We start from the raw sequence: 72,089 nt of genomic DNA on the forward strand, positions 1-72,089 counted from the left end.
GGTATATATATTACCTACAATAAAAATTTGAAAACATGTTTGTATGAAAATTATCAGAATCGACATTGTTTTTAAAACATTAATAGGACGCAAAAAAAATTACTCATAGAATGGAAATAAATGTAAAATCACGTCAAATAACGAGGACAGGTGCCAGATAAAAGAACGAAGAGTACTTATAGCTACCTAAACGCAATCAACTGCTCATAGGTATTCATTTAAAGCTAAAAATATTTTAGCAAAGATTAGCACCAAATCTATAAAAATACAAACAGACATCGATACAGGCGAAGTATTTTATGTAACTAATAGTAAAACCTTATAAAATACAATGGAAGTGACACAAAGTTTTTTTTTTTAAGATAGCACATTTAGGGTTGTTTCTAAAGCCTGACCAGGAATATATGATCACGCGCCATGTTGCGGAATTTCACTGGAACTAATATTTTCATACTATACTGGACCCCTCAGAATAATAACTAAAGCATAAAAGCCGGGCAAAAATAAGAGCTTGGTAAAAGGTATCGTATTCACAACACGCTATTACTTTTCACCTCAGCAGCTCGAACAAGCCTACTTTCGTCACTCCCTGGAGTGAGGAAAGTGCGACTTTCCTCACTCCAGGGAGTGAAACAATGTAGCTTTTTAATTTAGTAAAGGCCATGAACTTCATACTTTTATTACATTTTTTTTATGGTATGGTACGGTACGGTATGGTACGGTCCGGTTCGGTCCGGTTCGGTCCGGTCCGGTCCGGTCCGATCCCGTCTCGTCTCGTATCGTATCGTATCGTATCGTATCGTATCGTACATATTATAATACTTTTTTTTCTGTTTATTCTGTGTAATTCGAAATACATTTTAACCTTAAATACGTTCTCACTACTGAGGTGAAAAATTATGTGTGCAACACGAGAGCAAAGTTATTTTACATCTCGTGTTTTTGAGTCCCTCGCTACGCTCGATTCTACCTTAGAATCACTCGCTTCGCTCGTGATTCAATTATAGAATCTTTCGCTTTCTCGGAACTCAAAATAAACACTCGCAAGAAAAACCAACTTTCCTCTCTTGTTGCACAAATAACTATTTATCTATGAGTGAGTGACGCAACAATCGCAAGTTCTTTCGTTTTTTTATTCAGTATTGTCACAAGATAAACTCAGGAAAATGTCAAATGGTTGTTTTTGGTTGTCATTTAATCCAGCTAAGTAAAAATAAATGTTAGTTATTTGACAGGTAGGTTTCAACTGTAACAACTACATATTCGTATTATTTTAGTTGAAGAGTACTTCACATAGAAATTTCACTTTCTCGCCTTTTTCTACTGACAATTTGGGCACACTTGGGTGTATAGGTACAGTGTGAAAAAATTTATGGGCCCTGGAGGGAAAGTGCCTTAAAACCTTAAGTAAGTCATTTTACTTAAAGGAAACATTATTTTATTTTAAAAAGAAACAAAACTGCATTCAAAGATTTTTTAAATTCGCTTGGCTCACCCAGGATTCGAACCGACTAAGAATTCCAAAAAATAAACACTATTTTATTCTACTAGCCGATACAGTTAACGATAACATTTCTCCATGAAACATTAAGTCTTACACTCGTCTGTCGTAAAAAATATCCATAAATTCGAATATTTAAAGTACGAAAATAAATTTAGACAAGCGAAATTGAAAAGAAAAACTACAGCTCTGTTTCTTTTTAAAAATAAAAGAATGTTTCCTTTGAGTAAAATGAGCTAACTTAAGGTTTTTATAGGCACTTTCGCTCCAGGGCCCATTAATTTTTTCCACCCTGCATATAACATATTATGCATAATCGGAGAAAACCGTAATGACCAGAAGTAAGAAACAACAACTGCAACATCGACCACCATACATTTGTTTCTCGTAGCTGTAAGATGTTTGAGAGTCAGGTTCAAGTGAATTCTCTCAGAGCGTATTTTGCGTGTCTTAGAGTTCAAGGCATACGGGTTCGTCAGTACGTTTTTCATTCATTGTAAAGCAAACCAGAAATATATGATCATTGTCAAGAGGGCGCTATTATTCTCATTTATATGGCAACAGTTCAGTATAGTCTGAACAACGTGGATTGACAACTCGTTATTTTGACTTACATACTTTTGTTCATAGTAATCAAAATAAATAAATAAATAATAAATAATCAAAATCAGAATCTAAATATTCGGTAAACATTTTTTTTTTATTGTCGTTAGGTACTTCTTTTTTTTACCGTATAAAATTCACGTATTTTCTTACGTATCACACATAGGTCAAAATCGTCTAATTGTATCTACTTTTTTGTGTTCGGTTTGTTTTTCTTTGGCGGCCTAAAACCTTAAGGCCTACCGCGAACACCGAAGTTCGCAAATTGCGGGTATCTTTCTCTGTCACTCTAGTTACGCCTTAATTGGAGTAAAAGAGAAAAACACCCGCAATTTGCGAACTTTGGTGTTCGCGGTAGGCCCTCTGAGAAGGAACAACCTTCTCTCGTTATTCGCATAATCGATGCCTCTAATTTACCTAGAAAGTTTATTAATGACTATAATTACTGCATATCATCATCATCTTCCTCGAGTTATCCCGGCATTATGCCACGGCTCATGGGAGCCTGGGGTCCGCCTGACAACTAATCCCAAGAATTGACGTACCCGCTATTTTTTACGAAAGTGACTGCCATCTGACCTTCCAACCCAGAGGAGAAACTAGGCCTTACTAGGATTAGTCCGGTTTCCTCACGATGTTTTCCTTCATAGAAAAAAGACTAAAAAAGCGGTAAGTATCAAAATGATATTTCGTACATAAGTTCCGAAAAACTCATTGGTACGAGCCGGGGTTTGAACCCGCGACCTTCGGATTGAAAGTCGCACGCTTTCACCGCTAGGCCACCAGCGCTGATACTATAAGTAAAATAAAAATAATAAAAACTATAATTACTGCAGATACTTATTAATTTGATTTAGTTGTAACATACCAGCTCAGCTCAGTTCTATAGCTGAAAAATTATTTTATTTAGATTCTTACTAGATATACGTATTCCGTAACCTTATGTACGCTTGGTACATTGTCAATGATCAAGATTGATCGGCTCCAAAGCCATAATAAATATATTTTAAATTCAAAACAATTTTTGTTACTGTAGGTATTTCCTCGCTCGTATATGTGTAACATAAATAACATAACAGTACAATAACCAATTCTAAATAACCAGACTATAATGACATTTTGATTTGTTTACCTGTCAGTTCTGATGTTAATTTGGAAATGTTTTGTAGCGTAATAGTTTTATTTCCCGAACGTTATATTTCCAGCAGTTTATTGTATACATTATTTACAATGTTTCGCTCTTGATTATGTAGTTTTAGGCATTTTTTGTCATTATTTATTAAATAATCAACACTTGCGTATTATTCAAGTAAACCGCCACAATGACACTGGCAATGATGACAACCATGTGACAACCTATCATTAGAATTATTGCCAGTGTAAGAAATTAGTTCCAACGAAATTCCGCAACATGGCGCATGATCATATATTACTGGTCAGGCTTACTTTGTAGCAAAGATAGATATAACTCCGTAATAGATAGATACAGTCTAAGGAAAAAACGTGCCTCGAAAATCAAGAAAATTTGATTCTCTTTCAGAGGGCGCTACTAGTTTTGGCCTACAGTCGTATAGATGGCGTTGACGGTTTCGTTTGTTATTTAACAATTTTAACGCATAATATTGTCTTCGGTTACCGCGATAGTTACTCATGAAATAAAACTACCCCCCCCCCCTACCCCGCCCTACCCCGTCACCCGTTGACCACGAACGCTGTAAAGTGTTCGAAACGTCGGGATGTATTATAAATTCAATATACGCGATATAATCCGTTTTCATAGTTTTATTTCATGAATTTTAACGCATATCAGTGAAAGAACATGGGTCAAAATCGTAAAAATAATTAATGCAAATAAAAAAAATCATTTATCTATATTTAAATACATTCTATCGTACTTTTATAAATCTTAATTTTTAGTTTTAAAGTGTGTCGACAGATGGCAGTGAATTTACTGGGGTTACAAAATTTACTATGACAGTACCGCTCTAGTATAAGTTACTCTATGCTTTGTAGTATGCAATGTATCGAACATTGCATGCTAGTTCTTGAACCGTCTAGCTGGAGTTTAATAAGCCCTATACATCTTGTTTTTCTTTTGTAGTGAGCAATGTATCGAACATTACATGCTAGTTCTTGAACCATATAATAGTACATTTCGATGCTAGGGCGGAAAGTATGTCATTACTTCACGAGTACCAAGATACGCCTACGGCTCGTGACAAGACTCGGGACGAGTGAAGAATGACATTTCCGCACGTGTATCAAACGACGTTTTTTAATACAGTTGCGAAAAAATAATAAAAACAACAAGTAAGGAATAAAAACTTTGGAAACTTAAAACGCCTCTTAGTAAGAAAAAACGCCTCTTTTTTGACAGGCGTTTCGGAAGCTATTCCTACCTCTACCTTCCATAGCTATTCCGTTCCATTCAGACAACTTATTAAACACAGTTTTTCAATATTAAAAAATAAACGTGTTATAATGATGAAGAGGTAAGTAATAAAATATGAAATATGTATATTTTGCGTATTCTTACATTAACAGTAGGTTTTCTATGTTGATTACGACGTTTAAAGGAAACTAATATTAACACTCATCAATAAAGTAAGTCATGAATTGGAACCAGTACAAATTTTAAAAAAATTTAAAAGTAAAAAGCACTATTTTACGAAACCGATTTCTAAGCTAACCTAACCCAATTTCTGATAGCAGTTCGGTTCTGTGAGGATCGTAGTTCAAAATAAAGTCCAGGTCTAAGTTTGGGTCTGGGTCCATAACGAAGGGAATAAATCGCCAAACGTGAACTATATGTCGTTGAAGAGTTCCATTCTGATCATCATCAGCAGTTCCACTTCATCAAATGTCACTTTTTTTATGTAAATGCTGGATTTGTTGATGAAAATACAAAAATCACTATATGCATGCCTTTCACATTTGAAGAGTTCCCTCGGTTCCTTATGGACCCCATCATCAAAACTCGAGCTTGACAAAAATGTGTATTGAAAACTTAACTTGCTTAACAAACATAAAAAAGAAGACAAATCGCCAAACGTGAACTATGCGTCATTAAAGAGTTCCATTCTCATATTTTTGATCATCATCAGCAGCTCCACTTCATCAAATGTCACTTTTTCAAATGGAAATGCTGGATTTGTTGATAAAAATACAAAAATCACTATATGTATGCCTTTCACATTTGAGGAGTTCCCTCGATTCCTTATGGATCCCATCATCAGAACTCGAGCTTGACAAAAATGTGTCTTGAAAACCTAACTTGCTTAACAAACATAACGAAGAGGACAAATCGCCAAACGTGAACTTTGCGTCATTGAAGAGTTCCGTTCTGATCATCATCAGCAGTTCCACTTGATCAAATGTCACTTTTTTAAATGTAAATGCTTGATTTGTTGATGAAAATTCTAAAATCACTATATGTATGCCTTTAACATTTTGGAGTTCCCTCGATTCCTCATGGATCCCATCATCAAAACTGCGTTTTGACAAAAACGGGACCAATCTGTATGTATATACTTACAATCAAAAAAAGAATTTTCAAAATCGGTCCAGAAATGACGGAGTTATGGAGTAACAAACATTTAAAAAAAAACAACCGAATTGAGAACCTCCTCCTTTTGAAATCTTGAAGTCGGTTAAAAATATTTTTTAAGAAAAAAAAACCGACTTCAATGGGGGATGCCGCTGAAAGTTCACTTATTGTTGATGGTGCACTCTTAGATTCCAGACAATGAAATGAAAAAGACAGCATCTTTTGCCTAATAATGTAGAAAAGGTGGTAAAACCACCCACTTTTTAACCGACTTCAAGATTTCAAAGGAGGAGGTTCTCAATTCGGTTGTGGTTTTTTTTTATTTTTTTTATTTTTAAATGTTTGTTACTCCATAACTCCGTCATTTCTGGACCGATTTTGAAAATTCTTTTTTTGTTTGTAAGTATATACATACAGATTGGTCCCGTTTTTGTCAAAAAGCAGTTCTGATGATGGGATCCATGAGGAATCGAGGGAACTCCTCAAATGTTAAAGGCATACATATAGTGATTTTAGTATTTTCATCAACAAATCAAGCACTTACATTAAAAAAACTGACATTTGATGAAGTGGAACTGCTGATGATGATCAGAACGGAACTCTTCAATGACGCATAGTTCACGTTTGGCGATTTGTCCTCTTCGTTATGTTTGCTAAGCAAGTTAGGTTTTCAAGAAACATTTTTGTCAAGCTCGAGTTCTGATGATGGGATCCATGAGGAATCGAGGGAACTCCTCAAATGTTAATACATACATATAGTGATTTTAGTATTTTGATCAACAAATCAAGCACTTACATTTAAAAAAGTGACATTTGATGAAGTGGAACTGCTGATGATGATCAGAACGGAACTCTTCAATGACGCATAGTTCACGTTTGGCGATTTGTCCTCTTCGTTATGTTTGTTAAGCAAGTTAGGTTTTTAAGAAACATTTTTGTCAAGCTCGAGTTCTGATGATGGGATCCATGAGGAATCGAGGGAACTCCTCAAATGTGAAAGGCATACATATAGTGATTTTTGTATTTTTATAAACAAATCCAGCACTTCCATTTTAAAAAGTGACATTTGATGAAGTGGAACTGCTGATGATGATCAGAACGGAACTCTTCAATGACGCATAGTTCACGTTTGGCGATTTGTCCTCTTCGTTATGTTTGTTAAGCAAGTTAGGTTTTCAAGAAACATTTGTCAAGCTCGAGTTCTGATGATGGGATCCATGAGGAATCTAGGGAACTCCTCAAATGTGAAAGGCATACATATAGTAATTTTTATATTTTTATAAACAAATCCAGCACTTCCATTTAAAAAAGTGACATTTGATGAAGTGGAACTGCTGATGATGATCAGAATGGAACTCTTTAATGACGCATAGTTTACTTTTGGCGATTTGTCCTCTTCTTTATGTTTGTTAAGCAACTTAAGTTTTTAAGACATATTTTTGTCAAGCTCGAGTTCTGATGATGAGACCCACGAGGAACCGAGGGAACTCCTCAAATGTGAAAGGCATACATATTGTGATTTTTGTTTTTTTTTATCAACAAATCCAGCATTTACATTTAAAAAAGTGACATTTGATGAAATGGAAACTGCTGATAATGATCAGAATGGAACTCTTCAATGACACATAGTTCACGTTTGGCGATTTGTTCTCTTCCTTATGGACCCAGACCTAAACTTGGACCCGGACTCGGACCCGGACCCGGGTCTGAACATGGACCCCAACTCGGACCCGGACCCGGACCGAACTCTGACCCAAACTTGAACCCGACAGTCGGACACGGACCTGGACTCTGATCCGGACCCGGAAATGCTAATAGAAAAGTGGCTTAGGTGGGTCACAGAACAGAACTGCTATCAGAAAAGTAGGGTAGGTTAGAGCTGTGACCCTTACAGAAACGAAATGCTATCAGAAAAGTAGGTTAGGTTAGGTTAGAACTGCGACCCTTACAGAAACGAAATGCTACTAGAAAAGTGGATGGTTTTACCTCCTGTTCTACATTATTAGGCAAAAGATGCTGTCTTTTTCATTTCATTGTCTGGAATCTAAGAGTGCACCATCAACAATAAGTGAACTTTCAGCGGCATCCCCCATTGAAGTCGGTTTTTTTCTTAAAAATTATCTAGTAGCATTTCGTTTCTGTAAGGGTCGCAGTTCTAACCTAACCTACTTTTCTGATAGCATTTCGTTTCTGTAAGGGTCACAGCCCTAACCTAACCTAACCTATTTTTCTGATAGCTGTTCTGTTCTGTGAGAATCGCAGTTCAAAACCCAACCACCCACCTAACCCACTTTTGTAGTACCATTTCCGGGTCCGGATCAGAGTCCGGGTCCGTGTCCGGCTGTCCGGGTCCAAATTTGGGTCAGAGTTCGGTCCGGGTCCGGGTCCGAGTTGGGGTCCATGTTCAGACCCGGGTTCGGGTCCGAGTCCGGGTCCAAGTTTAGGTCTGGGTCCATAAGGAAGAGAACAAATCGCCAAACGTGAACTATGTGTCATTGAAGAGTTCCATTCTGATCATTATCAGCAGTTTCTATTTCATGAAATGTCACTTTTTTTAAATGTAAATGCTGGATTTGTGGATAAAAAAACAAAAATCACTATATGTATGCCTTTCACAATTGAGGAGTTGCCTCGGTTCCTCGTGGGTCTCATCATCAGAACTCGAGCTTGATAAAAATATGTCTTAAAAACTTAAGTTGCTTAGCAAACATAAAGAAGAGGACAAATCGCCAACCGTAAACTATGCGTCAAAGAGTTCCATTCTGATCATCATCAGCAGTTCCACTTCATCAAATGTCACTTTTTAAAATGGAAGTGCTGGATTTGTTTATAAAAATACAAAAATCACTATATGTAAGCCTTTCACATTTGAGGAGTTCCCTCGATTCCTCATGGATCCCATCATCAGAACTCGAGCTTGACAAAAATGTTTCTTGAAAACCTAACTTGCTTAACAAACATAACGAAGAGGACAAATCGCCAAACGTGAACTATGCGTCATTGAAGAGTTCCGTTCTGATCATCATCAGCAGTTCCACTTCATCAAATGTCACTTTTTAAAATGGAAGTGCTGGATTTGTTTATAAAAATACAAAAATCACTATATGTATGCCTTTCACATTTGAGGAGTTCCCTCGATTCCTCATGGATCCCATCATCAGAACTGCTTTTTGACAAAAACGGCACCAATCTGTATATACTTACAATCAGAAAAATAATTTTTAAAATCGGTCCAGAAATGACGGAGTTATGGAGTAACAAACATTTAAAAAAAAAACAACCGTTGAGAACCTCCTCCTTTGAAATCTTGAAGTCGGTTTAAAAGGGAAGGAGTTGACATCTTTTTTTTGTATGAAAAAAAAAAATATTTTTGTTCAGAAACCTATCGTGTGTGGTATTAAATGACCCTTTCATTAGGGGCCCACTGACTATCAGTTCGCCGGACGATATCGGCCTGTCAGTTAGAACAAAAAATTGACAGTTCCGAACAAATGACAGGCCGATATCGTCCGGCGGACTGATAGTCAGTGGGCCCCTAATACCACCCTTTCATTCTGAGCCGGTTTAAAAAATATATCACATCATTACATTTCAGTCACGTGTTTTAAATTAAAATAAAAATAATTTTCTAAATATACCAAGTTTGGGTCTAAATAAACGTAGATTAGTATTTTTATATGGTTTAAGAACTAGCATGCAATGTTCGATACATTGCTCACTACATAACAAAAAAAGATGTATAGGGCTTATTAAACCCCAGCTAGACGGTTAAAGAACTAGCATGCAATGTTCGATACATTGCTCACTACATAACAAAAAAGATGTATAGGGCTTATTAAATCCCAGCTAGACGGTTAAAGAACTAGCATGCAATGTTCGATACATTGCTCACTACATAACAAAAAAAGATGTATAGGGCTTATTAAACCAGCTAGACGGTTAAAGAACTAGCTTGCAATGTTCGATACATTGCTCACTACATAACAAAAAAAGATGTATAGGGCTTATTAAACCCCAGCTAGACGGTTAAAGAACTAGCATGCAATGTTCGATACATTGCTCACTACAAAGTACAATGAATTCAGTCGATCGACCAAATAGCGCGATGTAACGAAATGTAACGAAAATCTCATGCAAGTTCCTGAACCGTCTAAACGGGGCTTTTAGTCTTATTACATTGATAGATTATGCGCCGCTCGCCCAATATTTATCATTATCACAACGAAAAACAAAAAAAAAACATAAATAACAAACTATACAAATACTACAATAGTGATTAAGGAGCAATAGCTTGGTGGCGATATATAGGGTTAGTTGTCCAACGTTGAAACAATCGTACACAATGAAACTTTGCGATTTCTCGGAAACTAGCTGTTGTTAGCTAGTGCCGTCTGTCAAGCAAAGGCAGGCTCAGGGACCACCAGCACCTCCCCAATACGCGAGCGCGCCTAGGAGAAGGAGCACGTTGCTACGAGCATTATTGTGAATTCCTGCGGCAAAAGTAAATTGTTTCATGTATGTTTCACAATTTTTAACGAAGATATAGAATCGAGGTTGGCGTTATTTAATTTTTTGTTGTGGTCTATGTGTATTAAAGTTTATTTAGAGCTAAAGATTTTTAAATTTCGTTCACTCTTTGGTGCAGTTTTTTTTAATTGTTTAAAAAAACTCGCCCTAGTCTCACAATGAAACATTTGTATGTAGTATACAATGAAACAGGTCTCATGTTTAATGAAACATGATGTTCACTGAACCCCATTTACCAGTACACAATGAAACAAACTCATTATTTTTTTAAATAATTAAAGCATATATGTGAGAAATTTGTAAAAGTATAATACCATGAAAATTGATAATAATTTGTCTACCATATGGCAAAACATAAAATACTTAACTTTAGAAACGGCTGAGATATGATGGTTTATATGTTAAATGATGGCAAGGTCACATGTCTAACATTGAAACAGTCGTACACATTGAAACATCACGATATTTATGTGATGTTCCACAACTTACCCTACATCCCGCATTTCTTTAAATTTTAAAATGTATTTATTTTGTTTTATATATTTTATTGTACAAAATTTAACTATTCTTAGTATTCTGACAATATATATCTATGGGTTAAAACAGTAAACAATGTGCTAAACAAAATTCTAATTTTCAGAAAAAAACTTCAGTGGCCAAGAAAAAAGTGAAGTCCGTTTAATAATGGGATTACGACATCATTTTGTTGAAGCTTGATGGTAATACCGTATTTATCATAACTGCAAAGCGAAAGTATATTTACTTGTGTGTTGTGAGTATTTTACATAGGCATTTGGCTTTGTAGGAAGCAGAGTAATAAAATCAAGGGAAGACTGGAACCCTTCATGCAAGAAGACCATTTTAGCATTTTCATTAGTTTTTGTGGAAGACTTTCTCTCATACGCATACATTTAAATATCCACGAAAAATAGGGGCAATTAGGAAGTTGGTTTCTTTGAAAAAAAAATATTTGTTAAGTAGTTAACAGTTAAGTTGCATTTTTTTATGTATTTACTGACAGTAATAGGTACATACTTACTAAATTAGTAACAGATTTTTGTATCGTTTCCGGCCAAATTCCCGACTTTTTATAAATTTATATACGCATTGGTTTTTGGATATATTTTACGATTTAATTGATTTAGGTAACTTCCTGATTAATCGGTTTGGGGTATCGTAGAATGTCGCTTCGTAATGTACGGATACCTACATACCTACCTACCCATATTATTATGTTTTCTGATTTCGATTGTAATTAATAGAGGAAATTATATATAGGATAAGCAATATTATAACGAATACTTACCGAAATGTTACAAGAATATAAATTAAATGCAAATCGACGTTTACCTACATTGGTCTTTTTATTCAGGTATGTATACAATTTAAGGAGGGCTATTACTTGAATATGAAAAAAAAGAAACATTGTTTATAGGGATTACTCGATGTTTATGCCATTATTGTTTCTTCCTATTCGCGATTCTGCATATTATGAATTCCACACAGTTGAATTTTATCACATGCGTTATTCTTCACAGTCATTCCTATTCGCGATTCTACACAATATAAATTCCACGCAGCCGAATTTTATCACAGGCGTTATTCTTCACAGTCATTATTTCTTTACAATCTTGTTTCTTCCTATTCACGATTCTGCACAATATGAATTTCCCAGAGCTGAATTTTATCACATGCGTTATTCTTCACAGTCATTATTTCTTCACAATCTTGTTTCTTCCTATTCGCGATTCTACACAATATGAATTCCACGCAGCTGAATTGTATCACATGCGTTATGCTTCACACACATATGGGAAGTATATGACTCGTTGGTACAGCACTGGCGGTAAGTTTAGGTTTTGCTCTAACGCATCTAATGTGAAAAGTTAAATAGAAAAACCGGTCTAAGTAACTATGGCTTATTTTAGAAGAAAAATTTAGGTACATACTTACTTGTATTTTTTATTTTAACTTAAAACTTAAGTAAATTATTTTTTAGTTTTTTTGCATACCCTAGCACAGTGGTGCAAGTAGCAATGATTCTTATCGCGACTTATTGAAAAAGGGGCGGTGCGCATTCCTATCGGGCATAAATCAGGACCGTATTTCTTTCACCGGCGGCTTGCTCCTTTTTATTGCCCGCTTATTGGCCTATTACAATCTGATATATTGATGTCCGTTCAAACGGAAACGGCCGGATAGATGATTTGCTGTTTGTGAAATACGTGTTAAGATAGAAAACGAAAGAAAAGTACAAAAATACATCAATAAATTTAAATTACATATAAATTGGATTTTAAACATGTGTTATGATCTGATGATCTCACTAGCACTTGATATCTTTTACAAAAGTACCCATAATGCTGACGGCATTACCCCGCTGGATGGCTATATCTATATGGACAGCCTCTGCACCACCAACGATTATGAGCGGGGGTCCTCCCCCTTTTGCCTAAGTCGACGGCCTATGTCACGCACAAATTGTTATTTGTTGTTGTTGTTTTATTTTTAAGTAAATATAGTTTTTAGCGTTATTTGTTATTTTAATATTATTAAATGATAAAGCTTTCTAGTACATTACCTATGGGCCACCAAAATAATTTACTAAGTACAAATAGATGAAATAAACCTGCATTGTAAACTTAAGGTACATATGTCTTATATTAATAATAGTATTTGCAATGAAAAAAATAAAGAAGTTAAAACAAGTTGAGAACTAGAATTATCAATGTGGTAGTAGGAGAAAAAAATACTATTTCAAATACGAATTTTAGTATAATATCTTAGTATCACTTCCTTACGTACAATCTAATTACAATATTATATATTTGTTTACGCTGCCGTCAAGTTATGACGAATTGCAATTGGATGCAAATCACTGGTATAAATTTACCAATAGTTGGAATTGCATTTTAACAATAGTTTTACTATTTTGCTATGAAAATACAAAACTACACAACTCTCCTCTACACAACTTTGAAAACAAATCAAATTATTTTATTAAATATTTTTGATTTGTGTTTTAAGAGGCCGTAGTCGATTTTGGAGCAAAAATGTAAAATTGATAGATTTAGTCGTTGAAATTATACACGTTTTGTTACGTAATATCTAAATAACAAGTATTGATTTCTATTAGCACGTCTTCTCATCTTGCCTTTTAATAATGAGGTCGCGAGCGTGCGTCACCGGTAATGCATGAAGAGAAGGGGCAGTTTTTAAAAATTCATCAAAAAATCATGGTGGTAAATTACACAAATTGATGTATAAGTATAGTTTCAGCAAATGTTGTAGATTGTTTAAGTATCAAAATTACGTTGAAATTAAGTCGATTTTCAGAGAAATTGTCACTTGTTTTGAAGTAATTTCTGGAGAAAATTGATTTCGTCTAACTTTCATTTACACTACTTCAAAGTCATTATAATAAAAATGTAGTCTGATAAACGTCAAGTACAGGATATGTGTAATACAAAATTACCATGTTTAGCAGTCCTAACTTTACGAAATTTACAAATAAGAGCGACAAAATCAGTGCTTTACGCGTGTTTACCTAAACGTCCATCAGAAAAGCAAACATTACTAATTTAGTGTCTGTTTTCAAAAAACTGATCTGATAAAAGGTAAAATAAGAAGACGAGCTAATAGAAACCAGTACTTGTTATTTCAATTAGGTAACAAAAGGTGTAAAATTTCACGGACTTAATCTATCAATATTACATTTTTGCGACTAAAATCGACACCGGCCTCTTAAGTAGTCACACTACGATAAGTATATAAATTATAAACTGAAATAGATGTCATATAACTATTAAAGAAGAAATAAGAATTATATTTAATATATGCCATCTACTTCAGTTTATAGTTTACCTCTAATCTAATTGATAAGCAGGATTACGTTTGGAACAGGCGTTCCACCTAATGCACCATGTGTATCATTTCATAACGTTTACGTTAGTGGTATTAACGCGGGTTCCGGCCATACTATTCTTTTCTCGAGTGTTTACGTGTAACCACAATAGAATGGTAGCTGCAAGTAACATGCGCCAACTGGTCTTCAGCTAGGTAAAGTTGCGAACACATCAGAATTATTGTAATAAAAAACTATGCGGAGTACATTGCCTAGTGCACTAATTACGAGTAGTTAATGGGTACAAAAGTAGATGTTTTATATAAACGATATTAAAATATTAGCTGCCTACTACTTTTTGCAAATATGAACTATTATTATTTCCTTATGATACCTAAATAATAATGCCTAAAAGTTACCTATTTAAAGTTACGATTTGCAAGTAGGTACCTAAGTATTTGAGTAATTGATCTTGTCATTCTTGACATAAAAATATCATATTTTGGTAGTTCATTGGAAATTTCTTAAACAGATTTTGTGGACACAACTATCATAACTACAGGATGTGCAAGTTGTGAAAAATTTCCTCAAAATTGGAATGTTCTTAGAAAATTCTGGAAAATACGAGATTTACGAAACTTTTCCCTTGAATAAATCTCACAATTTTGGAAACTTTACAGCGGCACATCCCTAATTAAACCCTTCTACCGACTAGTTTTTTGATTGGTCTGAATTTCATTTCACATTTAACTAAAAAAATAAAGATAAATGAAATGCCAGAAATTTCTTTACGAGAAAAAAATCTTTTCATAACACCAGCTCTCTTTATTCTTCAAGAACTGGGTGCGTGATGCAAGATGCCAACCGTTAGCTCCGTGGCGATACCTACAGTAGTCTCTCTTTATCACTCTTCCATATAAGTTCGACAGAGACATTGGCGTTTCGTTCACTACGGAACGCTACCTAGTTGGAAGAATATATCAGTTCGCTAAGAATTGCAGCTTTTTATTTGAGTCGTCGTGATCCTGACCTGCACGGCGGCTACATTCGTGATGTTCTGATATTTTGTGTAACGGAAATCTCAGCCTGGCCATCGGGAAAACATGACGCTGGCCCCGTCTGCCAGGCCCCGGCGGTCGGCCTGGCGACCGTGTGGATCAAATAACCGATTTAATCCTCGTGCCTTAAAACTCTCGCTGCGCCCTAGAGTCCACTTTTCGAACCACGTTATTCGCTACGGTCGTAGTTCAACTTTGAAATATTTCACGCTCGGGTATCAATATTACCACGAGGGGTTTTCCCCATTGTAAAACAATACAATTGAGGTATTTAAATGTAGGTAGGTAAGTATTTAGCATGGGCAATTACGTCACTGTCTTCCAAGCCGAGTCATATGCTATAATTGCCGTATGCATGAGAATATAGTTTATATAGTTAGGCAGACGCAATCTATAATATAGTCAGCGACAGTGAGGCTGCACTCAAAGCGCTCAAGGCGCTCAGAGTGGACTCTAGACTGGTGCACAATGGCGTCCAAGATCTGAACAAGCTTGGAAGGCAAAACAAATTGCAACTGGTATGGATCCCAGGGCAACGAAAATGCAGATAAATATGCCAGAGCCGGATCTGTAAGAAACCTTCTAGGTCCGGAACCATTCTTGGGCTTCTCACAGGGAACCATTATAACGGCTATCAAAAACCTTACTAAGACCAAACATCAAAAAGAATGGGACAGTCTGACGGGTCTAAAGCACTCAAAGCGCTTTATGCAAGGAGTAGACTCCGGTTGGAGCAAATACAAATAGCTATGGAAACTTAGCAAAAGATAACTCCAAATTATAACAGGGGTGTTTACTGGTCATTACGGGATCAAAGGAATTCTGGCCGAGATGGTACACTGACAACACCGATTGTCGAATGTGTGGCGAAGAGGAAGAGACAGTAAAACACGTAATGTGTGAATGTCACGCCCTCGCCAGACAAAGAATGAAGGACTTTGGAGCAGGCTTCTGGAACTAAAGAAATTCAAAATGCTACCCGTGAGGTTCATCATCCGGCACATGGAGATGGTCGAAAAAGCTCGAGTAGTTGATGGATCTTTCTTAAGGGGGTAATTGCACAAAAGATCCCTGTGGGTCGTATCCACTAGGGCCCCCGAAAATCATAAGATAAGATAAGGTAAGTATTAGGATGAAATGCTAAAAAATATATCAAAGCTAGGTAGTTTAGTGATTTTCATACATCGGGGTTTTCGGTGAAGGAAAACATCGTATGGAAACCGGACTAATCCCGATAAGGCCTAGTTTACCCTCTGGGTTGGAAGGTCAGATGGCAGTCAATGACATGTTGTCTATCGACGACATTCATTGCTATGCAAACGACAGTACTGGGGATGCCTATTACGCAGGCCGTGCCAACATCCCTCGTTCCGTGGTGCTAGAGAGTCGTGAAAAGCTTGAGTCGGATATTGAGGGCACTCTATCCAGAGTTTCGGTGTGGGGCCGGGACAATTTAGTACGATTCAACCCCACCAAGACACAAGTTTGCGCGTTTACCGCTAAGAAAACCCCATTTACTGTGGTCCCACAGTTCGAAGGCACAGCCCTTACCATGTCAGGGAGTATTGGGATCCTCGGTGTCGACATCTCCAGTGACGTCCAATTCCGTATCCACCTGGAAGGGAAGGCTGATCTGGCATCCAAAAAACTCGGTGTCCGGTGTCCAAAGTTCAAAGGCGCGCTGTACGAATCGTCGACGATCCCAAACTCACAAGCGGTATTGAACCTTTAAGTCTAAGGAGAGACTTCGCCTCCTTATGCGTGTTCTACCGCTTGTACAATGGGCAGTGCTCTGAAGAATTGTTTGACATGATGCCAACGGCCGCTTTCTATCACCGCACCGCTCGCCATCGGCAGGGTGTTTATCCTCACACCCTAACACTTAAATGGTCGCGTACTAGGCGGTTTAAGAGGAATTTCCTCCCACGTACGCTTCGGCTGTGGAATAAGCTCCCTGCCGAGGTTTGAGGGGCTACAGTATGGGGTTCTTCAAAAAAGGAGTGTACAGGTTTTTAAAGGATCGGCAACGCGCGTGTAATATCTCCGGTGTTGCAGGCGTCCATAGGCTACGGTAACTGCTTACCATCAGGCGGGCCGTATGCTTGATTGCCACCGACGTGGTATAAAAAAAAAGTTGCTTGCGTAAAAACTAGTACCTACACCAATTCTTGGGATAAGTTGCCAAGCGGACCCCAGGCTCCCATGAGCCGTGGCAAAAATGCCGGGACAACGCGAGGGAGATGGGGTTTTCGGTGCGGGAATGTTTGACATTAGCCAAAGAGTAAGTATTGTCTTAAAAAAACAGAATGTAATCTAGCAGGGTTCTACCTAATGAACAGTGATCGGACAAATCATCGCAAAACCATCAATAGTAGATTGTTAACCAAGGGATGAAAAGCACTTATTTCTGCTGAGGTGTTTTGGCGCTCGAACGCAGTGAGAGCGCCAATAGTCCGAGGCAGAAATGATGCCTTTCACCCGAGTTAAACACTCTACTTTTCATTTCGAATACGAGAAAAGTAAAATGCATGTATTTTGTTAAAAACATGGCTAAGTATACATTTTTATAGTATTTCTTGAGGGTACTTTCAATTAACAATTCAGGCAAAAGTATCGTTATTTATGGAATGGAGAGTCAAACATCAAAATGGAAATTTTATAACAAATCCATTTAAACTCAAATTTCAATTGCGTATCGTAACAAAATTAAAAAAATCGTACTTCGAACGTGAAATGCTCTAGTGCAGACACGTATCATTTTCTGCGCACCTTTTAGAACAACAATGACTCTCTTTCAGAGCATGAGAAATGAAAAAATCATTTATATCTCAAAATGGGACAAGATTTATTAAACTCGTAGTATGTACAGTATTTTTGAATAAAATTTCCAGATTATACTCAAAACTGCAGTTCAAAATTGTTCAATTTTTTTTATCCTGTTCCATACCATATTTATTTTTGCGATAATTTGTCCGAACTCTGCTAATGAATACCTAATTAATTAATCCAAAGATTAAATTAAAAATAATATTTTTTATAAAATATTTAGATCACTACGGTTACACTCTAGTATTTTTAGTAGCTTTTGGCGACATGATATAAAAATATTTAAACAAACTTTGCTACCATGTGAAACACAGTTTTTTTTTCGCCACACTAACGCTATAAAAATACGAAATCTCGCCGCCGATATCAAAAATCAACTCAAAATTTGCATCAAATGACTTTGCCACTCTTCTGGATAAAATGCAATTTTCTCTTTCGTTTTTGAAAGATAAAGAGGATCCTTAAGAACTTGTGTGGTGAAAATAAAATTGTATCGTAGTGTGTATAAGATTCACGTGGCCGTTATTCATTAGGCGTAATATGATGTTTTCTCAGACTAACCTATCTGTTTATCTCTACTCTTACTTAAATCAGAGATTTTAGATCAAAGTTGAGAGCTTTTAGACTATTGTTGAAAGGAAGCTAACGTCTGAAATTAGTGTAAACTAGATTGTTAGATGTGACAACTGTAGTCCTTTACAAGCACGTTTGAAGCTATGCGCACCTGAAAGCTAGAGGCAGCATATGCAGGGATCTGATAATAGGTCAACATTGCGGTTGCTCACTGAGCGACAAAACCCACCTCAAAGGCTCAAGATGCCCAATATTTGCCTATAGCCTGAGTACCTGGAGCATGAATGCTAATTTGTCAAATCAACTATACTAGGCATGGACGTCAACACTAATTAGGGGGCTCACGGTTCACGGTAGAACAGAACTGTATAGTGTATAGCTATGGACAATACATAATTGTTAACGCACAAAGGATAAGCCCAAGGTGAGAGGTACTCTAAACAATTACCTAATTGAAATTGTTAGTTAGACCGAGTGATTGACCGTTCAAGTCTAAACTTACTTAGTAGATGCTTGAAAATATTAAGTGACTAGTGAGCGGGTATTGACTGTGCAGACCCTATAACATTCTTGCTGAGAGTCTCAACCTTTAGATAGTAGATTATAACTTGGGTTGATTACTTAAGCAGTTTTAAAATAAAAAGTCTTCCCAAATATAAATGAAAACTGTAATAGGATTTTACTTTCCTTCGAATGTCTATTAGTTCGGTTGTTTGTGATAGCGACCACCAACATTGTCAGTCACATAAACGGCGGGCGTTTATTGTTTCAGCTCTAAACGAACCATCAGCTACTGGACCCGAGTGTTGTGTTGTGCTAACCGCATTGAGGACGTAATACCTACTAACCGCTCAGAAAACAAACAATTATTACTGTTTCGTTAAGCGGTCGTTACTCGGCTAACTTTACCTACTTTTAAAAAAAAAAATTATTCTCCGTGAAAGTGCGTTTTATATATTTTGCTGCAGACTAAAATCTGTGAAGAAAATAAATATGCGTAATAATTAAAAAATAAGAAGTACCTATCTTTCGGTCCACAGATATATTTCATTATGTACTTATTGTAAAAAATTGTAAACATACTTATACTGTGTACAATCGAATTTGGTTTGGGAATAGAAGCGTCAGGCGTTTTGGTACAAGCTTTTATCGCTGATTGTACTTTTCTTTCCACAGGCAACTAATACTCGTCGAGATAATTCTAATAACCCCAAACATAATTAGTTTGCGTTGTTTTATCACAGAGCTCTCATGGCCACATGTCTTCATCATCAGATCAGTCATTGTAATATTGCATTGTCATCTGATTAACATATGAATGCAAAATTTCAGCTCAATTGGAAATCGGGAAGTGGGTCAAATTTAGCTTCCAGGATTTGACCTACACCGCAGAATATATATAATAGTACTAGGTACAGAAGATTCACTTCCTAACAAAACTCGACTACTACGCGCAAGGCGCCGCAATAAGCGCGTGCAGGCGTCCGTTCCATAGCGGTGTGCGGCAATTACTATGGCATACCCTCAAAATTGGGGCGGCCGCAGGTACTTGTAGCGACGCGACGAAATCACGGAGTGAGACACGCCTGCCTACACTAAGTAGTTTGTTACGTGCAATGTAATCATTACAATAAGTTTTCGTCAATATGTACTTACACATATAGTTTGCTATCAAGTCAGCATATATACGTAGATGTTTTTACAAGCTTTTATTTAACTTTCCCTGATAGTACGTATGTACAGTACCGGCCAATAATATATCACCTTGTTTTTAAGGTAGAACTTTTTTATATATTTCCAACTTACTACTTTAGGTAGTCTAGTAGTAGTCCTTTCTGCGAGATAAGATGAAGAGAAAAATTGATCTCATGTAATGGTTTTTTCATAGCGGTTTTTTAATAGGGTTCCGTACCCCAAGGGTAAAAACGGGACCCTATTACTAAGACTCCACTGTCCGTCTGTCTGTCTGTCACCAGGCTGTAGGTATCTCATGAAGCGTGATAGCTACACAGTTGAATTTTTCACAGATGATGTATTTCTCATGCCGCAATAACAACAAATACTGAAAATTGTAGCCCCAGCTAGTTCGGGGTTCGATGAGGAGGCTATATATTAAAGTGAAAAGACACACATATCAGATTAAAAGTGTATTCTGCTAAGTTTTGCACTGGTAGAGTACACAATGGGTAACTTATAGAATTAAACACTAAATTACTTTTACGAATTAACAAAATATTAGTTAGGTGTATCAATTGTACCCAAACATATACAGAGAATCATACTCTCTATCATTGTCTTACACTAGTACTAGCACCCAAAAGAAAAGGATGAATAGTTTTTTTTTGAACTTATTTACTGACAATTTGGTTTGACCAACTATAATACTATTACTTTATACATGCTCATACAAAAAAATACAAAGGTGATATATTATATTAGGCCGGCCGGTACTGCACATTAAGTACTAACAGAGCAAGTTAAATAAAAGCTTGTACAAACATAACATCTACGTATACTGACTGGATAGCAAACTATTATGTGTAAGTACATATTGGCGAAAAAATATTGTAATGATTACACATAACTACTTAAAAATATAATATTCTCGCTATTTTCATGTTACGATAAGTGAATTCACAAAAGTAGCATTATTAACCGTTTGTTATATTGAATAGGTAGTTATGTAGGAAAAAAATGATTTGTTAAACATACGTATTATAGGTATTATACTTGTATTTTGTATGTTTATATATTGAATTTTTTGCTAAATTATCGCATTGGGATCATCCCGTAATGATAATTGTATGTGTTGAAATAAAAAAAAGTATATATATATAAGGTATAGATAATGTAGGTTACCTATTTGTAACCTACATTATTTACAGTACATATGGTGCTACTTTTTCGCACTAGTGCGTAAAAGAGCACTTTTCGTGCATATGTCGAAAGTTTAAAGGGCCATATGTACTGTAAAACGTTGTACGATACACGTGCGAATAGGTAATTCGCAACTCGTGTCGATTTAAAACACTCCCTGCGCTTGTGTTTTAATTTATCGCCACTCGTTTTGAATTTCCTCTTTTCCGCACTTGTATCGTAAATAACTATTTTGCGTTGTAAACTATTCATTCAAGAATGCGCTCATGAAGTTTGTCAGATTCCAATTAAAATGCACTATCAAAAACGCCATAAACCAACAAAGTGTACACTGTACAGTTAACTTGTATACTTAATTAGCTTTTACAAACACATAATAATATTGTCATCGGTTACCGCGATAGTTACTCATGAAATAAAACTATGAAAACTCTACGACGAGTCACCCGTTGACCACGAACGCTGTAAAGGGTTCGAAACGTCGGGATGTATTATAAATTCAATATACGCGATCCGTCGTAATCCGTTTTCATAGTTTTATTTTACAAACTCGTTAAACCATTGTACAGATTTGCAATATTAAAATCCAGTTAACACGTTGGCTTCCATGAGCATCACCATCACCGCCGTTGGGATCACGAAATCTTCTCTGTGTGCCCATGATCATTACCGGTGGGATCAGAAGCTCTCTTCTCTCTCTTTACGGTTTAGGGTATTTATTGCATTGCGGATTTTTTGGGGGTAAGAACCAAACTTTGTATGCTATTTTGTAGAGGATACCTACTCTATAGTTACTTACTACAACTAGACTATTTCGAAGTTTTAGACACCTAGCTTCTGAGGGGCTACTAAAATTGGTAGACCATCATTAATTATAAGTTCATACCATCATGTAAGTGGGCCTGCCAAGTTTTTCGAGTCACATCCAAGGAAATTGTTTTTGTCTAGTTGATATACAACCTCTGACATGTCATCTAATCAAAATCATAACAAGTAAGCGGTGATGATCATGGCACCTCACTAATAGAGCGATGCTTTGAGCATCACCGGTGGGATCAATAAATTTCTACGGGGCGTGGGACTAACTGTAGGGCTAGTATGGTGGGCAGCCAACGTGTTAAAGAATTATCTCGATACCTACCAACATAATTCCACCATTACACGCTTGCGAGAATAAACGATCTAGAAGTACTTTTGTTGTAATATTTGTATGCATTTAGAGTACCTGCGAACAATGGAAGGGTTCCTGCACCACATGGCGCCGCAGTTCCTGCACCCCGCGCTGCAGAGCTTCGGCTGCGGCGCCTTCCGGCCCATCGGGGGCGCCTTCCACCCCCTGTACCCGGGAAAAGCCTTCGCAAGGCACCTGGGGGAACAGTACGCTCTAGGACAATCCGTCGGGCAAGCTCTCAGGGTATGTCCTAGCACAGTTTTATGCAGTAACTGATAAAAAGGTACCGGAGTTAAAAATATTTAGTGTATGTGAAACTCATATATTATGTGAAACCTAAATAATTATTGAAAAAAAATAGTCTATTGCACCCTTGAAACAAAATCGGAGTCAGATTGTTACTGTCAGGATTCTTATTAAAAAGGTTAATTTTAAAACAAATATAAAAGTTATGCAATAAACTCACGTATACAAATGTACCTATTATTTGTAAGTACATTATTATATGGTTTTGCCCAGAGCGTCCGGGACGACAGTAGCACGCCGCCACTGTACCGGCACTACCCGCGCGACGACACTAGCTCCCCGGGCTCCGCCGCCTCGGCGTCGCCGCGGCCCTGCAAGGACGATGAGCCGCCCGCCACCGCGCCCTGCACTGACTCGCATGATTTCTTCTCCCGTGAGTCTACACTTGGTAACAGTAAAGAGAATAGAGTGTATTAGAGGGTTAATGTCATAATACATTTTGTAGTCACAATAAATTTATTGCACACAGACACAGAATTAAAACTAAAAATTAAAATGTATAAAAATATCATAAAATGTATAACGTCATATGACTTTGACCCATGTTCTTTCACTGATATGTGTTAAAATTGTTAAATATCAAATGGTGACGCCATCTACACGAGTACAGGCCAAAGGTTTGGCGCCATTTTCTTTATTTTCCGAGGCACGTTTTTTCCTTAGACTGGGAGTTACATATATCTTTGGTAACAGTACTTGAAGTAGCATGCTGCTGCAATATTAGAAGTATTAGAACCACTCGCGCGACGACACCAGTTCACCGGACTCTGCCGCCTCGGCCCCGCCGCGGTTCTGCAAGTCGAGTGGCTACTCGAGCAGTGACACCGACTCGTCAGCCTCACAGCATACCTGCTCTTGATTACCTAAACGATTAATTATCGTAAAATTACATTTTCTAAAAAGTTGAGCTATAATTTAATGTCGGAAGTGTCTAATCTTAAATAATAAATAACAGTGTAAGGATTACTGTGCTGTGTATCACAGTACAAACATTTGATGCAGTGGAATAATTGAGAAATATTTGCAGCTGATGGCGAGCGCAAGTCAGCATGTGGCGTGTGCGGCGCGCGGCTCGGGCCGGGCGTGGCGCAAGCACACTTTCTGCAGGAGCTGCAACACCTGTACAGCCTGAGCGCGTTGCCACGCGACGCCGCGCCGCCCGCGCACTCGCTGCATCACCAGGATGAGGACGCGCGCTGGGAAGTACGTGACTTTTTGTCACACCTTTTTAGGGTTCTGAACCAAAAAGGTACAAAAGGAACCCTTATGGTGCGGATTTGTCCGTCCGTCCGTCCGTCCGTCTGGCTGTCATATCGCTAAATATCTCGAGAACGAGAGATAGCTAAGCCTTATTGAGCTATTGATTTGAAATTTAGAATAGTTTTGAACAACGCTAACCCAGACACAATGAAAGTGTTTTTTTTAATTAAATATGAATAAAACCGGCCAAGTGCGAGTCGGACTCGCGCACGAAGGGTTCCGTATCTTTACCCTTACGCAAAAAACGGCAAAAAATCACGTTTGTTGTATGGGAGCCCCCCTTAAATATTTATTTTATTCTGTTTTTAGTATTTGTTGTTATAGCGGCAACAGAAATACATTATCTGTAAAAATTTCAATTGTCTAGCTATCACGGTTGTCCAAGTCGTAACTTTAAAAACATATCGTGGTGGTTAGTTTCAAATGCACCGAGAGATGGCGCTGTCACCTGTGCAAACTAGCTAACGACTGTTTGCCTTAGAAATGTTAAGTGTATAATTATATATTTTACTAGCTGTTGCCCGCGACTTCGTACGCGTGGATTAACCCTTTTAGGGGATGAATATTTAAAAACGCTTAAACTACTTTTCTTGTGTTCTAATAATATGCCTTTATACAAAGATTCAAGTCCCGCACTCAAAAAAATATTTGATCTCCATACAAACTTTCAACCCCATTTTTACCACCTTGGGGGATGAATTTTCAATAATGCTGAAATAAGTTTTTTTCTCTTTTAATTATATATCTTTCTATGAAGTTATAAGTACCTAGCTTAAAATAAAATTAGGACCACGACAAACTTTCAACCCCTTTTTAACCACTTTAGGGGATGAATTTTTAAAAAACGCGTAAATCACTATTCTTGTATTCTAATAACATGCCTTTATGCAAAGATTCAAGTTGCGCACTTAAAAAAATGTTTGACCTCCACCTCCATACAAACTTTCTACCCCTTTTTCACCACCTTAAGGGATGCATTTTCAAAAACGCTGTAATTAGCTTTATTCTCTTTTAATGAAATACCTTTTTACGAAGTTTCAAACTCTTATCTTAAAATATAATTTGGACCTTATACAAACTTTCAACCCCTTTTAACCCTTTTAAGGAATGAATTTTTAAAAACGCTGAAATTACTTTTCTTGTATTCTAATAATATGCCTTTATACAATGATTCAATCCCACACTCATAAAAATATTTGATCTCCATACAAACTTTCAACCCCTTTTTCACCACCTTGGGGGATGAATTTTTAAAAACGATGAAATAAGATTTCTTGTTTTCTTATTATAATTAATAAACATTTATATTATAAAATTTGTACCCCAAGACAAACTTTCATCCCCTTTTTAACCCCCTTAGGCGTTGAATTTTCAAACACGTCAATATTACTTATTTTTGTAATCGGCTCTATTATGCCTTTCTAGGAAGTTCCAAAGTATTTAGTAATGGATTCAAACTTTCAACCCTTTTTTAACCCATTTAGGCGATGAATTTTTAAAAACGCTGAAATCACTCCTTGTATTTTAATAATATGCCTTTATACGAAGTTTCAAGTCCCACACTCAAAAAAATGTATGATCTCCATACAAACTTTCAACCCCTTTTTCACCACCTTAGGGGATGAATTTTGAAAAACCCCTTCTTAGTGGATACTAACGTCATAAAAGCTACCTATTGTGAAAAATTCAGCTCTCTAGGTCAAACGGTTTGGGCTGGGCGTTGATTTAAGTGAGTCAGTCAGTCAGTCAGGACTTTTACGTTTATATATATACCTATATAGGTAGATTTGTGAGACTTGTTTGGGAGATTATTATAGTTGTTAAGAGTACAAACGGCTTTAATTTCAAAACGACCTAAGGCACAACCTTGTTCATGGTCCTTCGAACCGGATTTTGGTGTTAGTAGTTCAGTGCGTGTGAGCAGAGCTACTCTTCGCATCGATCCCATAGTGGCAGTGGATTGCTGTCCGGAGGGATCGATTTGGCTGGCAGCAACAGCGACGGTGGCGCCATCTAGCGAGAGCCAAGCTGAACACACTAGGAGGTGTGTTGCCAGGAGAGGAGGACAGCGGAGAGGGCGCAAGCATCGCGTCACAACAGATCAAGGTGGAAAGTTGGTTTAATTGAAAGTGCAAACCGTGAGTACATTTATATTATTTGGTACGCGGAAGTCAACCTTATTTCAAAGAAGTTCAAAACTTTAAAATCAGTGAAGTTTATCAAGAAATTTAGATATTTTCAACCTTATAACCAAGGAGTTCCGGACTTGGTGCAGAATTAGACTAAAAAATTAACTTGTAATATTTAGCTTCATTAGTTTTAGGACAGAATAATTTGTGAAAAAACGAAGGTACGGGGAATCCATGCCGGATTTTGGCTGTCCCAACATTTCAAGTGTCAGGTTTATCTCGAAAATTTTCTTAGTGTCAGGTTTACACTTGTGTAAAATTGGTTTAGTTTGTTTATGAAATAGTTGTTGCAATTTAAATTGTAATTATAATTTAGAAAAGTTGGTTTATAAAATTGTTTAGTTGTTGTTTCAACATGGAATCTTTGGTAAATTTTTAAATTGATTTGTCAAATCGTATAACTAAGGCGAGAAGTAATTTTAAAAAGTCCCCTAAGGAGCGTATAACTAAATATTATGTGGAAAGTAAGCTCGAGGCATTGGAACAGCTGTGGACTGATTTGGCAGGGTCATAAAGAGCTACTGCAAACAGCTGATGCTACGTTACTAAAGTCTTTGAAGTATACGACCGATGATGTGTATGAATTAACAGAAGAGCATTATATGACATACAAGTGTGATTTGAAACGCATTTTAACTGAGTTCAAGTCTAATGTAAGTAAGATAAATACGAGTGCAAATGAAAATGTAAATAAAAGGTCTTCTTTGGTCAAATTGCCTAAGATTAGCATTCCCACATTTTCAGGGAAGTATACAGAGTGGCCCACTTTTCGGGATTTGTTTGTGTCAATGATACACAATAGCACAGAGTTAGATAATCTACAAAAGCTGCAATATCTTAAGAGTTCTTTGGCCGGGGAAGCTGAGCAATTGATTCGGCACACACCCGTGTCGGACGCAAATTACGCTCAATGTTGGAAACAATTGGAAGAACGCTATAGCAACAAAAAATATATTTCGAATTGCATTTTGAAACGTCTGCTTAGTCAACGGAATATTGAGTCGGCAGGTTGCTTAAAAGAGTTGATGAATACTTCTTTCGATTGTTTAAATGCATTACAAAATTTAGGTATAGAGTTTTCGTCTTGGGACCTTATTGTGATTCATTTACTTTCACTTAAATTGGATGCCGAATCCAGAAAGCAGTGGGAGCTGAATGTTGCAACTAATGTGTCGTCGGATGCGTTGCCGACGTTTAAAGAATTTCAAACGTTTTTAACCAATAGATATCGCGCTTTGGAATTCATTGAACCGAAAAATATATACAAAGCAACACCAGTCAGTTCAAAGGCTCCCAGTAATAAAGGTCACACAAAGGTGTTGCATGCGACAACCATGGTAAAAATAAGTTGTGAATTTTGTGGCGAGGAGCATAAATTATGCTTTTGTAAGAAATTTGCTAACCAGGATTATGAAAAGAGGCACGAGTTCGTAACCAATAATAGAATTTGTTATAACTGCTTAGGTAGCAATCACGGTGTTAGATTTTGCCAAAAAGCCACCAGTTGCAGAGTATGTCAGAAAAAGCACCATTCATTACTTCATCCAAAGGGTGTTCCAACGGGTAATTTAGGTAGTTCAGATCAATCAGTTGATAGGGCAACTGACGGACCCTCAGTTGGAGGCTCCAGTCAGGCTTCAGATGATACCACACCGGTAGTGACTTGTTTTGCGAAAGGTCAGGTACAAACCCGAGTTTTGTTACCCACGGCAATCGTGAACGTTGAGTCCAAAACAGGTCAGTATCGGCCATTCAGAGCTTTGTTGGATCAGTGATCACAGGCCTCTTTTGTAACAGAGGCTACAGTTCAAGGGTTGGGATTGCAGAAAACACCTGTCAACCCTACAATTTCAGGATTAGGAGATGATCCGAGGGTTATGAGGTCAAAAGCAACAGTAACGTTAAAACTCCAGTCATTAACGGATCCGAACTTTAAGATAGAGGTGAAGTGTTCTGTTTTGACAAAAATTACCTCTTTGCTTCCCGAGAGGCAAGTGTCGGTTCCGGATTGGATACAACTAAAAGACTTGTGTTTGGCGGATAAAAACTTTGATACACCCAATAAAATAGACGTTTTACTGAGTGCAGAAGTTTATGGCCAGATTTTAAGGGAAGGTGTACTGAAAGGACCAGCCGGGTCCCCGGTAGCTCAGTGCACTGCATTTGGCTGGATAGTGTCTGGATCAGTGCGCACCGCAGGAGCAGATAACCAAATATCCGTTTTCCATACACAGGTGGAGGACAACGAAATAATAAAAAGATTTTGGGAATTGGAAAATGAGCCTTTATTGAGTACACAGATTTTAACAAAGGAAGAACAAAGGTGGAAGATTTGTTCTCTGCCACGACGCGTAGGAATGAAGATGGTAGGTACGTCGTGAAATTGCAATTTCGCGATGAAGAGTTGACCTGCAACAATGGGAACTCTCGTGAGATAGCAATAAAAAGGTTAAAGGCATTAGAAAGAAAGTTCACAAAAGATAAGGTACTAAAAGAGAGATATACGGAAGTAATAAATGAATATGTCATATGGTGCCTGTACCAAATCAAGAGATTAGTAAAGAAAGATCAGCTTACCTGCCACATCATGCAATCGTCAGAGGATAAGATAACCACCAAGGTTAGGGTGGTCTTCGATGCATCCTGCAAAAATGAAAACGGCGTGTCATTGAATGACAACTTGATGGTTGGACCTACGTTGCAGCCAGACCTGCGACATTTTATCATGAGTTGGAGGAAACATCCAGTATGTTTGATAGCTGACATCGTTAAGATGTACCGAATGTTGAGTGGCAGAAGAAGATTGCGATTTCCAACGCATAGTGTGGAGAAGTTCGCCGGAAAATGATATACGGGACTACAAGCTACTCACTGTCACTTTTGGCACGGCGTCAGCGCCTTATTTAGCAGTAAAAAGTCTAAATCAAGTCGCCAAAGATCACAAAGAAGAGTACCCAATGGCATCAGAGAAAGTCGCAAGGGAGTTTTATATGGATGATCTGATGACGGGATGCCAGACCATAGAGGAGGGTACAAAATTATATCAGGAGATGAAGGCACTATTAAAGAAAGGTGGATTCATTCTACGAAAGTGGTCAAGTAACAAAGATGAATTACTACAGATAATAGATAACTCAGGAAATGGAGAAAATAGCAAGCAGGACAAAGCTTTAGAATTTAAACAGGACAATATAGTAAAGATATTAGGACTCACCTGGAACAGAAGTAGCGATGAATTTCAATACTCGGTGAAGCTGCCTCCGTTGTCTGCACCTGTAACAAAAAGGAAAATTATATCCGACGTTTCGCGGTTATTCGACCCCCTGGGGTGGATAGCTCCGTGCGTAATAAAAGCTAAGATATTCATACAGCGATTGTGGATAGCAGGGACAGGATGGGATGAGGAACCATCATCAAGCATCTTAGAAGATTGGTATACTTACCGCAATGAACTGGCTCAACTTACCAACTTCAGTATTCCGCGGTGGATGTTCACAAGGGCGGATGACGTCGTCACTGAATTGCATGGCTTCTCGGATGCATCCAATGTTGCCTATTCTGCGGTGGTTTACATGCACGTTATAAACGCAAATTCAGATGTCCATGTCGTCCTAGTTAGCGCTAAAACGAGAGTGTCACCCGTTCGGCAAGTCAGCATTCCACGCTTGGAACTTTGTGGTGCTGTCCTGCTGACTAAGCTGTTGGTTGAGGTAGCTGGAGTTCTGAATATTCCCAGGAACGATATAAGGGCTTGGACGGATTCCTCAGTGGTAATAGCATGGCTAAATAAACATCCAAGTAATTGGAAAACGTTCGTGGCGAACCGAATTTCGGAAATCCATTCCAAACTGGAATACTCGCAGTGGTTTCATGTCTCCACGAAGGACAATCCAGCTGATTGTGCTTCGCGAGGAGTGCAGCCGTCGGAGCTTGCAGAGTTAGGTCTGTGGAAGTTCGGTCCGAAGTTTCTGTGGAACAAAGACATAGCATACAACAGGTTAAAGAACAACGAGACGAATCAAGAGCAATCTTTAAAAGTTCACATTGCTACGAGTGAGATAGAAGCGCCGATATTGAACAAATTTTCTTCGCTGCAAAGGTTGATCAGAGTGATAGCATTTTGCAGAAGGTTCATCACGAAAAAAGAGATAATCAATAAAGGTCAAGAGCTTAAGCATTTAAATAAATGGGAACTCGATGAAGCGTTAGTGACTTGTATTAAATTAAGTCAAGTTACTGAATTTCAAGCTGAAATAAAAGAAATACATACTTACGGACAGGTCACATCCAAATCGTCCAAGCTACTCAGTTTAAACCCTTTCATCGATGAGCAGGGATTACTTAGAGTGAATGGACGAATCACTAACTCGCAAGAACCCCAAGGCGTTAAGGAACCCATAATCTTGCCACACCGATCACACCTTTCTGATTTGATAGTGGACGACGCTCACAGGAAAACGTTACACGGTGATGCAAAATTGATGCTATACTTTATCCGATCGGCATACTGGATTATGGGCGTCAAAAATCTGGTAAAAGGTCGTGTGCGCAAATGTGTGGTTTGTGTGCGGCACAAGGCTTATTACAGAATCAACTTATGGCGGTTCCCTGAGCCAGAAGGCGAAAAATCTCCTTATATGATCCTGTTTTTCTAAGAGGCGTTGATATTCGTAGACGTGGAAAAAATATATGTAGTTCTTGACTATATTATCTTTAATATCATAGCTTCCGATACACGAATTATGACACTTCGCTCGATACAATTAATTCCCAAAGTAACCTCTAACTCGGACTTTTAATCCAACTTTACTCGGTTATTTATTATGTGAGACTATAAACAAAAAAGAAGAAAAAACAATCTTAACTTAAATAATAATTTCATAGCTTTCGAATTTCGATATTGTAGGGTAACGTTTTTAAAATAAATAAAAATCGACAAAATTCGATCAAAATTGACACTTGGCGCGCATGATCTTTCCCGTTCTCTCTTGCGAAATGTGACAGAGACAGCGGCAAACCGATGGAACGGCCGTATGGGCCCTCTACCGGCCGTTAGAGTTACACCCGCCAGAGCATTTTTAAATACTGGTGTAGACTATACGGGTCCCATAATGCTGAGAACCTCCAAGGCAGAGGTCATAAGGCATTCAAAGGTTATGTAAGTTTTTTCGTATGTATGGTTACAAAAGCCGTACATATTGAAGTGGTAAGCAATCTTACCTCCAGAGGTTTTTAGAAGCTTTTAAACGCTTCGTTGCTAGACGCGGTCACTGTGCCAACCTGTATAGTGACAACGGAACTAATTTTATAGGAGCTTCAAAGGAGTTCAAAGAGTTGTTCGATGCGGAGAAGTCGACAATGACCAAAGAAGTGGCTGACAGCCTAGCTGTCCGTGGCACTTATTGGCATTTTATCCCTCCTCGCGCACCCAACTTTGGCGGGTTATGGGAAGCAGGCATAAAATCGGTCAAATATCACGTCAAACGCGTAATTGGCGAAGCGACTCTGACATATGAAGAGATGAGCACTCTGCTTAGCCAAATTAAGGCTTGTCTGAACTCGCGTCCCTTGTCTATGTTGAGCAATGATCCAACAGAGGCCGTTCCTTTAACCCCAGGTCACTTCTTAGTAGGAGAGCCACTTGTGACGATCCCTGAGGCAAATTATGAGAATTGTAACCTAAGTACTTTAAAAAGATGGCAGATCACTCAAGAGATGTTACAGAATTTCTGGAGACGATGGAGAATATCTAATACATATCATGCATCGTTACAAGTGGGCCTTCAAAACCCCTGAACCGGAAATCGGGAACATAGTTTTGGTGAAGGAAGACGGTTTACCTCCTAGTAAGTGGCTTTTTGGTAAAATCCTCACTAAATATCCTGGTTCAGATGGATTAACGAGAGTGGTATCTGTGAAATGTTAGAACTCCGTGATAAAATGCCCACTTCCAAAATTTGTGTATTACCAGTAAGTGAATAAGCGTGCAATGCAATATTATAAAAGTAAGACTAAGACTGTTAGATAGATAAACCAATTTGTCATATAGTTAATAGCTGCTAGTTGTATCTAACATGGAATATGTTGCTTAATCTAAGTATAGAATGGCTATTGTTGCAAAGGCGAACAGTAAGAAAGGCCATTCGGTCCTTGGTGGGCGGTATGTCCAAGTCGTAACTTTAAAAACACATATCGTGGTGGTTAGTTTCAAATGCACCGAGAGATGGCGCTGTCACCTGTGCAAACTAGATAACGACTGTTTGCCTTAGAAATGTTAAGTGTTTAATTTTATATTTTATTTGTGAGACTTGTTTGGGAGATTATTATAGTTGTTAAGAGTACAAACGGCTTTAATTTCAAAACGACCTAAGGTACAACCTTGTTCACGGTTCATGAGATACAGCCTGATGACAGACGGACAGACAGACAGACAGACAGACATACAGTCAGACAGCGGAATCTTAGTAATAGGGTCCCGTTTTTACCTTTTGGGTACGGAACCCTAAAAATTACGCACCAATCACCATATGAAGAGGTCAATGTCAAGTTTACCAATGAAAAACCATGAAACTTTTATATAACATTAACATTATCATAAATATTACAGGAAAAATATAATCACGCCTGTAACTTGAAAATTATTTTGTAATTATCAAACAACTTTCCCGAATTGAATTTGAAATTTTGCCACCTTTGCGTGTTTATTAATTATACTTGAAATTATTATAAGATAAAATCTGTTCACATGATAAAGAATTATCCCTGAACAACCAACATACATACAAAGAGAATGTAGTGTATAGAGGGTTATTGTCATAGTAAATTTTGTAGTCACAGTAAATTTACCGCCATCTATCGACACATGCTTTTAGGGTTCCGTAGCAAAATGGCAAAAAACGGAACCCGGATTCGTCATGTCTGTCTATCTGTCTGTCTGTCTGTCCGTTGTCCGTCCGTATGTCACAGCCACTTTTTTCCGAAACTATAAGAACTATACTGTTGAAACTTGGTAAGTAGATGTATTCTGTGAACCGCATTAAGAATTTCACACAAAAAAAAATTTTTTTTGGGGGTAATTTCATGTAATTTCATCAAACCCATACGTGCGGGGTATCTATGGATAGGTCTTCAAAAATGATATTGAGGTGTCTAATATCATTGTTTTCTAAACTAAATAGTTTGCGCGAGAGACACTTCCAAAGTGGTAAAATGTGTGTCCCCCCCCCTGTAACTTCTAAAATACGAGAATGATAAAAGTAAAATAAATATATGATGTACATTACCATGCAAACTTCCACCAAAAATTGGTTTAAACGAGATCTAGTAAGTAGCTTTTCTTTAATACGTCATAAATCGTAAACCGCAATTTACCTTTCATTCAGTCAACTCGAATATAAAAAAATATAAAAAGTACGGAACCCTCGGTGCGCGAGTCCGACTCGCACTTGGCCGGTTTTTTTAATTATTATTTTTAGAACGCCATATGACTGACCCATGTTCTTTCACTGATATGTGTTCAATGTGTTAAATATCAATCGGTGTCGCCATCTACACGAGCATAGGCCAAAGGTGTGGCGCCATCTATTCGAGCATAAATTTATCTTGATTTTTCGAGGTACATTTTATTCTTAAGCGAGGTTTAGACTAGCAAGAACTTGCATGCAATTTTCGTTACATTGCAGTATCTGATCAACCTTCTGAATACAGTTTACTTTAGTATTCGGCAATGTAACTTAAATTGCATGCAAGTTCTTGGTAGTCTAAACCTCGCTTTAGACCACTTATCTTATATGGAGTTACATATATCTTTGATACTACCGGCACAGATTAATAAATAGTTGCTACCGGTCGGTCGCGCAAATTAGTTAGCCGATTTGCCGATAGATGGCGCTGTACATAAATGCTTAGTGTATTTCTGGTCACGTCTTTTGTGTTTATAGTTACATGAGATAATTGAAAGTTTGCACGGAACCCTCGGTGCGCGAGTTAAAAACGAACTCGCATTTGACTGATTTTTTTGTACAACTTGCTGGTGATGTTAAAATACATTCACGTAACTTCTAATAGGGATAGGGACCATGCGCGTTGGAGGGTCTGCCATCTTGTGGCCTGAATCGAAAACATAAACATGTACTTTGCCAAAGCAAGTGCTGCCATCTACCGTTCGCGTACGTTTTCTTGTGCATAGTAGGTTCTGCCATCTTGTGGGCTACATCATTTACGCCTCGCGCCAAAATATCTGACGGCTCCTGTGCTGCCCCCTATAGTTCATGCACGCTCCCAATGCACGGGTTATTCTATTTAACTTCAAGGAGCTCTACTATAGTTTACAAACATTTTCTTTAAATTCAAAATAAAAAAAAAGAGTGTTATAAATAAGTTTTTTTTTTCAAAATTTTAATTTTTAGGGTTCCGTAACTGAAAAGGAAAAAACGAAACCCTTATAGGATTACGTCTGTCTGTCTGTCCGTCTGTCACAGTCTATTTTCTCCTAAACTACTGGACCAATTAAGTTGAAATTTGGTACACATATGTAAGTTTGTGACACAAAGATGAACATGTAACGTAAACAAATGAATTTCAAACATGGGGGCCACTTTTGGGGGGTAAATGAGAAAATTAAAAAATAAAGTTTTCCAAACTATATCGTGTTACATATCAAATAAAAGAGCTCATTGTGAGAATCTTAAATATATTTTTTTTGTAATTTTAAAATAAATAGTTTAGAAGTTATTTAAGAAAATAGCCAAAAAATGACCATTCCCCCCCTTTAACTCCGAAACTACTGGGCTTTTAATTTTGAAAAAAATTACACAAAATAGTCCTTTACCTATAGATGACAGGAAAACCTATTAGGAATGTGCAGTCAAGCGTGAGTCGGACTTAATCACTTAGTTTTTATCTGACCCCTACTGGTTTTTTAAAGATATATCACTCACGTTTCACATAAAAAAATACATTGTTAAAAGTTGTGTAATGTACGGAATCCTTGGAACGCGAGTCCGACTCGCTCTTGGCCGGTTTTTATACAAGTGTTTTTATCGCTGACCGTACTTTTCTTTCAACAGGCAACTTATACTCATGGAGACAATTCTTATAAACCAAAACATAATCAGGTTGCGTTGTTTTATCCCAGAGTTTTACCTACATCATCAGATCAGCTCGATGGTGCCATAATATTGCATTGTCACCCAGCTTAGAATTCAATATGTATATGAAGTTTCAGCTTAATCGAATAATGGGAAGGGGACATACCCACATACTCGTACATACAAACAGTGCAAGTAACAGCTTGTAAAAACAGTGTTAACATAAATCGTAACAAGCAGACGTACCAGCGCATCCGCGCCAACCGGCAGCGGCGACTGAAGTTGCGCACTCGCAAGCGGCATCACACCGTGGAGAGCATGCTCGGGTACGACCTGGAGGAGGAACGGCGCGAGGAGCGGCCGCGCGAGCCCCGCTACGACGCCGAGGACGAGCCTGTGGACGTGGAGGGCGACTCGCTCGGCTGGCCCGATCAGCCCATCAACCTCGACGGTAACACTCGCCAACTCGCTATCTCTGAATGTCTCAGTACCTATTCGCTCTTTACTACAAATCACACTTTGACAGTACATCTCGTCGTCGTCATCGTCGGCAAATCGGAGGTTGGTGACGTACTCGCCATTTATGTTGATGCCGAGCCCATCCCAGTCCAGAAGCTTGAAGACGTCCTCCAAAGCGGCAGTGAACAATTTGTAGGATATAACATCTCCCTGTCGCACACCCCGCTCTAGTCGGATAAGCTTCGTGTCCCGGTCCTGGAGACGGACTGACATAGTGGCATTCTCATACAGACACCGTAGTACTTCGATATACCGATAGTCAAATTTGTCACCTCTTTAGAGACTGTAGCACCGCCCAAGTTTCAATCGAATCGAAAGCCTTCTCATAGTCTACAAACGCTAAGCACAGTGGCAGGTTGTACCCCTCGGTCTTCTGTATAACCTGCCGCAGCGTATGTATGTGGTCTATGGTGCTGAAGGCCTTGCGGAAACCGGCTTGTGCGTAAAAACCTAAGCAATACAAGTTAAAACATTTTAACCTCCACCTTTTGTAAGGCAAAAATACCTGTATACTGAATTATTATATAAGCTTTAAAATCAAATAAATTTGAATTTATATGCAGCGGATAAGTGACCCCATACAGTGTGTAAATCCAATACGGGCAATAAATCAAACCAGGCATAGAATTTACTCGTGCAAAGTTTTTTGAAGTTACACTAAATTATGGCCCCGTAATTAATTTTTGAAAAATTTCCGAGGAGCAATGTACTGCAACCAAACATTACGAGTAGTGCACTGCCTTATGGGAATATAGTTCAGGTCCGGAAACCGCTACCAACTTTTAGTATGTTGTTGGGCATGTTATTCGGTCTCCAAAACTGCCGGGAGACAGCGGCGCCGGCCATCTACTTCAGCGGAATGACGTCATCAAAATGACTCCCGCCTCGTTGCGAATATTGCATATTGCACCCAAACTATGCATTGCACATACACGAGTGGGGTATTAAATGAAAGCCAATTAAATGTTCTATATTTTATGCATACACCGTGTCTCAAATTATACAGCAATATTTAGTGCAAATTACAAAGAAATCAGAATGGTGGAAAAAATAATACGATTCGGACGCCGAAAAGTCGGACGTTACAGCAATGTACTACAATATTAAGGATGACGTCTCAAGCCTTACATTAATATTAAAAAAAAAACTGATTAAAATTGTGGAAATTATCCGTCAAAATGTAGGTATTCGCCCATACAAATGACTTAAAGTTAAAAAAATCCAAATTAATCATATTCCAGAGAATCCGCATAAGCTTCTAGTATGTTATTAATTATTAACAATATGACCTGGATTCTAAAACTGTCGGGAGACCATCTCTATTGTCCCTGTGTAACAAATAATGGCGTCATACAGATATTCACTGCCGAAATTCGCAAAATGTAAATTATAGCTATACCATGAGTCACACATACACATGTGCTACATGTAATGAAAGGTTATTAAACGTATTCATCTATACATTGTTTGCAAAAAAATGTTTGGTTTAAGAGCTATAAACAAAGCAATACCACTTTTTATGAAAAAAGTAGGTGTAGGTATATCGAATTTATATCTAAACTAAAAACTTTAATAAAATATTGCTTATACTATTAGATGAACACTGTGGAAGTTGTACAAAAAAAAACTAAAGCGCGCCAACAATTCTTCCTTAATGCGCACATATTATGCAAAGAATAGTACTAAGTATCGGGTATTAAATGAAAGGACATTATATAATACACATGAAAACGATATTTTGGAGTGGAATTATAATTTATAAATGACAGTCAAAAGTGGGTAGAACTACCCGAACAAGTACTACGGGGTCCGCGTATTTGGCCTGTTTTAATAGTGAAAAAGTTAAAAAAAATCTCCAGAGGCAGTTTAACGTTTGCAGTTTTATTGCCGGATTCTCTGGTCTGGTCGGATCTGGGGCCTTAAAATGGAATCATTGGATTTGACGTAGCATTGTTTACCATAGAGTAACTTATACTAGAGCGGTACTGTCATGGTAAATTTTATAACCCCAGTAAATTCACTGCCATCTGTAGACACACTTTAAAAGTAAAAATGAAGATTTATAAAAATACGATAAAATGTATTTGAATATGGATAAATGATTTTTTATATTTGCATTAATTATTTTTATGATTGTTCTTTCACTGATATGCGTTAAAATTGTTAAATAACAAACGAAACCGTCAACGCCATCTATACGACAGTAGGCCAAAGCTAGTAGCGCCCTCTGATCGAGAATCAAATTTTCTTGATGTTCGAGGCACGTTTTTTCCTTAGACTGTATCCATCTATTACGGAGTTATATCTATTGCTTTGCATCAAGTTATAAACAGTGAGTGTGAAAGTTCTGCGATATGGCGGCGCGGAAATTGTGAAAAGTCCGGTGGGAGGTCGTGCTGTACCAGATTCATGTGTGTCTGATAATCATTGCAAAGATTGATTCGCCCAATATAAAAACTTCCTGCACGTATACCGCCATCTAGGCGTTATTGGTAGAACTAACTAGCTGTCATCTAACACTGAACCTCTTTCTGCGTCCGGCCTGCGCTGGAGCACGTAACGACGCCGGCGCGCCATCTGCAGCTTTGTGAGGGAGCTGCCGAGCATCTACAGTTTGCTTGGTCTGGAGCGACGGCGAAACTTCAACCCGTGGTTTGACATTATAGTGACCCCGATTCCTTGGTAGAAAGCATTAGCAGTTACATAGTCAAATGAGCGTTATTTTATATTTTAAATTGTGATTTATTTTGTTCATAATATATTTTTTTTGCTACCTGTGAATAGTGGAATTTTATTTTGATTTGTTATTTTAACCTAAACTTTTTGTTTTGTTTTTAAGTTACTAACGGTCGAATAATTGTATACCTACTCGTATTTCATTTTAGTGGTGTAATTTAGTCGAACATCTGTTTTTGCAGTTAAACCTAGGTATTACAGGGTTTTCAGATCACATTTTAGTTTTTTTCTTTTTTTTTAATGGCAAATGCTTTATTTATACGTCTATGAATGATTTTTATTTTTATTTGACTTATTTTAATTTTTAATTTTTTATAGTAATAGTGTATATTGTAATGAATTAGCAATTTAATTTATTGATTCAATGTTTATAATCACTTAGACGGTCTGGTTGGGAACGCTTCGGGTGTGGACCGCGCAAGGCTTCTGGCAGTGTCGCGGCCGGAATCGGGGGCTTGGCTGCAGGTGTTACCCCCCCTCAACTGGGCACGTTACTCGACGGTGACTCGTTGCGGGTGTCCGTCGCTCTCCGTCTGGGCTGCGATGTATGTCAACCACACGTATGCATCTGCGGTTCCACGGTGGGGGCTGACGGCCATCATGCATTGAGTTGCCGGCGATGCGTCGGGAGGCATCCGCGTCACCATGCCCTGAACGACGTGGTCCAGAGGGCGCTCAGGTCAGCGGGCGTTCCATCCGTGCTCGAGCCTCCGGGTCTAAATCGCACGGACGGCAAGCGGCCTGATGGCCTAACTTTAGTGCCGTCAGTGCCGTGGGAGAGAGGACGGTGTTTGGTCTGGGACGCTACGTGCGTCAGCACCTTCGCCGCCTCTCACATTAGTCGCACAGCACGCGCGGCTGGGGCGGGGGCCGAGTCTCAGGCGGCGGTGAAGCGCCAAAAGTATGCTCCATTGGGCTCGAGGTATATTTTCGTCCCTTTTGCGGTGGAAACGGCGGGCTGCTGGGGTGCTGACGCAAAACAATTTGTGCGTGACATAGGCTGTCGACTTAGACAAAAGGAAGAGGACCCCCGCTCCGAATCGTTCCTGGTGCAGAGGCTGTCCATAGCCATCCAGCGGGGCAATGCCGTGAGCATTATGGGCACTTTTGCACCGAGAGCGATAACAAACGGGGTTGACTAATAGTTACTTCATGTAATTATTTGTATTCATAGGTTTATTTGACGTTTTGTATGTTTATATATTAATACCTAAGAGGTTATTTAAATATATAAATAAATCTAGTATTAAACACTTAAATCTAAAACTAAATACTTCTTTTATACTAAAAAGTAGTACTAGCATGATGGTTACAATAATTTATAAATTGAATTTGTTTAATAAATAAGCAAAACAACGGTTTCTATTCGTACCTAATCTCCTCCTTTGAAAGTCGGTTAAAATTTATGTTTTGTGCACCTGGGCTACAGAGGCGAATAAATTGACGCCTCATTTATCAAAATCAGTTCAGTAGTTCCATGTAAACAATACATCACACGTAGACAGCAAATTCTGCCTATTTCTATTGTCTGGGAAAAAACACTGACTTCTGTAACACAGGTTTTTTACCTAGCTCAGAAGTCAGGGACTTCAACACCTATTTTGTACTTGCTTCTGTCATTTTTTTTTTTTTTCAAATTCATTTTATAAATTATGATTCCACTCCAAAATGTCGTGTTCATGTATTTTATGTAATGTTCTTTCATTTAATACCCCATAATTAGGACTATTCTTTGCATAATATGAGCGCATTAAGGTAGAATTGTTGGCGCGCTTTAGATTTTTTGGTACAACTTCCACAGTTTTTATCGGAAATTAAAAATTTAAGCTGTGACTTATAGTTGAATAACTGGTTTCTTTTAAATTAGATGCAATATTGTTATAACGTTTTTGGTTGAGCTATAAAATATATATAAACGAACTTTTCTCAAAAAAAATGGTTTTTCTTTGTTTGTAGCTCCTAAAATATACATTGTTTTTATAAATAATGTATTAACGAATCATTATATATTTAAGAACCTTTCGTTTGATATAGCACACGTGTATATATGACTCATGGTATAGGTATAATTTAGATTTTGCAAATTTCGGCAGCGGTCACATGTATGACGCCATTATTTGTGACTCAGGTACTATAGAGATTGTTTCCCAGCAGTTTTATGATCCTTTTTATATTGCTAATAACATACTAGAAGCTTATGCGGATTATCCTGAAAATGACCAATTTCGATTTTTTTAACTTAAATGCATTTGTTCTCGCAAATACCTACATTTTGATGCATAATTTTCACATATTTGGTCTGATTTTGATTATTTTGATATCAGTGTATGGCTTGAGACATCAGCTTTAATTTTGTAGTACATTGCTTTAACGCCCGACTTTTGTTTTGGTTGAAAAACCCAAATAGCGGATTTTTTTTTTCATCATTTTGTATTTTTAAATTTCTCTTAAACTATTGTATATTTTGGTACATAGTGTATTAGTAAAATATATAATATTTTATTGGCTTTCGTTTAATACCCCACACGTGTATGTGCAATGCATAGTTTGGGTGCAAAATGCAATATTCGCAACGAGGCGGGAGTCATTTTGATGACGTCATTCCGCTGAAGTAGATGGCCGGCGCCGCTGTCTCCCGGCAGTTTTGGAGACCCAGTACCATGCCCAACAGCATACTAAAATTTGGTAGCGGTTTCCGGATCTGAACTATCTCTTCGACCGTTTCCCATAAGACATAGTACTGATAGTACATGACAATACCAGATACGAGCTTTTTTTACTAACTGTCAACTTAGGCCATATGCTAACCACCGTTTAAAGGTTTGCCCGTATTGAATTTACACACAGTTTAAACGTGGTCGTCGGACTAGAACAACCAGCTTAGAACATCGATTAATAGACTGGATTGCATTTTCAGAAAAAGAAACACGAAACGATGGTGAAAAGTTGCACCTAAATTACGCTGAGGACCTTGAAATATCAAGCACGAACGATGCCATGCAGTCACCAGAACGCGTGAGGTATTTTTTTATCTAAGAGTGCATGACTGAATATAAGTAAATCTGCATGACTGAATATAAGTAAGTAGTTTAAACGGGCAATTCCTTGTATACAGGGGGGCTAAAAAATAAGTGCAATCTCGCTGCCAGGTTGGTCCCATAGTAGAAGTTGCTCAGTGTAATCCCAAAACCTCCCTGGCAACAGGAATGCACTTATTTTTTAGCCACCGTGTATAGATTTATATATTTCGATGATCTCGGAAACGGCTTTAACGATTTCGATGAAATTTGCTATATGGGGGTTTTCGGGGGCAAAAAATCTATCTGGCTAGGTCTTATCTCTAGGAAAACGCGCATTTTTGTGTTTTTATTGTTCTCCCAGATATTATACGTATATTTCATAGTCATTTAATCAATTTATCCAGATAAGTGTAAGAGGAAGATGGACGAGACAAGAAAGGTGTTTGTCCTGTCCCAGTGTTCCTCTTACCTCCGCTCCATACAACCTTGAAAGTCGGACCTAAATGCCTTGGGTTTGGCTAAAACACTTATAATCCTAAATTTGAGTCGTATGTTGTATAGGATTGAAACTCCAAAGCCGCTGTCACTTGAGTGCGCGCCGAAGACGGAAAGCGCGGAGAGGCCGGCGGAGGTGTCCACATCAGAGTGGGCTGCTGGGGCCCCCACCGCGCGCGACTCCTGGCCGGCCATCGCCGCCGAGGCCTACGCGCACGCCGCGCGCCACAAGCTCGACGGAGAAAACTTACCCTCCTCTACCGACTCGCGCAATTAAACAACTGGCCCACTCCCATTTCGCCATTTATCAGATCTTAATAAAAGTTCATGTGTTATATTGGCCATAAGTGTACTTACCAGCTGACTAAATAATGCCTGTGGCCAACATAACCATAATGATATAGGCAAACTTCTAAGATTGTGCACCACTTCATCATAGGTAGGTATGTGTACGAGTAGGTTCATAATAAACCAGTGAGTGTTTCAAGATATAGATACTAAGGCTTCTTTTAACAATGTCGTTCTGGTTCAGCCTAGCCTAACTTTATCAATATTGTGAAAAAGTAGCCCACCTTGGGGTTAAGAAAGTTAAAACGATAATTTTTGAGTGTATCTTATGATAGTTATTTATTGTTACGTCAATGGCGAGCAAGGTGGGGTGAATAGCTAATTAAGTTCGGTTTTCTAAAGATTCCTTCGTTATAATGTGTAGTATTGTGTATTTTAAACATGAAGTAGCGTACTGAGCTACATTAAGATCTAACGGAATGTTACAAAACCCAAGATGTATCAAAGGCAATATAAATAGTGTGGTTCTACCGAATAAATTAAAAATATTTGAGGTGCTAAGGAATGCGTAAGCGGTCTCTCAGTGTGGTCATAGAGAAATAAGTAAGCATAGAGTGCTCACTCCATACATCAGTTTTGTTACCTAAACGACTATTATTTTCGTAGTCGACATCTAGCGTCAAGTAGCGGAATTATCAGTACTGCTACTCGACACTAGATGTCACGTGTGTCGCGACAGATGAGGTGTATTGCTCAACAATTTAGAACTAATATTACAAGCAGAAGAACTTGAAAGTAGAGTTCCGGTTAATCCGGTTATAATATTAGCTGAAAATTGTTGAGCTCTAGACTCCGTTCGTAGCGACATCTATGGTCGAGTACAATTGATAGTTCCGCTACAGCAGTACTGATAATTCGCGTGCGTCAGGGTGACAGGACCATAACGGCTATTTATAACGAGTGTTACTCCACGATTCAGTACCTATTTGGTACTATTTGGTACCTGACATCAAATAATTGGTACCTCGCTAAAAATCGAGAAATATTGAAAATATAGTGGTCAGCCATTCTGACGTCAGGTTGACAGGACCAAATCCAGTTCTCCTAGTTGTAGGCGTTATATCGAATCCCTCTTTTGGCAAAGATCTAGTACCTAATTAGTACCTTACATGAACACTTTTCTTATTTTATTTCGATTTATAAAAAACTTATAGTGATAATAAACTTTGCATGTGCACAGTAGTGCAGTCAGTCTACGTGAAGCGGGCCCAAAAAATAGTTCAAGTTCAAAAGTTAATATTTTTTTTATACCACGTCGGTGGCAATCAAGCATACGGCCCGCCTGATGGTAAGCAGTTACCGTAGCCTATGGACGAATGCAACACCGGAGATGTTGCGTTGCCGACCCTTTAAAAACCTATACACTCCTTTTTTGAAGAACCCCATACCGTAGCCTCTCGGGAAAACCTCGGCAGGGAGCTCATTCCACAGCCGAAGCGTACGCGGGAGGAAATTCCTCTTAAACCGCACAGTACGCGACCATTTAGGTGCTAGGGTGTGAGGATGAATACCCTGCCGATGGCGTAAGCACAAGTGCTGGAATGCCGTCTGGCCCGCTAGACTTATGAACGTTTAGGGATAGCAACTCCCGCCGAATATCCCTCTGCGTGAATGAGATTTCGGGCATGGAGTATGCACACCGCGGGATGGTGGGCGGCACGGCGCTACAGTCGTCGTTCAGGGTCGAGTTCGAGGCAAAAAGAGTGCCAAGAAGATCGGCTTTCTCTTTTGCACTGTGGGCCAGATCACCATCAGCTTTTCGCAGAGGTGGTAAAGACGACTGACAAAAATTTCCCTCGGCAGCTTTGGCGAGCGACCAGAACGCGCGACTCCCAGAGGGATAGCCCGCTAGCTTGTCACCAATTCTGCCGACGAAATCGTATTTAGCCCTGGCAATGGCTTTTTACTGGACCTCGAGGCAGCGTTTAATTTGCGTTTCACAGCAGAAACGTTCGGACCCTTATTAGCTACGGCCTAGGTCCAAGCCCTGTAAGCGGCTTGCTTGCGAACCGTAGCTTCTTTACAAGGCCGATTAAACCAAGGTCGTCGCTTTGCTCCCGCTGCTATTACCGTGTTGGGAATGAAACAATCTATTCCCAGCAGTATGGTCTCGGCAACATTGACTGCGCAGGAGTCAGGATCTTCTGATGTGAAGCAGAGCTGCCTCCACGGGTACGAAGCGTAGAATTCACGCAGTCCGTCCCAATCTGCTGACTTATATTGCCACACGCGTCGCGAGCTAGTTGGCCGTGGTGGATCGGGCCGCGCGCAAGGCGCGTGTGTCCGGACGAGGCAGTGATCGGACGAACCGAGAGGTGCATTCACTGAGATGGAATATCCGTCCGGACGTGTAGTCAGCAGGAGGTCCAGTAAAGAGCTAGTATGATCCTCGATGTCTGGTATTCTCGTGGGAGAATGTACCAGTTGCGAGAATCCATAGGCCAGAGAAAATTCGTGAGCAGACCTCCCCGCGTGGTCGGTGGACCGGGAACCAAGCCACTCAACGTGGTGGGCATTAAAGTCCCCTAAAATCACCAGCTCTGCGGAAGGGTACTGCTCTAGAAGTTTGTCAGTCGTCGATTGCAGGTGCTCGAAGAGCCGGGTTGTCTCCGTGTTTCCGCTATGAGACCTGTACAGGCACGCGTAGACACGAGTGTGGCCGCTGTAGTCCACACGCACCCACAGAACTGACACGTCCCTGTCTTCAAAGGCATGGAGGGGGCGACAACAGACCTCCTGCCGGGCATACATGCATAGACCAGCGCGTCTCATGAACTTGTGTTCCAGTGTTTAGCCGGGATATAGTAGGTATGCAGTGTCCGCCGGGCAGGATAGAAATAGGATGGTCGGCTGCGCAGATTCCAGGTGGTAATGGACTGCGCTCAAATTTGAGTGTAATCCCCTGATATTGCAGAAGTCCACTTGTGTGGAAGGGGATGCCGCTGAGAAACCATTTCTTTTTTTACCCTTATTTGCCATGTGTTGTTGTTGTTGTTGAGTGTACAAAGAGGGTTCGGGGCGTTGACGGCTTAAGGGACAAGAGAATAGAACAGATCTGCCAAAGGAATATGTAGGGTAGTGCGGTTCACAGGCACGGCGTACGGAAGCCCCCCCCCCCCCCCCCTGGTGTAGTAACACTCGTTATAAATAGCCCTCATAGTCCTGTCATCCTGACGCTCACGATAATCCCGCTACTTGACGCTAGATGTCGACTACGAAAATAATAATCGCTTTGGTAACAAAACTGATGTAGGTATGGATTGAGCACGTATGCTTACTTATTTCTCTATGGTGTAGTTGGTATGTCATACCATACCATACCTAAGTAAAGAGTACATACTGATGCAACAATTCAGCAAATAATAAATAATCCTACTAGGTAAGTAAAACGACCTTTATTCAAAAAAATCTCCTAATCTCTTAATTGCGATTGCAATTATAACAATTAAATAAACGTAAATTCTGATATAGGTATTATGTTGTTCACTTCATAACACACGTCAAACTTACAACCTAGTTAGTTCATCGTTAATTCGGTTATAGCTGCCAGCTGCCACTTTCTTTTGATTTTTCCGCCCGAGTACCTAGTTCACTTTTAACTTATTATGTAACCTATTATTCCCATAATCTTTTTTATAACCATGTGGTATTTTAGAATTGTGGTTATGCCAAAACTTAGAAGGGAAGCCATAGAGTTGTTTACCTACACAAAACTTGACTTGTTACTTAATTAGGTAAGCAATAAATTAATAGTTACCGTTTTTATTTGCACTTTGTATTGTTAATAACTAACCTTGTTTGATAAATACGAATAATTATGTAATCAGATTAATTAAATTAAGACTCTTGAAGATGTTTTAACTAATTATTAGTAATTATTGTTAATGTTTCGAATGTAAATAACTAGTAATATACAATATAATATAACTTACTTAATATACATAAATTTATGGAATTGAGTTGGGGTTGATTTATCCCTAGTCTGATATAACCCTGATTAATTGTTATTTGACTGCACCCTTATTCCTATCAAATATATATTCTTATCAAATACATACGTCATCGTCGTGTATGTGTATTACACTCTTTCGCTAATTGTTAGGTGCTGTTTAACACTTTTACTGTCCCTCGCTTTCAACAATGACATGGGTCGATACGTCCGTTCCATGCATTATATGTGATGCATAAGCACAGAGCTATCCATTTCTGACGTCACATAGACGTGACAGAGTTAATTGGACGGTGCAATACATGTAATAAGCTACGCCGTTAAGCTGAAAAAAAAAATCGCTTTAGAGCATTAAATATTTCTTGACCTTATTTTGTGCGTAGCTTATTCTAGGATAAGTATACTTACACAGATTTTTACTAAAAATTTACAGAGGTAAACAGAAGGTACAATATAACCACACACTTTTAGTGCGGTATAATGCAAGATTTCATAGCTACACTATCCTCACGTCAGAATGGCAGTTTATTTTTTTTTCCAAATAGCTCGTTTTAGGGAGAAATACACGGATTTCTATTAAAGGTGCACTGGGGTACACACTGAAGTTACAATATGTTTATAAATATTTCGTTGAAATTCTCTAACGGGCCCACTGACTATTCGGAACTGTCAAATTTTTATTCTAACTGACAGACCGATATCGTCCGGCGGACTGATAGTCAGTGGACCCCTTATGGCCCAGTCATTTTAAGCCTAAAAAGGGGGTCAACCTCGGAATGACAGCTTATAAGCTGGAAACTCTTATACACCTTCGTTATGACGTATTAAAGGTTCTCTTAAAAATTGACGCATAGATCGTGTGCGCGTCAGAAGTTATTCAAGGTCAAATGTCATACAAATCGGTTTTTCGCGGATATCAAAATTTCTATAGCTCCAATGTTATTTACATGTAGGTAGGAGTTGTAGAGCATAAAATTTGCGATAAGTTAGGTACAATACATTTTTTCATGAGATGAGCCGTTTCCAAGATATAGGGCAAAGAAAGCGCAGTGATCAGAATTGAGGCAAGGTCAATCGTGAATATCGGTGAATAATACCTTCTATACAGTTACTTAATCATCCTTTATGTAAATATATAAAAGAAGAAACTGACTGACTGACTTACATATAAACACACAGCCCAAACCGCTGGTTCTAGAGATTCCAAATTTGGCACGTAGGTTTCTTATAAGGTCTAGGGGTGCACTAAGAAAGGATTTTTCAAAATTCACCTCCCAAGGGGGTGAAATGGGGGTCCAAAGTTTGTATGGGGAAACAAGATTAGTTAAGACTATTTTATTCGAAACTTCACAGGAGTATTCCTAACGATAAATTAATAAACACGTGTTTCAGGTTTTATTGAAAATTCAACCCCTAAGAGGGGGAAATATGGTGACAGTCTGAAAATCAACATGGGTATCGTTTTTATGGTTTATCGGATCGCTGATTACGAAAACAACAACGATTTTAAAATCCAACGTGGCGGACGTGAAAAACCATCTCTCCTGTTGCATAGGGGACATGCATCGATTTTGATGCGGTTTTCAGAAAAGTGTTTGTTGTTGTTACATTCTGGAGAAGGTTTTAGTATACATGGAGCTGAGCTGATGCTGAACCCTGGCTGTACCAAGTGGAACTCAGGTGTTGCGAACGCAACCTTTTATTTGTATAATGCAGTAGCTAAACGCAGCCGTCGGGCTCGGTTAGTATGCGGAGGCTTTTTTAAAAGCACCAATAGGAGCGCTCCACATAACTTGTATCGCGTGCCTCTAGCACCTAAATTTAATCTACTTTTTACTATTCAAATTTCGCTTAATCACTTTCGCATCAGCCTCCATACAGTCCATACTACGAGGGCTGCCTTTTAAGTTGTGTCGTTTGGAAAAACTAAAGACAATTTAAGTGTTCAATGGTATTTATTGTTTTTCAAAGTAATCACCGTGATATGTAATACACTTTTTCATTCGATCGAACCAGTTTTCGAAACACTTATTCCAGTCCGACGTCGGGGTCTCCAAAATGGCCATTTTGTATGCCTCAACCGCTTCTTCACGCGTCTGGTACCGTTGACCACGAAGTCGTTGCTTGATTTTTGGAAAAGTAAAAAAATCGTTAGGGCTAAGTCTGGACTGTACGGCGGGGGTGTTCCAGAATTTCGACGTTTTGCTCTTTTAAAAACGCAATTGTTTGCCGGGCGGTGTGCGAGCTCGCATTATCGTGGTGCAGTCTTATACGACGTCTTGGGTTATTTTTTCGAAACTCGCCGATGACTTCTGGTAAACAGACAGTGGTATACCAGTCAGCATTAACCGTTTTACGATCCTCGAGCACGATGGTGGCAACGTGGCCACTTTTCGCCACAAACGTGGCCACCATTTTTTTCGAAGTGCTCCGTGAGCGTATTACTTTGGTCGGTTTTGGCTCATCTTGGAACACCCAAACAGTCGACTGCTGTTTAGAATCGGGATCGTAAGCATATATCCAAGATTCGTCACCACTGATAATGTCGTAAACATGTTTCGAGTTTCCTCGGTTGAATTGCCGCAGAGTTTTGCGACACCATCGAACGCGAGCCGTTTTTTGGTCTTCACTGAGTAAATGTGGTATCCAGCGTGAGATCAACTTTTTTACGCCTAATTGATCATGCAAAATACTGTGAACACTGGTCCCTGAAATACTCAAGGAAGCTTCTATCTCACGGTATGTCGCATGGCGATCTTCGACGATCAGTTGCCGTACAGCATCAATGTTCTCCTGGGTTACGGCTGTTTTTGGTCGACCTTCACGATGTCTATCACCAAGACTAGAGCAACCACGTTGAAATTCTAAATACCAGCGTTCCACAGTCCGGAGGCATGGTGCTTTATCATTGAAAACCGTAGTCAACTCTTCGAAGCACTGAAGTCGCGTTAAGCCCCTTTTGAAGTTGTAAAAAATTATCGCACGTAAATTTTCCTTCGAAATTTCCATTTTCACAACTGACTTGTCAACTTTGAACGAACGCTGTACTAAAACGGTTGGGCCGATTTCGAGTCATTCTTTTGTTTTGGAATTCTAAATTCAAATATTTTAAGAAGACACTAGTTCTTTTTTATGCAATCACGGGAGGTTTGCAAACGACAGAACTTAAAAGGCAGCCCTCGTATAACCACCACTTCTACACCCTTTAACCGTTTTCGTCAACTGTACCTTGTAAACAGCACCTATTCAAGATCAAGATTACTTCAAATCGAAGTCTTTTTATTTGTCGTCGAGACCTGCAATTGTACGAAAACGGAATACGCATCTTTTTGGCGATTTATAATGCTTCCAAATCTAAGAACAACATCGATCATCTTCGTTATACTCAGTTTGTTAAGTCTACAAAGCATAATAAACCTGTCCAGCTGTCAAATCTTCCACCGACAACTGCAGCGGCCCATCAGCATATAAACCGTACATATTACCAGGTACAAAAATGGTAAGGGAATGATTTAGAACCCCAAGAATGGGGTTGGGTGCTGCAAAATGAATTCCTGGAGCCAATAACAACAAAATTAGCGCCAGCTCCAGATGAGCTACTAAATACCATATTTTGCAATTGTAAAAAAGGGTGTGGTTCACGCTGCGGGTGCAGAAAATCGGGGTTGCAATGCTCTTTAGCTTGTGGCCAGTCCAATGAGCAAGCCTGTTTTAATGCAGCTTCATTGCAAAGCGACTCCGATAAATAAAGTGCATTTGACCCAGATTTGACAACAGATGATAAAGAAGACGATGAAAATGAAAATAATTAAAGCGTAATTTGTTTTTCCTCTCACTAGCTCGGAAAGCCGTCTATTATCCTTTAAAACAAGCGGGGAAAAACGCATTTTATCCACTAGTGGGGAAAGTAATTTGACCTTGGATGGAGCGTGTTTAAGTAGCTTGACAGATAACAAAACGTAAAACGCTCATAATAATGGTTCGTTCGATATTAATTATCATTAAATAAATGGTTTGAGAATCTATTAACCAAATTTAGCTTTATTTAATAATTTTAAGTCATAAACCTTAAAATACCATAAGAAACGTTAGATTTTTTATAATGATGTTAAATATAATTCTGAACGCACAAGTTGAGTCGATGCAATTTCAAAACGCATCGTTGACATTTCATACGTCAGAACAGAAATGTCAACATTGTCAACAAAATTTTTACTGTTCTTCTCACCGACTCACGTAAAAATCAGAATTTGTAGTGTTTTCTGTTATAATATCGTAAACAAATTAGTGATTCCAGTGATGAAGATGATCTAACGCCTGTGGATGTTGCACTTTCCTCGCTATAGTGAGGGGAAAAGTTTTGTGTTACACACGGGTGCAAATGTATTTTACTTCTCGTGTGTTGAAACACTCGCTACGCTCATGTTTCAATTCCACACTCGCGGGTAAAACACAACTTTGCACCCTTGTATAACAAATAACTATTTTGTAATCTCGTTTTTATTTTTTTTATCTCAAATGGTAGGGATATTGATCTTTGTTTCACGGTCATCGACTACTCTTCTAGACGATTGTAACAAATTTCAGCTCCATGAGATTCATGATGCTGAAATTTGTTACAATCGTCATGATGTCATTTTATCACAGGAACATAAGAACTCTATGGCCATCTACGGTTCCCATCAACAGATCAGCTCGATGTCATTACATTGTCGGTCTTTTATAATGTATGCCAAATTTTACCTCAATCTGAAACCACTAAGTAGCCGAGAAATGGTTGGCAAATTTACTAGTTACATACGAACAACGAACAGTTAAATAAAGGCTTGTGAAAACATTTTTTTGTATTATTATTACTTAAAATCTACCTCTTTCCTGTAAATACCTAAATTTAAACGCTATAAAGCTTATTTTCCTAATTAAACCTGTGTAAGGGGGTACCCTTGTGGCGGCCTGCTCGGCTTGCCACTCTACAACCGCTACCTTTCGCGCCTAAGTCCGCGCGCCTGCGCGATGCGCCCTCGCCGTGACTAGGCAACGAATAATACATACTTCTATCAGATCTGCCTAAGAAGAAACGTTATTTAAATTGTTGGAAATAAATTGCAATTTAGTGTAATGTTATGTAAATACTTATGTAAATACTTATGTAAATAATATTGTAAATACTTTTCTCGGCTTCTTCTTGTACATGACCCTCTACACCCTTTTTATATTAAACTATGTCATAAAATAACTACATATATGCACACAAGCTGTTAACTAATGTCCACAGGAGAGGCAATTTTGTTTTAAAATCTATGTCATGACCCACAAATGTCATTTTAACGATTACTAAACCTTTTAGAATGTATTATTTACAGAGATTACCAGCTAACCTTGCGTCATAGTGCATTTGGCTGGCCGCTGCGTCTTTTATGCCGTATATCTTGAAAACGGCTAATCGCATGAAAAAAATGTTTGATACCTATCTTGTCGCAAATTATATGTTCATTAGGAATACTCCTGTGAAGTTTCGAATAAAATAGTCTTAACTAATGTTGTTTCCCCATACAAACTTTGGACCCCCATTTCACCCCCTGGTGAATTTTGAAAAATCCTTTCTTAGTGCACCCCTAGACCTTATAAGAAACCTACGTGCCAAATTTGGAATCTAGAACCAGCGGTTTGGGCTGTGTGTTTATATGTAAGTCAGTCAGTCAGTCAATCAGTTTCTTCTTTTATATATTTACATAAAGGATGATTAAGTGACTGTATAGAAGGTATTATTCATCGATATTCACGATTGACCTTGCCTCAATTCTGATCACTGCGCTTTCTTTGCCCTATATCTTGGAAACGGCTCATCTCATGAAAAAATGTTTTGTACCTAACTTATCGCAAATTTTATGCTCTACAACGCCTACCTACATGTAAATAACATTGGAGCTATAGACTATATAGATTTAGACTTATTTTTAACATGACTGGCACCCCTTTACAGTGTCAATTAGTTCTTAAGTAGTATTTAATTTTGTACGCAATATGGGTAAATGCCTGAAATAAAAGCTTTTTATTTATTTTATTTTATTTTTATTTATAGAAATTTTAATATCCGCGAAAAACCGATTTGTATGACATTTGACCTTGAATAACTTCTGACGCGCACACGATCTATGCGTCGATTTTTAAGAGAACCTTTAATACGTCATAATAAAGGTGTATACGAGTTTCCAGCTTATTATCTCTCATTCCGAGGTGAAACCCTTAATTTCACTGGGCCATTAAGGGCCGCCCGCCATCGCGTAGTTGCGCTGATCAATCTACCCATTCCACAAAAGCTATACTTTTGGGAGTTTTGGGCTTCCTTGATTATTTTATTAACATATTTTTATTCGTATTCGACAGTAAAAACAAATCCAGTTAAGTAATTCAGCTTTAGAGTATTAAATTACTGCTATGAATAAAATAGGGAGATCAATACCAATTTATTTATTACTATTTCCATGACTAAATATCTTTGCATACTTTGAATATTTTTTCTTATTATAAATAGTTACTAATAATTTGTAATGTGGCTAAAAAACCACAATTAATTGTGTGAATTAATTACAATAATGCTTAAAACATTGTTAGTAGGCATACGTAGTTATGTGGGCACATACTACGTCAGCGTACTTTAGGTTTCCTATTATGTTCCCAAAATATCATATTTTAATCATTCACTTAACTTCAAACTTCAAAAACTTCAAAATTTTTGAAGTTTAAAGTTTTGAAGTTAAGTGAATGATTAAAATATGATTCACTTAACCGTTGCAATATTTAGCTAGGAAGGCTACATCAGAATGTGCTACGACTCGAGATCGATGCTGTACGTTACGTAGCTAGACTTTATAGCGATTACTCATTAAAACAATGATTTTTCATTATTAACCGAATATTTTTAAGGTAAGTAGTGTATACTTTCAAATATGGTCAGTTAATAATTTAAAATTAAAACTGAAATTCCTCGACAAATATCATTCTTCTAATTCGCATTAAATGAGAGTATATTAATGCATTTTCACTAAAAAAGCTTGCGTAATAATAAAAAAGACCATTCACCTTAAAAATTCAACTTATCCCGACAGGTGGGAGTAAATTTGGCATATGTTTATATTTATTTAGTGGGCATCAATGTTGCAGGTCTCCTAACTTGTAGGAGGAACGGCGTCGGCAGCCGTCCTCGGCGGTGGAAGCAGACGCGCGCAGGGGCGCAAGGTCTGCGTCTGATCCTTTGTAATCTTGTACCATCTGCCGAACGATTTGCTTTTTAACTTCTTTCTCATTCAGCACAATCATGACACATTGTCGTTACGCCTCTACGAAATATTTTTGCTACATACCAGCAACGCTACGAATTGCTACTGCGTAGGGCACAGCCTACGGCCCGCAGTGTGCGGGTGTAGCATGTTAACACTTTTACTGTCCCTCGCTTTCAACAATGACATGGGTCGATACGTCCGTGCATTATAGTATGTGATGCATAAGCTTACAGAGCTATCCATTTCTGACGTCACGTAGACGTGACAGAGTTACCTAATTTGTAATGCACGGACAGTAAAAGTGTTAATCTAGTATTTATATAGAGGAAGTTTGTAATGTGTTCGCGCTCAGCATGAGGCATATTTTGTAAAGTACGCTATTTATTGTCAAGTATCCTACTAACAGTTGGCAACTTCAACTTGTCCGCTCCGATATATCTGATGGCGACTGTGCAATAAAATCAAAGTGTAATAGATTTTTGCTCATACTAACAATAATACTAAAAAAAATAGTTCTTTTAACGTTTTACTATTCTGAGCACGTTGTACACACAGCAGTGGCAAGAATAAAATAGTTAGAATACCTACTAATAATAATGAGCCAAATATCTTACCTTGCGGACACGCTCCTCTCGCAATGCCAGTTCCTTCCAAATCTCGTCTCGCCGACGTTCCCACTCTGGCTCATAGTTGCCTTCGCGGAGCGTCTTAAAAGTTTCAAAATTAAGTATATTATATAGGTAATTCACAATCTCTATCTATCTATCTACGGCAAGATTTCTTAAGGGGCCCACTGACTATCAGTCCGCCGGACAATATCGGCCTTTCAGTTAGAACAAACATTTGACAGTTCCGAACAACTGACAGGTCGGCATCATCCGGCGGACTGATAGTCAGTGGGCCCCTTAAGAAATCTTACCGTATGCCACCATATGCCAGACGGACTGCAACCCGACTGCAACTGTATGGGAACTGTACGCCGACGTCGCAGTTCGCGTGCAGTCCGCGTGCAATTCCCATACAAATTGCAGTCGCGTTGCAGTCCGTCTGTATCGGCCCTAAGTCGTTGAGGTAACTGGGATATGAAGCGGCGGAGTCAAGAGGGCGTTCTACCTCTCTAAGTATATCACTCTTGTTTATTCTAGCTATTGAGAGGTATATAGACGAATGAACGAAGTGATTCGAGGTAGGCGTTAAAGGTTCACCTTGTCCAGCTGCTCGTACTCGCGGTACAGGCTGGCGTACTCGGCCAGGCTCTGCTTGGCCTCCTGCGCGGCGGCGTTGTTGCCCTTCGACGTCGCGGCGTCCAAGTCCTCCCGAGTCGTAGCCAAGCTGCTTAAGAAGCCGAGTATACATCCATTATTACAAACTGATTGCATTTCATTCGTCTCAGTGTTCGGATATTTGATAATAGGGTCATACACATTTTATAGTATAGTTCACTCGTTCACGTTTTTTCTGTAGACGTCGCAAAGTTAAGAGAATTTACTTTGCTAATTTTTATGCTGCACCCTTAACACACGGGATACATTTTTTCAGTACTTTAGACTCAAATAAGAAAAACGTGATATATTTGTACCCGGATCGTTAACTTTTGTTGTTTTGTCCACAGAAGGGACCTTTTTCTAAAATGTGTTTGACCCAATAAATAGTTTGCAATCTATTCTCACATGTTGAGTCCTGTGAATATATGTGTTTTCTTGGCAGTACATTCATACGGGACATGTCAAGAGATATGTACAGCCGTTACCTAATTCCTATTACTCAATGCGCTCAAAACACTTGCAGCTTGTACAGTCGCCATCAACACGCCATGCCAGTTCCACACAAAGTGTTTGTTGTATTGTCAAAGCGCTAACGCTTTAAAGCGCGCCTCTAAAGGCGTGTACAGATATTTTTGAGCACCTCGACCGCCCCGATATAATTGATGGAGTGATGGCGACTCTAAGTGCCAAACTTGTGCAGGATGAAGAAAACGTGGCACTAAGTAGTGCAGCATAACGCTTTAGGAGAAACCTTGCTACAGTAGGTACTAGTACAGTTCAGGTTGAGCGACAACCGCGCTCTGTGCGACTGTGCGACAGTAGTGCCCAGCGAACTCACTTGTACATGGAGGTGTAGAAGTAGTGCGGGCGACTGATGGCGCGCAAGAAGCGCGGCACCATGCCGTCGCCCTCGCGGTACAGGTTGAGCGCGCGGTGGTGCGAGATATGCTACGGTAGTGCCCAGCGAAACTCACTTGTACATGGAGGTGTAGAAGTAGTGCGGGCGACTGATGGCGCGCAAGAAGCGCGGCACCATGCCGTCGCCCTCGCGGTACAGGTTGAGCGCGCGCGGTGGTGCGAGATATGCTACGGTAGTGCCCAGCGAAACTCACTTGTACATGGAAGTGTACAAGTAGTGCGGGCGACTGATGGCGCGCAGGAAGCGCGGCACCATGCCTTCGCCCTCGCGGTACAGGTTGAGCGTGCGGTGGTGCGAGATATGCTACGGTAGTGCCCAGCGAAACTCACTTGTACATGGAAGTGTAGAAGTAGTGCGGGCGACTGATGGCGCGCAGGGAGCGCGGCACCATGCCGTCGCCCTCGCGGTACAGGTTGAGCGCGCGCGGTGGTGCGAGATATGCTACGGTAGTGCCCAGCGAACTCACTTGTACATGGAGGTGTAGAAGTAGTGCGGGCGACTGATGGCGCGCAGGAAGCGCGGCACCATGCCGTCGCCCTCGCGGTACAGGTTGAGCGCGCGGTTGTACGACATGTACTTGTGGGACGGGAGCCGCACCAGTCGCCGTCCTAGCTTGATCGTGTTGATCTCGCGATGCTCTGACAAGGCCGGCTGCGTATAGTAAAAAGAGTGAGAAACATTTAAAGACATGATATTTGATAAATCGTGTATCGTAAAAACCTTGTAACCTCAGAGGCTGCATTAAAAAAAGTAGATCAATAAAATAAATACAGGTAATCTTATTCAAATTGGTCAGACACTTACCGCTATATTGTTATTAACCATAAACGTAGAAACATGTCCTAAGCCTGCAACAAGTAACGTTAAATTAGTCGCCAGCTTACACTAAGGGCCACTTGCACCATTCCACTAACCCGGGTTAACCGGTTAAATCTGGAGTTACCATGGTTAACAGTACAATTTGACACTGGGTTAACGGTTTAACCGCTTAACCCCGGGTTAGTGGGATGGTGCAAGGGCCCTATATACCTACATATGTAGGTATTTCAACATTTGGTTGAGAATGGCACATATATATACCTAGATAATGATTTAATTAGCAAAGAATCCATTATTACCCATGTGATGTGCTATTGTAGGTGGAATGCCAGTCAACGGTTGCTGCACTTTGAGGCCGTTCAAGACCTGTAAACAGTATTGTCAAATGTAATAGTCGTCTGTGCGAACATCCTAAACGAGTCTCACCAACGTACTCGTAGTATAAAAGCAACTTCTGTGTAACTAAGAATTACTACTTTGTTCCACCGTTCATATCTGCAGTTTATTTATTGTTGTTACCTGCTGTATGTTGACTCCGATGTTGTGCGAGGGGGCGGTGCTCTTGCTGACCACAAAGGGTATGTTGGGGTAGGCGCCGGTGCCTTGGTAGTAGCGCGCGCCAGCCTGCTTCATCTGAGAGGCCATGGTCGGCAGCTCGTAGCGACGACAACGATATTTCAGCTTGTGCGGGTGCCGCGCCTCCTAACGTCGTTTGTGCAGATAAATGTTTTTACTAATTTAAATGGCAATACTTAATCACCAAATCAGCTTCGATACATGAATGTCGGCGGCCGATCGTAAGATCAGGCAGATCGTTAATGTTCCTGTGTAATGTTTTGACGGTAGTCACATTAAACCAAGGTAGGTAGGATAGGTTCATAAGGTTGATTCAGATGCCCGAATGGCAAACTATCCAGAAATAGCAATCCCGCGTACCGGGGCTCCGTCGTCGACTCAAGGACCGAGACAAAGATTTTAACGTTTAACGATATGCTTTGGAATTTCGCGATCTGCCTGATCTTACGATCGGCTGCCGACATGTGTCACGCCATGAAAAAAATCGTTAAGTAACCTTTTTCATTACCGGTTGTGTTGACACGTCACCCAAAGGGCCTGTCCTTTGGTCGCTAAATTTGTCTCGAACGGTGCGCATCCCACGTCGCGTCGCGTCTCGTACGTCTACATGCAGATAACCAATCCATCAAACAATAATGCAAAACAAAAAGCTTAACACGATCGAAAGTGGAGGACCCGTGCAAAATCGCCTTTTCATACAAACGTAGTCCTCATTTTCCCCTCTCGATATTAACATTATTGAAAATATTTTGACACAATTTGCTGTATATCAACCACAGCTATGCCCCTACGTTTTTCTTCGAATTTTTAATTATTATAAGATTTATAAGAGTTAGGAGCATTTAAAATTTGTATGAAATCTGTTTTTCGCTCTTAGTTTTTACAATAATCAATAAATCTAAAAAAGTCAGACGTAGGGGCATAGCTATGGTAAATTTACATGAAATTATGTAAAAATGTTTTCCATAATGCCAATATCCAGAGAGGAAAATGGGGACTACGTCTGTATGGAGAAGCGGCCGTCCCCTTTCCTTTTGCAAACGGCGTTTATAGGAAAATGTTCTATTGTAAAAATCGCAAATCGTTACCTTGGCATTGACTAATCCTATCAAATGTACATTATTCCCATGCATTTCGTGATGAAACGGCAGTTTTTAACTCCATCACTTTAATTTAAATGCGCTACAGGCTATAGGACTTATAGGAGATAGATGTAGATACTGGAGGTAAATATCACCTTTATTGGCGATTTTCGATCGAGTCGGCGATCGTAGTCGTGGGCGGTCGTGTCATCTAAAATTTTGAATTTATTTATATTATAACAAGATTTGTGTAACTGTGAGTGAGTTTTATACGTTTTGCGTTTCGCGATAGGTCCCTGTAAACAAACCGCCTTTATGCATCAATGTCATATTTATTCGCAACAAATTATCTGTGAAAACTTGTCAAAAAGTTACTTTTTATTTTTATTTAGAAACAAACAGTCTTATAAAACATGTAGGTGAATAAGCTGACAGCTAGAATTTATTACAATGTAGACCTATAGTTTCCTGTATGTAAATTATTAATAAAACTTAATACTATGAAATGCTATCTGAGACAACTGCAGTGAAATTAACAAATAATGAGATAACTTAACCTAGCTTTAATACTAATTTAATAGAGAATAAACTTTCTTCTTAAATAACCCAGATAGATTCTTTTTAATACAGTTGCTTAAAAAGTGCTACTTTACGTAGCTGTTTAGCGTGCGGAAAGTTGGTTTTCGCGAACTAGTGCTTTTTACTTTACAATTTTTTTAAATTTATTCTTGTTCCAATTCATGACTACTTATTGATAAGTGTTAATATTAGTTTCCTTTAAACGTCGTAATCAACATAAAAACCTACTGTTAATGTAAGAATACGAAAAATATACATATTTCATATTTTATTACTTACCTCTTCATCATTATAACAAGTCTATTTTTTTTATATTAAATATTGAAAAACCGTTCTTAATAAGTTGTCTGAATGGAACGGAACGCCTGTCAAAGAAGAGGCGTTTTTTCTTTCTGCTTTAAGTTTCCAAAGGCAATTCGATATTATTTTTATAAATGTACGATACACAAATAATCGTAATTAACGATATTTGGGTAATAATAGTACAATGTTTTATATTTACAATTGTTTCTGTCTTATAGAACATGCATTTAAAAAAAAACTCATTGAAGTGGGTTCAATAATAATAACACCCAGCTAAAAAAACACTTCATAATGTCAATGTCAATGATGTCACAGAATTAATAATATAAAAGTTTCGAATTCCTTACTTGTTTTTCTTATTTTTTCGCAACTGTATTTAAAAACGTCGTTCGATACACGTGCGGAAATGTCATTCTTCACTCGTCCCGAGTCTTGCCACTCGCCTACGGCTCGTGGCAAGATATCTCGGTGCTCGTACAGTAATAACATACTTTCCGCACTAGCATCGAAATGTACTATAATGGTTTAGGATGTGCGCTAGAGCTAGAGCTAAAACACTGGTGGCAGAACATTGCAGTAATATCCCCTATTATGGGTACAACTTTACTTAGTCTTTTTTTTGGTACTTTATTTTTATTTAAAAATTACACGTGTTTAGACCTATATACGTCCCACTGCTGGGCACAGGCCTTCTCTCATGCACGAGAGCTATTGGGCTATAGTCCCCACGCTAGCCCATGCGGGTTGGGGACTCCACATATACCTTTCAATTTCTTCGCGGATGTATACAGGTTTCCTAACGATGTTTTCCTTCAGCGAAAAGCTAGTGGTAAATATCAAAGTGATATTACGTACATAAGTTCCGAAAAACTCATTGGTACGAGCCAGGATTTGAACCCGCGACCTCCGGATGTCCGGATTGAAAGTCGGACGTCAGATCCACTCGGCCACCACCGCTAATTTAATTAGTGCTTTAATAAGATACACATTTCGTCCTGGGAGCTCGACGTAAAGCATATGGTTTGGACAAAATGTATCCAATCCTCCCGAGTAACAATAGCGATTGTGGACAAATACTACAAGAAAATTTACGGTTTACGAACAAGACGATATTACACACAAAAAAAAACGTAACTATGTAAACAGCAATTACACATGATTCGTAAAGCGAAACATCTGGGCATAGTGTAATGATTTCTTTTAGTTAAAAAAAAGTTTTGTGGCCTTTTAGAGAATATGGCATGTTTATATTATATAGTTACGATAACTCCGACTTTGGTATCCAATATAACTATCATGGAGCGTTTCTATCGACCTGCTCTTGCCATGGTTCCACGCCATGAATGTCCGTTAGGCTTTGGTTTTTGGTATATTTTTTTAGCTGTCTCCCTAATTCCGCTTGCGTCAGAAAATGACGGGAATCCAAAATGTTGCGTAAAAGTCGTTTTAATGTAACAATAAAAATTTACCACATTTATTCTGTGGATGCTCAATTGAGCAATCATGAAGCTTGTACACTTAGATAACATGTTTCGGACTTTTGGCAGCATACCTATTAACCTTTTGTTTCTTTAAATCGTACCAAAGAGTCGGTGAAATAGTCTCAAATTAAGCTCGATATGCTTGTCCAAATTATATTTGCTGCTCTCAAACTACATGTTCGCGGAATGAAAAGGACGAATAGTGGAAGCCGTACAAGCCCAATTTCAAGGAAAAATCGCAAATCGATGTACTTACAGTTTAACCATTTGGCACACGCATACTAGAGGTCAAAACAATTTTTTTTGACCTGCAGTTCCTAAAAAAATGTCCCTTTGGAAGGGTGCTGTAAAATTTATTTTGTATGAAAAAAATTTTTTTTTTAACTTATCGTGTGTAGTATTATATGAACGGGCTTTTTGAGGCGATTCAAATAATAAACCACATCATTACATTTCAGCCATTTTTTTTTATTAAACAAAAATAATTTTCAAAGCATACCAAGTTTGGGCTCCTCCAGATACGATATTTTTTTGTACAATTTACCACAAATGATACGATGATTATTTATTTGTCATAATCTTTCACTTCTGTCAAATTGGTGTTCCCACGATAACGATGTATGCTTATTATGTGCCTAAGCCCCAAGGCTAATATAAACAATTGAAGCGTGAGCTGTACAATACGTGTTTAGAACTTAAACAAATGTGGGAGGTACCCTTTTTAAGCTTCCGCTCCAAACCGACGGGCTGCCGCGTGGACACGTTCGACGCCGCATTCTTCATATTGTTGCTGAAGAGCTCCACCACCGGCCGCTCGCCGGGCTCGTCTCCCCCTACCTGCGACGTAACTGTCGCCAAAGTATGTACAATTATAAACACTAAACCACAACTCAAGCCAGGGGCTATTACATTTGCCATCACTTCAATTATGACTGTGTTCTATGTATCCATTGCGTAAGACTCATCATTTTTACTATCAGCTCGGAAAAAGGTTAACATATACACAATATTATACAAGTAGTTATACATAGGTATATATAGGTGGCTATACATGCCGTGATCGGCAACGGGGACCCTTGCTAATTATGAGCGTGAGCTCTGATATAGCTTAGCAAAGCCGAACTTGCTTTTAAACAATCCTATCACAGGCGGGGCAATAAATCCAGTACCTATAGGTACAGTTTTTCTCTCGTGATTGATCTATTGATTTTGCAGCGTGATTATCATTAGCTGGTACCTACCTACTATAAAGCACCTACGAAATGTGAGTAACAATACTTATTGAACACGTACAATTATTATATGCGGGCACGCTACGCCGGTCTGGAGACGTCTGCCATGCTTGCTCTCGTGCTCGTTCCTTCCACTTTTCTCTTACTGAAAAAAAAAACTAGAATTTAATTTAATACTCATAAAACAATACTTTCACTAGTCTTTATATTTACTATTCTCTTAATGAATCATGAGAAGGGGCTGCTTTCTCTACACGGCAAGGGTCCTCGACTACCTTTATTTTTTATTTATATTTATTTGCTGACATGTTTTAGGTATATGGTATATCCTATATTTTATTTATTTTAGTTAAATTATAAGCATGTATTAGTTCGTAAGGTTTCTAACACAACGTATTATTGTTACAGAAATAAATAAATGAATGAAATGAAATGATAATAAAGAATTTAAAAGACTTTTTAAACACCAATCAGCCACAAAAACTTAATTGCTATTAAATAGATTGGAAATGTACCTAGTCATACTTGTTATGGCCATTTTTTGCCCGGATGCTGCACTTCATGATAAAAGCAAGCCGCTTTGCACAGTGCTAGAAGGGACCAAACTGAGTGATTTGACCCGCAGCAGCGTAAGTTTCACCCCTTAGGAACAGAGATGGCGCCACTTCTTTAAAAAATATTTCAAAAAATTCTACAAGCTAAACCAATGAACCGATTTAAATGTTTAATATCTCAAATGAAAGCTCATTATATACATTACTTTGAAAAAAATACTCGAAAAATATATACTAAATACTTTTGACAAAAAACGGCATCTTAAGTTTTTTTTTGCTCGATTGATTGTTTTTACTTGATTTCTCAAAAAAAATTTATGGAACATGAATATTTTATTGCATGTATATATTACTGAATAAATAACAAGTATTATACAAAAACCCGACACCGATACATTTCATACTTCACGAAATATGAAAGTTTGAATGTGAGTGTAAATTTCTTCAAAATATATTTCAAAAAATTCTACAAGCTAAACTATTTGACCGATTTCAATGTTTAATATCCCAAATAAAAGCTTATTATATACATTGCTTATAAAAAATACTCAAAAAACATAATACTGAATACTTTTAGCAAAAAACGGCATCCTAAGATTTTTTTTTCTTACTCGATTGATAGTTTTTACTTGATTTCTTTAAAAAAAATATGGAACATGAATAGTTTAATAAATGTATATATATATATATATAATTATATATAGTATTGAGTATATAAAAAGTATTACAAAAAAAACCCGACTCCGAAATCATAAGTTTCCATACCATGTCCATCTTCTTGGGGATGGACTAAGAAAAAAGAGAGTTGGGCTCCAGAATGGTCGGCAGTTACAGCGATTTGGTCGCAATTAAGCCTCTTGGACCATTGTGGCTGCAAATCTGGCTGCGAAACTATGCGTTGTGGGTGTCATCGCGTCAGCTTACCATGCACAGCCCAGTGTAAATCATGCAAAGGTGGCTGTACAAATCAAAAGTAAGTTAATGTAATTTTAAATCCAGGGTTATTTTGCATGCTGACCACTGATTATAGGTCTGGCACAAAATTATAGGTTTTATCAGCTAGACACAAAAATAATTCAACAGTAATCTACACCAATCAGTTCATGTATGATCGGTGATTATGTGGTATTGAAATGGTACGAGTACTTCAAAACGACTTTTCTTTTTCAGTTCTACATCTAACGGTGAACCCGAGGAGGACATTTAAGTTTTTTGTTTACATAATTATGTAGTCACACTAAATATATTTCTATTTTGTTATATTTTTTTGTAATTCAGCACCAGTTTTTATTTATTAAAATAAATTGGGTGATTTCTGTTCATATGAGGCATTTCATATTAAAATCAGTGCACTTACTGCAGTTGAAGATTTGTAAGAGTGTGCATAATTGAACTTAAATATTTCGTGGAGAATGAAAGGTATCGGTGTCGGGTTTTTTTTACACATATATAACTATTCGTTCCAGTTTTTTTAAGAAATCAATCGAGTAAGAAATAAAAACTTAAGATGCCGTTTTTTGTCAAAAGTATTCAGTATATGTTTTTTGTGTATTTTTTTATAAGTAATGTATATAATGAGCTTTTATTTGAGATATTAAACATTAAAATCGGTCAAATAGTTTAGCTTGTAGAATTTTTTGAAATATATTTTGAAGAAATTTACACTCACATTCAAACTTTCATATTTCGTGAAGTATGAGAGGTATCGGTGTCGGGTTTTTTTTATAATACTTGTTATTTATTCAGTAATATATACATGCATTAAACTGTTCGTGTTCCATAATTTTTTTTGAGAAATCAAGTACAAACTATTCATCGAGTAAAAAATAAAAATTTAACATGCCGTTTTTTGTTGAAATTATTCAGTATATATTTTTTAAGTATTTTTTTTAAAGTAATGTATATAATGAGCTTTCATTTGAGATATTAAACATTTAAATCGGTTCATTAGTTTAGCTTGTAGAATTTTTTGAAATATTTTTTAAAGAAGTGGCGCCATCTCTGTTCCTAAGGGGTGAAACTGCCGCTGCTGCGGGTTAAATCGCTCAGTTTGGTCCCTACTATCACTGTGCAAAACGGCTTGCTTTTATCATGAAGTGCAGCATTTTGTTCATAACAAGTATGACTAACCTGTTTTGGCTGGAATGTCCCTCGGAACCTGCTTTCGACGTCCGGCGTGCTTCGGGGATGGGGGCCTTACTTTGGGCGATGTTCTATTTGGCGATCCCAAACTACAAGAAAGTATGATTTGATTCATTTAGGAAATGTATGTATTTATTCACAGGCTGGCGCCCCTAAAATAATTAGTTTTTTTTAATAAGTACATTAGGTATTCCTTATATTTCATTTATCTAATACGGGTATTGTTTTAATACAAATTAACCGTCATTTAATTTCGGCATCTCGGTTGTTAAGTAAACCATATTTAAAATAGGTGAAAGGTATAGGAGAAAGTAAAAAACGGTTGTAAAATATACAAAAAATACAACATACAAGTCGCGTTGGTGAAATTCTTCGTAGTCCGAAGCATCATACTGGTCGATCGGCCTAGGCTCCGCCTGGCTTGGACCGTCGATCTGAACGCTCCTCCCGCACATCACCCCTTCAAAAATAGACAACTGGTAAATGTACATCAGCGATGTCCTATTTAAATTTAGAATTATGGTATTTCCCTGTCGCTTGTGGTAGGCCTGGTTACCACTGTTACCAGCCGTCACCCTTTTCGCCTAACTTACACAATCGACTAAGCTAAATGAGCAATAAATATGTTTGAGTTTATCTAGCAATAGCAATCGTTAGCATTTCGATCCACACAAAATAAAATGTGTTCTTTTTTTTCTATTTATCCGCGTGACGAATTGAAAACTTCATCAAAATGTGGGATAGATACTTTAAAATATTTTTATTGCTTAGCTAGATGAATAGTGAAAACGATTCTGATTACAAAATTTCCGAAATAAGCAGTGTTTCTAAGATAGAATTTGTTTTGTACAAAATAATTTAGTAATCGCTCAAATACATAATTTTATAATTTTGATAGGTAAGTACTCACTGTCGCCATCGGCACGCGCCCTACGATTGCGCATCCGCTGAAGATTTGGTTCCATAACTCGCGTTTGCTAGATCAAAATAACGCAATCAGTTTACCAACATAATATAAGTAAGGTAGGTAAACTAGTAAGTAAGTATAGCTACATAATACTTATAACTAGAGACCCGTTGCGGCGTCAAAACGCCGCTAGAGTATGGTTCTAAAAGTTAGGTTGCCTGTCCACTGGAGCGGAGCGGTAAGTGGGGAAAAAATCCAGCAATAGAATTACATTAAAATTACAGAGCGGAGATTTCATGCCATTCAATCGGTGGATTTTTGCTTCGCCACCTCGCTCCGCTCCTGTGGACAGGCAGCCTAAGACTAAACGCTTAATGAAATAAAAAAACTCAAGAGCAATAAAAACGGGTACATAAAGTATCCTATCAAAACATTACATGTAAAGCCTGACCAGGAATATATGATCACGCGCCATGTTGCGGAATTTCACTGGAACTAATTTTTTCATACTATACTGAATTATTCCGCGCAGACTATATTTGTAGTGCCAGGCCATGATAATAAAGGACTTTTTTGCCTGACTACAGCAGAATTTGCTTTTGATAAATGAGGAGTCAATTCATTCGTCTTTGTAAGTTTGTAGCCCAGGTGACAAGAGCCACATTTTAACCGACTTTCAAAGGAGGAGATTAGGTACGAAAAGAAACCGTTGTCTTGCTTGTTCATCAAGCAAATTCGGTCAAAAATGACGTTTTCAAGTATTTTACATTTATATCGTTGTCTGAGTACCCACAACACAAGCCTTCTTGAGCTTACCGTGGGACTTAGTAAATTTTTGTAAGAATGTCCCTATAATATTTATTATATCAGGAGGCTGTGCTAATGTAGAATAATAAATAGTAGACTTAAGTAACCTTGTAAGGATGCTGCGGCTCGTAGTAGGCCTCGTTGTAGCCGCGCACCTGGCCGAGCATGCGGCGCTGCTCCTCGGCAGCAGAGTCGAGGCTGGGCACCTCCAGCCGACGCTGCCGCGATTGGACTGCCTCTACATGATTTCATATCAACATCAAATTCAATTTTCATATTTTTTTTAAAGTTGAGTCAGGCTGGTTTCTATAGGCCTTATTGTGCCGATAAGCAATAATAAATCTAAATTTTTAAACTATGACAATATTGGTCTCTTTAAAATTACGGAATGTTCAAGGAATTATGGATTTTTTGACGGATTCACCAGATAATAGTCTAGGAATTTCATTTATTCGTTTTTCATAGTGACCGTCAACATGATAGCCGCTAGAGATCTCATACTCATATTGTCACTGTGACAATGTTCCAAGTGTTCCAACTATCATACTCATGCTATACACATCTTATACATACTCACATCGTACATTTTAGACCTTTAAAGCCTAACCAGTAATATATGATCATTGTCAAGAGGGCGCTGTTGTTGCGCATGTATAGGGTGACAGTTCAGTATAGTATGAAAAAATTAGTTCCAGTAAAATTCCGCAACATGGCGCGTGATCGTATATTACGGTCAGGCTTTACCTACTATTTGTTGGAACTGCAAAAGTAACTTTGTAATAGCATATTTTTATATGGGACTACAAACTTACTTAATGCAGTTCCTAAATCTTTAAAACGTGACTGATATTGAATTATTTTTAGGTTTTTTATGGCTTGTTAAGCTAAAAACTACTTATGTTTAAAATTTGAAGCTTGTGGGTTGGCTAGAAGTACCTTAGAATTATGATGATCAGTGAGTGAGTGAGTGAGTGTGTCAGTGACAAAAGTAAGGAACTGAATGTTCTTGGGAATATTGCTTACGGGAATATATATGATATGGCTTACGTATATACGTAAGCCATATCATGCCCTATATGTTACTGAAAACTCAGGGTTCTAGCTTTAGCCAGCACAAAAAAAATATAACTTAAAGCTGACTATTGAAACCCCCACCAGAATATACAAACAATCTTGTACTTGTATCGACAACATCGTAACGAATCGAACGATCGACAGATTAGTACCTACGTTTCGGAAGTTTTAAACTTAGGCATAGCGGACCATACAGGTCAGCTAATAAAGTTAAAAACTAATTTAAGTTTTTCCGAAAAATACTGGTTTATTTGGAGAAGAAACACAGATTCAAACTTAATCATTTTCTTAAAATACATACAACAGATTAGTTACTCGAACGTTTTAGAGTGTACTGATGCAAATTTGGCGTACAATATATTTCTAGAGAAGTTTTCGCTACTTTTCAACCTCTGTATTCCGTTGGAGCGAAAAAAAGTTACCTTTAAACGAAAACAGAATTGGAAAACAAAAGGTATAAAAAAATCGTGCCGAAAAAAACGGTACATGCATATTAAATATCTTCAAAAAAAAATATAAACATATCATGTCGAATCCAGTACCAAAACTATGCAAAAATATTAAAAAAAGTCATTCGTAATTCAAAAATTTTGACTAGCAATAGGTTTATGAATAACAGCTCAAATTAAACGAAGGCCACTTGGGCGTTAATTAAACAGCACACATCCAATACAAACACCATTAAACCTATGATTGATAGCATTGATCTGAACGGGCAAGCTACTCAAGATCCATTGGAAATAGTGAGAGCATTTAATACATTTTTAATAGACCAAAATATCAGCGACACAACAGCATTAAATTGGAAACCAACAAGCTCATCGCTTTGCCACAGCATATTTCTTTCCCCTGTTAGCAAACCTGAGCTAAAAAAGATAGTAAATTCATTAAAAAACAAAACAAGCTCAGGCCACGATAACATACCGTTACCAGTCATAAAAGCTTGTTTTGAATATATCGCGGAACCTCTTGTTCATATAATAAACTTAATTCTAGAATCAGGAATCTTCCCGGATGATTTGAAAAAATCTTTGATATTACCATTGCATAAAAAAGGAAATAAAAATATAATCAGTAATTACAGACCCATTGCGTTATTGCCTTCTTTTTCCAAAATTGTTGAGAAAGTTATTTACAGCCGAGTTGTACATTTTGTCACTGCGAACAACCTTATAAACAGCAACCAATTTGGATTTCAGCAAGGTAAATCCACTTCATTAGCAATATTTAAAACATTTGAGTATATTTGGGATGCAGTTAATAACAAAAAAGCCTGCGTTAGCCTCTTCCTCGATATGAGCAAGGCGTTTGACTGCGTGGTGCCATCCATCTTACTATCACAGCTAGAACACTTAGGTATCCGCGGAATTGCCTTAAAATTATTTGAAAGCTACTTTACCAACAGGAAACAAGCGACGGTTATCAATAGTTATAATGAAGATACAAAAACTGTTGAAAAAGTCCAATCAGAATATAAGCTGTAAATCTGGGCGTTCCTCAAGGCAGTATTTTAGGGCCTCTTTTATTCCTTATCTATGTCAATAAATTACCAAATATTATCGAGGAATTATATGTAATGTTTGCCGACGATGCAACAATTTTATTTTCTGGTGAAACAATAGATGATACTTTATGCACAAATATTAGTAACACTGTAAAGAAAGTCGTCAGTTGGTTAAAATCAATAAACTTAAAAGTAAATTTAACAAAAACTAAACTTATGCAGTTCAGGAACTATAAACAAATTCCGACAAATTTGAATGTGATGGAGTCAGGCACTTTGCTGGAAGAAGTAGACAATATAAGTTTTTTAGGTTTATCAATAGATCCTCAATTAACCTGGAAACATCATATAGAGAAGATCAATGGCAAAATTTCCAGTCAATGTTACGCATTATCTATATTATCCGAAACGTGTTCTGAAGATGTTGTTATTAGTGCGTACTACGCAAACATATATTCTCTATTGACGTACGGTGTCATATACTGGGGTAATTCCGTAGACGTGCAGTCCACATTCATTTTGCAAAAATGGCTTATTAAGAATGAATTCTATTCACTAAAGGATTTCTTTGAATTATATTCTTCATGATACTGTGTCCCCTGTACTGATAGCTATGCTATGTACGTGTATAATAGTTAAGTGTTTCTTAGTTTTAATTTAGTTTTAAGTGTCCATTGTATACCCGAATTGGGTTACCGTTGAAACTCACATGTATCACACCACATAAACCTCTGTAACAAGGTTGTACAATAAAGAAATATCTTATCTTATCTTATCTACAAAATTACAGAACGTCGAAAATAGCCTGAATGGCTTCGAGAAAAGGATGGTACGGCCATGCCTCTTTCGGGGGCACTGCAGTGCCCCCAGATTGTGTAGTATATGCCGAGATGACTTACTCTTTTTCGGTTGTGTTTTTACAGTAATGAAGGACATATTTTCGGGCGGCACAGGCACTTCATTTACGCGGGTCATGCTAGAAACAAAACATTTTATGAACTTAGGTAAAAACTTATACTCTTCGAAGTTAATGTAGTAAGGTCACACATATTACTAAACAACTTTCCCTTTAAACAAATAAATAAATAGTAAACTGTGTGAGGTATGCAATATAAAGAGTATTGTAAATACCTGTAACTAAATTTAACTTTCGCTATGGGTCTAAAAATATCCCGAATAAAATTGGCTGTAGGTATTAAGTACTGTACACTATGACCCTGTCCACACTAAATGTATAAAAGTTCTTTTTTTTTTCGTTTTTCATAGGTCAAAAAGGTGCGTAGGTAGGTAGTTATGACTACACATTTACCTCGCAGAATTTGGCTAATGGTTTTAGAGCTGTTTTCGGGAACTGACAACATTTTCAAGAGTACCGATCTAAATAGTTACAATTGACTATTTGCCCGCTAATGTCAGTACGCAGATGTTTGCTAGTACAGTCGTAATTATCATCATAATGATATCGGAGCAACCGTGGTGCTCAAAAATATCTGAGCACGCACTCTAGCGCCTTAACAATAGAGGCGTGTTCTGATATTTGTAAGCGTCTTGGCCGCTCCGATATATCCTATGGCGACTGCAATAACCAATAACTATTGCTACTACCTAGTACAGTCAAGGGCATAAATATATCTACATTTCCAAAGTTTCAAAAATATGTGTACGCTCTTACACCTTAGACAATAAAGTCGTGTACACATATTTTTGAGCCATTTGTCTGGATCGATATTTTTGCCTTCGACTGTACCTACTGTAAAATACTTATCTGAAACTACCAGCTACCTATTTCAAAATCCTACGTCATGCTTAGATACGTACCTTAGCTTTTTAAGTTTTTTCTTCTTTTTGATCACTTTTACTAAATCGATTTTTTCTTGTAAATTTTCGCATCGTGCTTCTGCTAAAGCAAATTGGTCGTCTACTTCAGCAATGGATTCTAGAAAAATAATGAATGGCTCTTAAGAGTCCCCGGCAAACTCGGTTCTCCGTACAAACGTAGTTACGCTGTCATTTTAATAGCGGAAGCCGCTCGACCCCAATTACAAAGAAAAACCGCAAATCGATGTACAGGTTTAGCCGTTTGGCACACGCATACTAGAGGTCAAAACAAAATATATATCACGTATCATTTGTGGTATATTGTACAAAAATAATCAGCCATATCGTATCTGGAGGAGCCCAAACTTGGTATGTTTCGAAAATTCTAAGCCCTTTCGTATGATACCACACACGATAGGTTTTGAAAAAAAAAATACAAAAAAATAATGTTTTACCACTCCCAGGAAAATTTTTTTAAGAACTGCGGGTCAAAAAATTTGTTTTGACCTCTAGTATGCGTGTGCCAAACAGCTAACCTGTACATCGATTTACGGTTTTTTTAATTCGAACGGGTTACACTATAAAACGACTAGCTAGATTGCTCTGAAACGCAGTAATTACAATAGGATAAGGTATATCTACCTATATCTATGTCTGTTTTAGTTTATGTAGGTTCAGATATCATATAGTTAAAAAAATACAGCGAGTAAATTTTTCATACAAACTTGTTATTGCTCTATTTCGTTTGTTTTATAAACTGGAGCTATACATATAAATTAATTACAGACCTAGATATACCTCATGTCATTGTATGTGCAAAGTTTCATTACAATCCAAAACGTAATTTTAAAATGAGAACGAAACTCCGTTTGTATGGACAGGTGAACTTCGGCCGAGCTTGCCGGGGACTCTTATAATAAGGTCCCGTTGCTTGGAGGATTTTTGTTCTAGTAGGTAGGTATACAGTTGAGTGCAATATAATAGCAGTCAATAAGAAAATCAAAATTAGGTTTTTTATTTAGATCAATTAATTATGTTGTATCTTTTTTATAATTCTTCTACATTACTTGACATTGTTTCAAAATTAACTGTAACCTTTACTTAATAAACTATATTGGAAGTAAAAAAATATCATGAAAACCGGCTTTTTTCATTAAAAAAAGCGAGTCATTACTCGCGGAAATTCTTATAAAAATGTAGAACCCTATGAAAGAAATACGATTGTGTACTATTATAACTGTAATTAAGTACTTATCTTGCCTATTATTTCCAATCAAAGCTTTACATCTAAACCCATGTCATCCAG

The 72,089-nt window shown here is 38.1% G+C and overlaps 2 protein-coding genes across 4 annotated transcripts in view; one reads left to right on the forward strand and one right to left on the reverse strand.

The window, feature by feature from the left end:
- The first annotated feature begins 10,839 nt into the window (after positions 1 to 10,839).
- On the forward strand, positions 10,840 to 42,785 carry LOC134754377 (uncharacterized). The gene is made up of 7 exons (XM_063690678.1): positions 10,840 to 10,897; positions 22,577 to 22,770; positions 23,047 to 23,206; positions 23,861 to 24,036; positions 35,612 to 35,822; positions 41,544 to 41,646; positions 42,208 to 42,785. The coding sequence occupies exons 2-7, from the start codon at positions 22,591 to 22,593 to the stop codon at positions 42,416 to 42,418; spliced, it is 1,041 nt and encodes a 346-aa protein (XP_063546748.1). The 5' UTR covers positions 10,840 to 10,897; positions 22,577 to 22,590; the 3' UTR covers positions 42,419 to 42,785.
- A 10,790-nt stretch (positions 42,786 to 53,575) lies between these two features.
- LOC134753998 (uncharacterized) overlaps positions 53,576 to 72,089 on the reverse strand; it is a 26,715-nt gene continuing 8,201 nt past the window's right edge. Inside the window, exons 3-18 of one of the 3 annotated variants that reach the window (XM_063690040.1) lie at positions 70,784 to 70,901; positions 69,865 to 69,941; positions 66,495 to 66,625; positions 65,584 to 65,650; positions 65,025 to 65,133; positions 64,662 to 64,762; positions 62,039 to 62,122; positions 61,462 to 61,593; positions 57,809 to 57,903; positions 57,244 to 57,426; positions 57,024 to 57,090; positions 56,710 to 56,753; positions 56,372 to 56,556; positions 54,927 to 55,056; positions 54,336 to 54,428; positions 53,576 to 53,710 (exon numbers count right to left, since the gene is read on the reverse strand). In XM_063690040.1, coding sequence (XP_063546110.1) covers positions 53,591 to 53,710; positions 54,336 to 54,428; positions 54,927 to 55,056; positions 56,372 to 56,556; positions 56,710 to 56,753; positions 57,024 to 57,090; positions 57,244 to 57,426; positions 57,809 to 57,903; positions 61,462 to 61,593; positions 62,039 to 62,122; positions 64,662 to 64,762; positions 65,025 to 65,133; positions 65,584 to 65,650; positions 66,495 to 66,625; positions 69,865 to 69,941; positions 70,784 to 70,901 — 1,736 coding nt within the window. In that variant the 3' untranslated portion in view covers positions 53,576 to 53,590. Of the gene's footprint in view, positions 53,711 to 54,335; positions 54,429 to 54,926; positions 55,057 to 56,371; positions 56,557 to 56,709; positions 56,754 to 57,023; positions 57,091 to 57,243; positions 57,427 to 57,796; positions 57,904 to 61,461; positions 61,594 to 62,038; positions 62,123 to 64,661; positions 64,763 to 65,024; positions 65,134 to 65,583; positions 65,651 to 66,494; positions 66,626 to 69,864; positions 69,942 to 70,783; positions 70,902 to 72,089 lie in introns of all 3 variants that reach the window. The other 2 variants (XM_063690039.1, XM_063690038.1) reach the window with 2 other exon arrangements.

The sequence above is a fragment of the Cydia strobilella genome, chromosome Z, assembly GCF_947568885.1.
Source record: "Cydia strobilella chromosome Z, ilCydStro3.1, whole genome shotgun sequence".
In the NCBI taxonomy this organism is placed as follows: Eukaryota; Metazoa; Arthropoda; class Insecta; order Lepidoptera; family Tortricidae; genus Cydia; species Cydia strobilella.

Coding starts and splice junctions, on each gene's coding strand:
- LOC134754377 (XM_063690678.1), top strand. CDS start 22,591: ATGGAAGGGTTCCTGCACCACATGGCGCCGCAGTTCCTGCACCCCGCG. Junction 23,207..23,860: donor CTCGCATGATTTCTTCTCCC/GTGAGTCTACAC, acceptor AAATATTTGCAG/CTGATGGCGAGCGCAAGTCA. Junction 35,823..41,543: donor TCAGCCCATCAACCTCGACG/GTAACACTCGCC, acceptor TTGCATTTTCAG/AAAAAGAAACACGAAACGAT.